The sequence below is a fragment of the Anolis carolinensis genome, chromosome 3, assembly GCF_035594765.1.
Source record: "Anolis carolinensis isolate JA03-04 chromosome 3, rAnoCar3.1.pri, whole genome shotgun sequence".
In the NCBI taxonomy this organism is placed as follows: Eukaryota; Metazoa; Chordata; class Lepidosauria; order Squamata; family Dactyloidae; genus Anolis; species Anolis carolinensis.
The window spans coordinates 274,805,204-274,877,292 of record NC_085843.1 but is presented as its reverse complement, the minus strand read 5'-3'; the positions used below and the strand labels follow the sequence as shown (position 1 = coordinate 274,877,292).

At 39.4% G+C, this 72,089-nt stretch overlaps 2 protein-coding genes across 4 annotated transcripts; one reads left to right on the top strand and one right to left on the bottom strand.

Annotated features, from left to right (window-relative positions):
• Positions 1-19,998: 19,998 nt before the first annotated feature.
• ccdc39 (coiled-coil domain 39 molecular ruler complex subunit) lies at positions 19,999-54,507 on the top strand. Its single transcript, XM_008105980.3, has 20 exons — positions 19,999-20,312; positions 20,517-20,636; positions 24,064-24,210; positions 28,037-28,195; positions 30,233-30,325; positions 30,427-30,555; positions 31,900-32,091; positions 33,533-33,636; positions 34,519-34,651; positions 38,642-38,836; positions 40,450-40,614; positions 42,038-42,175; positions 42,376-42,584; positions 46,553-46,676; positions 47,320-47,479; positions 49,191-49,297; positions 50,053-50,193; positions 50,344-50,523; positions 52,041-52,120; positions 53,706-54,507. The coding sequence occupies exons 1-20, from the start codon at positions 20,166-20,168 to the stop codon at positions 53,854-53,856; spliced, it is 2,874 nt and encodes a 957-aa protein (XP_008104187.2). The 5' UTR covers positions 19,999-20,165; the 3' UTR covers positions 53,857-54,507.
• A 561-nt stretch (positions 54,508-55,068) lies between these two features.
• Positions 55,069-69,236, bottom strand: ttc14 (tetratricopeptide repeat domain 14). Of its 3 annotated transcripts, none has more exons than XM_003218101.4 (12): positions 68,981-69,231; positions 66,548-66,672; positions 64,725-64,924; positions 63,043-63,127; positions 62,788-62,917; positions 61,726-61,878; positions 61,300-61,371; positions 60,480-60,599; positions 60,265-60,387; positions 58,780-58,897; positions 57,184-57,293; positions 55,069-56,426 (listed from the first exon to the last, which is right to left on the bottom strand). In XM_003218101.4, the coding sequence occupies exons 1-12, from the start codon at positions 69,127-69,129 to the stop codon at positions 55,502-55,504; spliced, it is 2,310 nt and encodes a 769-aa protein (XP_003218149.1). In that variant the 5' UTR covers positions 69,130-69,231; the 3' UTR covers positions 55,069-55,501. The 3 variants fall into 3 exon arrangements, 1 of the variants encoding a protein (XP_003218149.1); XR_010004856.1 differs by having other exon boundaries at positions 56,315-56,426; positions 57,755-58,897; positions 68,981-69,236; XR_001730054.2 differs by having other exon boundaries at positions 56,315-57,293; positions 57,755-58,897; positions 68,981-69,236.
• Positions 69,237-72,089: the final 2,853 nt, after the last annotated feature.

Genomic DNA, 72,089 nt, shown 5'->3' with positions numbered 1-72,089 from the left:
TCCTTGTCGATGGTGTAGGTAATCGGCTGGCCGCTCGGCCCAGGTACGGTTCCGGTAGACATTCTGGCCGAGGTTAATTGGTGCTTAGGGGCGCGGAGTCAAACTGTCACGACCCAGGCTACAGAGCACCAATAACCATACGCAGAGGCCAGATTCTATCTAATATCTTTATTAAGGAAATATAAAAAGTTAGTAAAAGCAAATGTAAAAGTTAGTCCAGAAGCAGACCTTTCAGGAAAGGTCAAATTTAGTCCAAAGAAACAATGTCCAATATGAAATATTAAGGTCCAAAGTTGTAATCCAATAACCGAAACACTCACTTTGCCAGGCAAAGTGAGGGGAGATGACAAGGTCCTTTAGTCCATAAACTTGAGCAAGGCTAGGAAATAACTTGATACTTGAAACAAGGCTTGAAACGTGGAACAAGGTAACGAGGAACAAGAACAAGGTCCGTGGAATAACTTGGTAAAATCCGTGAAACAAGGCAAGGTTTAGTCCTGGGAAACAAGGCAAGGTCCGTAGGTAAACAAAGGCTGGGAAACAGGAGCGAAGGCTGGAGACAAGGCAAGGCTTGAGCAGGAACGAGGCTTGAATCGGAGCGCGCTGTCCAAACACAACTCGCTCCGGAGGCTGACGAATTGACTCCGCGAAGTTACTACGCGGGTAAAACACCTATATAGAGTCTAACTTTCCCGCCGAAGCAGTTCTCTGGGAACCAGAAACGAAAGCCAAACTCTGAGACCAGATGTTTGACTCCTTAAAGATTCCCACGAAAAGCAGACTTAATTGGGTACATTCTTAGCTGCTATCCTCGCACTCCTGCGCGAAGCTGCTTCCAAACCCCTCTGTTGTTTACAAAACTCATGGCGAGAGAACACGGGAGATGTAGGCTCAGGGTTTGTTTGACATACTTCTGGGACACAACTTTCTTGCAGGTGCAAGGTTCCCAGATCTGCCTGGGAAAGATCTGGCTGAGAAGATTCCAGTTCTGACTGGGAAGGTAAAAAACCCAAGTTTTCTTCTTCATCAGGCATTACAATGTCATGAGCAGGACTACAAGGCCCATGAGTCATCACAGGTATATACACACACTATGGAGTTATAGCAGTTTGATTCCACTTTAACTAGCATGTCTCCATGCTAAGGAATTCTACATTAATAGCTTGATTTATCATTCTGTGTTGTAGTTTAAAGGAAGGTTGTAGAACAGGCATGGGCAAACTTTGGCCCTCCAGGTGTTTTGGACTTCAGCTGTTAGGAACTGTGGGAGTTGAAGTCCAAAACACCTGGAGGGCCAAAATTTGCCCATGCCTGCTGTAGAACAATATTAAAATGGGGGCTCAGAAATTATTATTTTCCAGTGTGTTGGTGATGGGCACTAAAACTGAGCCCATTGGGGATTTTCTTCTTCTTCTTCTGGGGAAACAATGGTTCAGAGGTTGGCATCAGAAACTGAAAATGACATTCATTCCCAGTCATTGTCCATGCTCACCTGTCAGCAGCCAAAGACCCTGAGCCTATCCACACTACACAATTATAATGTTGTAATTCCACTTTAATGTCCTATGGGATGCTATAAATTGCAGTTAGATTTTAGATTTCCCCACAAATAGCCACACCCAGGTCTCCGTAAGACAAAACCATGGCAATTACAGTGGAATAACAGTGTTTTAATGTGAATAAGGGTGCATCTTCACTGGCACCTTAAGCAGAAGGGGAGCTGAATCAGCTCCGTGGCCATTATAAAATGCATGGAGTGGATTCAGCATAACGTGGACCAAGGCTGCTTAATACAGCCTTGAACCGCCTTAACGCAAGTCATTGGGTACTTCAGATTTCCCAAAATAATTAGCGACTTTGGAAAGCAGCACAGTTATTGCCATCCCAATATTGCCATCCTGCTCTCCCTGGGCTCAGGTATCTTGGAGACAGGGGACAGCACCTGTCTTGTTTCTCTTGATCTTTCATTTGCGATGCTCATTAGGCTTGATGACTAGAGTGACAGTATCTAAAGAGCAGAAGTGACCTGAGAAGGGACGGAGGAGCCATTCCTCCTCTATCTCCTTCACCATCACTTTGTCACTTTGGATATTGTCACTCCAGGTACCAAGGCACAAACCATTATCTTTATGCCTAGTGGGTACTGCAAACGAAATACAGTAGAGTCTCACTTATCCAAGCCTCGCTTATCCAAGCCTCTGGATTATCCAAGCCATTTTTGTTGTCAATGTTTTCAATATATCGTGATATTTTGGTGCTAAATTCGTAAATACAGTAATTACAACATAATATTACTGCGTATTGAACTACTTTTTCTGTCAAATTTGTTGTATAACATGATGTTTTGGTGCTTAATTTGTAAAATCGTAACCTAATTTGATGCTGGGGTGGTTCAGGGGCATGGAGTGTAGTCTCCATCCTGCTCCCAAGCTGGACCAGAATAGCCATTTCTTCCCTGTCAAGCACCTGACTAAAGACCAAGGAATGTCTCCATGCCAAACACACGGCAGCCTAAATCCTATTGTTAGACCTGCCTAAAGTAAAGCAGCATGCAGTAGTTTGAGTTGAACGATGACTCTGGAGACTAGAGTTTGAACCCTTGCTCAGCCATGACAGCTCACTGAGTGACCTTGTGCAAGTTACACTCTCTCATCCTTAGAAGAAGGCAATAATCTCCTCTGAACTAATCTTGCCAAGAAAACCTAGCAATAGGTTCTCCTTAGGGTTGCCAAAAGGAGCAGCCACACAATAACAACAAAGAAAGGCTATTGAATCAATAGGATTTGACTACAGATTGAGTCGTCACCAATCCCACAATTGATTCAATGCCTCTTCTGTTGCTGGGTTTAACCAATAGGTTTTCTGCCAATATCTGTTTGAAGTTCTGAACTAGTCTCCTTCCTACTTTGGGCATTCTAGCGTTGTTGTCCAAAACATCCATGGCAGTATCTTTGTCAAAGCTCCTCAAAGAAGACAAGATAGGTTTCCTGAGAGGTTTAGGAACAATACGTTTTGGTCCCTTTGGACGCTGGGAAACAAGACTAATACATGTACCTTGGAAGTTTTTACTTTTGGCAGAGCGAACGCTCTCCAATAATCGGCTCATTGCAGCTTGAGCTCTAAAGCCATTGTCAAACAAAAACTGGAAATATCTAAGACACTTGACAAAGCAGTGAACTTCGAGCCTAATATACCCGAAAACAACACCCGAGTCTTGTTTGTATAAGCATGTGAATTAGCCAGCTTAAAGATGAGGGAAAAAGCAGCATTCCCTTATGATGACTTTTTTTTATATAAAAAAAGAAAGCTCCCTCTACTGCATTTGTCTGATAATGGATTCCTGTCTATTGTCCCGCACTTCACTCCTCATCAACAAGAACACTTCAGTGTTGAGAAATATGATTTTATTGCAAAGGAACAAAAGCAAATGATACAGAAAAAAAACATACAGCAGATGGAATAGTATTTCAATCTGTGCAAATGTCTTGCAACATAAAATATGCTGCTTTATTGTGACACAAAGTGGGCAGATGTGTCTAGAGTACATCTAGCATATGGCGCAGGAATGGTTTTGTTTGATGCAAAGTTCCTAACCTTTATGTATATCCCTCCTTGTACATCCATTAGCTTTCTTTTATTTTTTTAAAATAAAAATCCATTTACTTATTACATGTACACTGTTAATTTGCACAGGGATGAATTACCTTCAGAGATCTTGTTCTTTTATGAAGTGATACTCAGATAGGTGTCTGCTTTCAGATAGGCACATATCTGAGCTTTTCTGCTTGTCCAGATGCATAGATAATTATAGATTTCTTACTTGGTTTTAGAATACATTCAAACAATTCCTCTCATTTGTTAAAGCCTAGATATAGCTTCACTCCTGTTTTGGCTGCATAGGGTTGTCAATTTTTTTTATTTATTATAAATATGGTCAGACTTAGAAGTTGGAAAATTACTCTCCAAAATAAATCTTGAAACAGCATCACAAGGTAAAGCACAAGCCAGCATTACATCAGTAGGACATTTATGTCCCATTGTTTAGTAAAGTATTTCCCCAGAACTGGAAAACTAAACAGTTTTCGCTAGACCACCAAAGGTCTGAAGTTAGGCCCCTTCCACACAGCTGAATAAAATCCCACATTTTCTGCTTTGAACTGGAATATATGTCAGTTTGGACTCAGATAACCCAGTTCAAAGTAGATATTGTGGGATTTTCTGCCTTGATATTCTGGGTTATACGGCTGTGTGGAAGGGCCCTTAGTCTTCACTGTAGAATTAATGTGGTTTGACACCATTTTAATTGTCAGGGCTCAATACTATGAAATTATGGGAGCTGTCATTTTAGTGCTGGCGCCTCACTAACCTACAAACTCCAGGATTTCATAGCATTGAACCATGGTTGTTAAAGTGGTGACAAATTGTATTACTTCTACAGTGTAGGTGCACCCATGGATACAATCACGCTACAACATAATTGTGTCTTCACTAGTAGAAGAGGAATTATTTACAACTAAGGAGTTATCTGCAACTTTCAAGTTCTTTTTAAATAGAGGAATGAGCCAAGCTAGAAAGTAGCAGGTCACAGAGAACATTTAATGACAGTCACCTGTCTTTTTAGTTCCTTTTACTGGTCACCTGGCAGAATATATTTTTTCACCGATGGAAGCAGTAGCATATTGGCGGTTTGGCAACCCTGATGTATTCTGCAACTGTTAAGGCCACCTCCAGGTCTACGTGTAGCCTGAGCAAAGGGGGTGTTAGTAGGAGAGCTGTGTAGAAATCCATGATACACACTTTCCAATGAAGAGACAGAGTTGAGGGCCAGTGGGTGTGATTCTTCCCCTGCTATAGCCTTGGTTAACTATGATGGCTATGTGTTGGATCAATATACATGTAGAGACTTGTCCATGGCATTGAGCTATGACTGTTGAGCCCCGGTGGTGAAGTGTGTTAAAGCACTGAGCTGCTGAACTTGCAGACCAAAAGGTCCCAGGTTCAAACCCCGGGAGCGGCATGAGCAGCCACTGTTAGCTCCAGCTTCTGCCAACTTAGCAGTTCGAAAACATGCCAATGTGAGTAGATCAATAGGTACGTCTCCGGCGGGAAGGAAACGGCGCTCCATGCAGTCATGCCGGCCATATGACCTTGGAGGTGTCTATGGACAATGCCGGCTCTTCTACTTAGAAATGGAGGTGAGCACCAACCCCAGAGTCAGACATGACTGGACTTAACGCCAGGGGAAACCTTTATCTTTACTTTTATGACTGTTAAACTGGTGTAAAACTGTATTAATCCTGGTGTCCTCCATGAGACGTGAGGATAGCAAATTGGTTTTGAAGGCACAGAACAGGGTCTACAAAACCACATTGCCTGTTGCGGCCAACCACCTCTCCAAATGGTATCTCCATCCCTTCTCATCTGCATGTGCAATACAGGATCTTAATAAGGGATTCTACTGCTGGAGTGAATGTATCGGCTCTGTCATTGGCAAAAATAACTAGTTCTCCCACAATGCCTCAGTCAATACTATCAAGCATTTGGTTTCCTACAAGCCAAAACGTTTTCTTTTTCTTTTTCTGATACTTCTGACAAGAGTCATATTTCATCCTAAGTGAAAAGGAGAGTTTTAACAAGGTATTTTGTCTGGCTGCGTGTGTTTAAGAGCATGTATTTCTAATCAGAAGCACATCAAACCCTTGGCTCTCTCGTTGTGTACTTAACCAGATCTTTACCTATCTTCCAACTGACCAATAACCTTGATAATAATGATACTTTTATTTTATTTTGAAAGCACGAAAAGCTAAAGGTGAACAACTTCTACACACGTGCACACCTCTAATGGCTGAACAGCTCCAAAGGGCTTCAAGTCTTTTGGAGTAGTAATGAATACGGATTTTTGTCTTGTGCACTGCATGGGAGAGGAACTTTTTAGGCTTTTCCCCATAGAGCTGCCATGAAAATTGGACCCTAAGCAAGAGTGTGAGTCACTGATGAATACAGCTCCAAGACTTCATGCTGTGTGCTGGAAGAACAGTAAAAGGCATTAGAAGAATGCAGGAGGAAGAAGAGAATGAAGACTGAATGTGTCAGTTTGGGGCTGGTAACAAAAATCAAAATGCGGTTTAACAGGATGGGTGCTATAGTCTAAACAAATCAATGCAGGTGTTTTAGACACCTCTCTGCAGTGACCATCTATCTGTTGCTCAACTTATGGTATTGTCTGTCTGTAATATGAAATCAAGATATGCAATCAAAATTGTGTATAATGAACTACACCCAAGAAACAAAATATTTTCCTCTTAAACATACCGTGTTAAAGGCCATTCATGTCCATAAAGCCAAGAAATAGCAGCTGTTAAGGACTATACCCTTAACAGGCACATTGTTTAGAAAATGTGGATTTATTATACTATCCTGTGCTGTTGATAGTTCCAGCTTCACCACTAACATTGCAGAGGACAATTAAGGCAAAGGTAAAGGTTTCCCCTGACGTTAAGTCCAATTGTGACCGACTCTGGGAGTTGGTGCTCATCTCCATTTCTAAGCCGAAGAGCCGCCGTTGTCTGTAGACACCTCCAAGGTCATGTGGCTGGCATGACTTCATGGAGTGCCGTTACCTTCCAGCCAGAGCGGTACCTATTGATCTACTCACATTTGCATGTTTTTGAACTGTTCGGTTGGCAGGAGCTGGGGCTAACAGCGGGCGCTCATTCCGTTCCCGGGATTTGAACCTGGGACCTTTTGGTTCGCAAGTTCAACAGCTCAGAGCTTTAACACACTGTGCCACCAGGGGCCCCTGAGTGCAATTAAGGCCTAGATTAATCTGTTCACTGGAATACCAATGTAAGGGTTGTGCCATTTTCCACACTGCAAGTGCCTAATGGCAAGCGAAACCGTTCATATAGATGGGTTCAAATTCTACATCAATTCTACACCGCAGAATTAATGCAGCTTTACACCATTTAACTGCCATAGCACAGTGCTAAGAAATCATGGGAGCTGTAGTTTTATCAAGTCTTCAGTCTTCTCTGCCCAAGATCACTGGTGTCTCACCAAACTATGAGCCATGACAGTTAAAGTGGTATCAAACTGCATTAATTCTGTAGTGTAGATGCACACAAGGAGTCTAAGTGCAACTTTACATTTAACTACTGAAGCACTGCTACTCATCAATGAATTACAGCATTGCATTAATTCTGTAGTGTAGATGCACACAAGGAGTCTAAGTGCAACTTTACATTTAACTACTGAAGCACTGCTACTCATCAATGAATTACAGCATTGCACAAGTGAATGTATATGAGCAATCTGCAAGGTGCATCTTTGGGTATAATGCTCAACAGGACCACATGTTACTGCAACTCTGAACTAAATATAGATGTTCCACATCAAACAAAAATATGCAATCAATTGAGTAGAGGAATTCGTATATGAATACACCATCAGCAGGGTTGTAGGCATGGAGATAAAAAAACATTATTGTCTGCATTTTAATTTAGTATTCTGTGCCAAAACAATGCACATAGGAACTCCTATTGAGACATGAAGGGTATGCTGAAACATACTTTAAGAATAAGTGGATGCTATTTATTATGGGGCAGAAGGAAAGAATGAAACAATTGCTATTTAACAAGTCCTGGGATCCTTGACAAAATGCATATTAGTGAGATTATTCCTTCAAACTACTCTCGACCTTCTGTTTAAAGGGTCCAAGAAAAGCAATCCCATGACTTCCTCGGGTGAGCTTTGATACTCATACAATTAGGAAATCTTTCCTGTTCAATAAAATTGAACCTTCCTGTCATGTACAACCACTTGCCAATTGTTACCCCCTTCATCCCGACATTCTGTTGAATGTCTGCAAACAGTCAACACATTTCCACTTACCGGTAATCTTTTCCCTAAGTCCCTTCGCCCTTTTCCTCACATTATTATCTTCAAAACTCTTTATTATCCTCACAGCTTTTAACTGAATCCTTTCCAACTTAACTTAGCTTCTTGAACTGTGATGCCCAGAACGTGGAACCCAGATGAGATCTCACTAGGGCGCCATAAAGTGTACACTTCCTTTCCTTTTTCTTGGAAATGAAGTTCTCCTTCAATGAAGGGGAGCAAACCCGGCCCTGGAGAGAAGCTCATCAGACTCTTCTTGGTTGTTCAATGATGCAAAGGTTATGTGTACATTAGATATATCCGTACGTTTCCATTATCCTTGGAGGGTTTCAAGGAGCCTCAGGTAACTTCAGATCTGATTCTTTCAATGATAGGCCTTAAACGATTACATTGAAATATCTTTAACAACTAGAATTGGCCCAAAATAACTAATTAAAGACAGTATGTGAATTTCTGTACCTTTTGGCCCCTATTCCTTTTTTGTTGGCAGATCACAGGGTGCACAATGGTAGAAGCAATAACAATTGGCAGAATTCTTGTCAGGGTTCAGCACAGAGTGGATTTATCCCCGTTAAGGTTCATTGACCCACAAAGAGAAACTCTCTTAAGGGCCACATGCAAGTGTTAATTAATAATATTCATAGCATAGCTATTGTAGGAGGGAAAGTATCTCAAGGTGATTCTCCTTTTGCTCCAAGCTAGGCAAAGAATGTTTCTCTGTCTCTAAGGGCCAGTGTAGCAGAGGGGCCGGGCTGTGGCGCAGGCTGGTAAGCAGCCAGCTGCAATAAATCACTCTAACCAAGAGGTCATGAGTTCGAGGCCAGCTCATGTCAGGTGAGCACCTGACAATTAAAAATAAAATATAGGCCCTGCTCATTGCTGACCTAAGCAACCTGAAAGATAGTTGCATCTATCAAGTAGGAAATATAGGTTCCACTTATATGTGGGGGGAGCCCCGGTGGCGAAGTGTGTTAAAGCACTGAGCTGCTGAACTTGCAGATCGAAAGGTCCCAGGTTCAAATTCCGGGAGCGGCTTGAGCGCCCGCTGTTAGCTCCAGCTCATACCAACCTAGCAGTTTGAAACATGCCAATGTGAGTAGATCAATAGGTACTGCTCCGGTGGGAAGGTAACTGCGCTCCATGCAGTCATGCCGGCCACATGACCTTGGAGGTGTCTATGGACAATGCCAGCTCTTCGGCTTAGAAATGAAGATGAGCACCACACCCCAGAGTCAGACATGACTGGACTTAACGTCAGGGGAAACCTCTACATTTACTTATATGTGGGGATGCTAATTTATCACACCATAAAAATCATCCAGCCGCCGTTGGAATGAGGAAGTTGCTGTCGCAGTGGATGATGAAGCAGCTGCTCCCCCTGTGGCTGGAATCAAGCATACCCTCAGGAAGCTGGAAGCTGGAGAAGGTTTAAATTGCCTCTGCATCTGTCTCTGTTCTATGTTATGTGGCATTGAATGTTTGCCTTATATGTGTACAATGTGATTCGCCCTGAGTCCCTTTAGGGGTGAGAAGGGCAGAATATAAATACTGTAAATAAATAAAAAATAAATAGTTGGACTGTTGGACTGTGACTATGCAAGGACGGGGTCTGGATCTCATCGGGTAACCTTGGGCTATCTCAGTCGATGGGAAATCTATTCCACATGCAATATAAGAATGAGGATTACGATATTGGTTTATATGATTTTAATAATTTTAATGCTGAAATGTTTTAACAGTTTTTTTTTTACTCTCATTTGCTGAGGTGTTCCTGTGAGTATCTCTGTAGATCTTAGAAAACTATTTCTTGATTTAAGGCGTCGGCGTGCTGGCTGATACCCGAACAGAGGATGGGTTGGAGATGTTAATGCCTTGGTCTTTTCATTGCTGGCTGCTACTTCCTGGTGGATGTCCGATGGTGCAATGCCGGTTAAACAGTATAATTTCTCCAGTGGTGTGGGACGTAGACATCCTGTGATAATGCAGCATGTCTCATTAAGAGCCACATCCACAATTTTAACGAGGTGAGGTGTGTTCCACACTGGGCATGCATATTCAGCAGCAGAGTAGCAAAGCGCAAGGGCAGATATCTTCACTGTGTCTGGTTGGTTGTGCCCATCAGTGGCTGGCGCCGGATGAGAGACTCCTTCCTGGGCGCACAGTACATTGGGCAACTTGGAAGGCGCTGAACAGACTGTGCTCTGGCACCACGAGATGGAGAGCTAACCTTAAGAAATGGGGCTACAAAGTGGAGTCCACAACATGTGAGTGTGGAGAAGAGAAAACCACAGACCACTTACTACAATGCAGCCTGAGCCCTGCACATGTAAAGTGGAGGATCTTCTCACAGCGACACCAGAGGCACTCCAACTGGCCAGCTACTGGTCAAAGGACATTTAGTATAATGTCAAGTTGTTGTTGTTATTGTTGTTGTTATTGTTGTGTTTTTTAAAAAACTTTGTGTTTTCAAATACATCACAACTTGTACCCTTGGTTTGTTTCTGACATGATAAATAAATAGCAGTTGTTTTAATGTATATGTTTAATTTGCCAGTAGGAGCCCCCGATGGCATAGTGGACTAAAGCCTCATGACTTGAAGGTTGGGTTGCTGACCTGAAAGCTGCCAGGTTCAAATCCCACCTGGGGAGAGCGCGGATGAGCTCCCTCTATCAGCTCCAGCTCCATGCCGGGACATGAGAGAAGCCTCCCACAAGGATGGTAAAAACATCAAAACATCCGGGCGTCCCCTGGGCAACGTCCTTGCAGATGGCCAATTCTCTCACTCCAGAAGCAACTCAAGTTGCTCCTGACACGAAAAAAAATTTGTCAATATGTGTTGTATGGCATTGAATTGTGCCTGTATGTGTGTCCCCTTCGAGGTGAGAAGGGTGGGATATAAATATGACAAATTAATAAATAATAAATTATCGCATAAAGGTGGTTAACACTATCATACAATGCCATGCAATATCTATTGCAATCCTGCCACCTCGCTGCCTTGATGGTGCCATGATCCCAGGGTTTATTTTGTGCGTTGAGTTCCAGGAATTCTGTGGTGGCATTTGTTGAGTTCCCCTGCTGTAAAAATACGAGGGGCATTCAAGCCAAACTGGGATTTTTAATTTTACAGGTATAACAATGGATGCTAGCATGGTGGTACCATATTCCATATTCTATAGTAAGTGGCTAGTATGTCATATTACTGATAGGCAGGGCACATGTTGCAAGCCAGTCCAGAGACCATTAATAAAGATGTGTGCATGGAACAATATTTAGTGACGTTTCTTGTGGACAAAGATGTAAAGCCCACAAATATCTACATTAATTAAGATGGCAGACAACAATGTTAGTGTGTGCATGGAACAATATCTGGTGAAGTTTCTTGTGAACAAATTTGTAAAGCCTATGAATATCTACAGATGATTTCAAGCATAGTATGTTGATGAGACGCTAAGCTGTAGTAAGAGATCTAGACAATGTCCATCAGTGATAATCCTGGCCATGGCGGTTCCCAATCCACAGCAGTCGTTGCTGTGAACATTCAGTACATAGAATGCCTGATCCTGGATAATTGATGGATAGCCTGTTGTGAAATTGCACAAGAGATTAATCTTTCTGTGGGAGCGGTGAGCACAATAATTCACAAACGTGTTCTGAGTTATGTACATATGCATTTGCGGAAAAAACACTAAGGGTGTCCTGTTTCTCCAGGCCAACACACAAGCTCATATTGCTCATTGCACTTCATGCACATTACTGCACTTGACTGAGAGCTCCTCAGAGGTTAGAATTTCACACTGATGACAAATTCAAGCAGGCTGTCCTAGGATGGCTCAGGCGTACTGACAAATCTCTCTATGTCGAAGGTTTCCAGGCACTAGTTAAACACAGAGATAAGTGTACAAATGTTGCAGGGAGTATGTCAAAAAATGAATGTAGTTTCCACCCCTTGAAATTAGTTCTTTTATTTTATAAACTCAAAAGTCCCAGTTTGACTTGAACACTCTTTGTATTTTTTTAAAGTTGTACTAACAGTATGGTTTGGCAAAACCTGTGGTGTCACAATTTCATGACACCAGTGGCTAGGAAAATCTGCCCACCACCATGATGGTAAGTTGCTGCTATTTCATATTAGAGTTATGGCGCAGAATAGTGATATCCCCGTAGTAATGTCCTAAGAGGAAGGCAATGGTAAACATTCTCTGAATAAATTTTGCTAAGAAACCTCCATGAGATGGTTTCCATAAGCTGAAGTCAACTTGAAGGCATATAACAATAAATCTCTGTATCTATACACAGATATATGCACACATATAAAACATTTTTAATACATAGTGCCAACTATGGGGCTCGCCTGCAAATAAATTGTTTGCAGTCTATGAAAGGTGGAGTTTAGTTCAAGATAAATTTAGTCAGGTCTACTATCTAGCAATCGATCCTATTTACATATGTTCCAGCATGGTTCTATCATATTCAAATGTGTTTCCAGTTCAGTATGAATCATAGAATCATAGAATCATAGAATAGTAGAGTTGGAAGAGACCACATGGGCCATCCAGTCCAACCCCCTGCTAAGAAGCAGGAAATCGCATTCAAAGCGATTCAAAGCAGATGGCCATCCAGCCTCTGCTTAAAAGCCTCCAAAGAAGGAGCCTCCACCACGGCCCCGGGGAGAGAGTTCCACTGTCGAACAGCTCTCACAGTGAGGAAGTTCTTCCTGATGTTCAGGTGGAATCTCCTTTCCTGTAGTTTGAAGCCATTGTTCCGTGTCCTAGTCTGCAGGGCAGCAGAAAACAAGCTTGCTCCCTCCTCCCTATGACTTCCCTTCACGTATTTGTACATGGCTATCATGTCTCCTCTCAGCCTTCTCTTCTGCAGGCTAAACATGCCCAGCTCTTTAAGCCGCTCCTCATAGGGCTTGTTCTCCAGACCCTTAATCATTTTAGTCGCCCTCCTCTGGACGCTTTCCAGCTTGTCAACATCTCCCTTCAACTGTGGTGCCCAAAATTGGACACAGTATTCCAGGTGTGGTCTGACCAGGGCAGAATAGAGGGGGAGCATAACTTCCCTGGATCTAGACGCTATTCCCCTATTGATGCAGGCCAGAATCCCATTGGCTTTTTTAGCAGCCGCATCACATTGTTGGCTCATGTTTAACTTGTTGTCCACAAGGACTCCAAGGTCTTTTTCGCACACACTGCTGTCAAGCCAGGCGTCCCCCATTCTGTATCTTTGATTTCCATTTTTTCTGCCGAAGTGAAGTATCTTGCATTTGTCCCTGTTGAACTCCATTTTGTTAGTTTTGGCCCATCTCTCTAGTCTGTCAAGATCGTTTTGAATTCTGCTCCTGTCTTCTGGAGTGTTAGCTATCCCTCCCAGTTTTGTGTCGTCTGCAAACTTGATGATCGTGCCTTCTAACCCTTCGTCTAAGTCGTTAATAAAGATGTTGAACAGAACCGGGCCCAGGACGGAGCCCTGCGGCACTCCACTTGTCACTTCTTTCCATGATGAAGACGACGCCTTGGTGAGCACCCTTTGGGTTCGTTCGCTTAGCCAATTACAGATCCACCTAACCGTAGTTTTGTCTAGCCCACATTTTACTAGTTTGTTTGCCAGAAGGTCGTGGGGGACTTTGTCGAAGGCCTTACTGAAATCCAGGTAGGCTACATCCACGGCATTCCCTGTATCGACCCAACTCGTAACTCTATCGAAAAAAGAGATCAGATTAGTCTGGCATGACTTGTTTTTGGTAAATCCGTGTTGACTATTAGCAATGACCGCATTTGTTTCTAAGTGTTCGCAGACCACTTCCTTAATGATCTTTTCCAGAATTTTGCCTGGTATTGATGTGAGGCTGACCGGACGGTAATTGTTTGGGTCGTTCTTTTTTCCCTTCTTGAAGATAGGGACCACATTCGCCCTCCTCCAATCTGCTGGGACTTCTCCTGTTCTCCAAGAACTCCCGAAGATAATTGCCTGTGGTTCTGAAATAACTTCCGCTAGTTCCTTCAGTACTCTTGGATGTAGCTGATCTGGCCCTGGGGACTTGAATTCGTTTAGAGTGGCCAGGTGTTCCTGGACAACTTGTTTCCCTATTTGGGGTTGGATTTCCCCCAATCCTTCGTCCATTCCATGTTGCTGAGGTTGAAGATGGCTTTCTTTTTGTGAGAAGACCGAGGCAAAGAAGGCATTAAGTAGTTCTGCCCTTTCCCTGTCCCCTGTCGCCATCACCCCATCTTCTCCTTGCAATGGCCCTATCGCCTCCTTTTTCTTCCTTTTTCTACCAACGTAAGCAAAAAAGCCTTTTTTGTTGTTTTTTATGTCCCTGGCAAGCCTGAGCTCATTTTGCTCTTTAGCCTTGCGAACCTTTTCCCTACAGGTGTTGGCTATACGTTTGAATTCTTCTTTGGTGATTTCTCCCCTTTTCCACTTCTTGTGCATGTCACTTTTGAGCTTTAGCTCAGTTAGAAGTTCTTTGGACATCCATTCTGGCTTCTTTGCACTTGTCTTATTTTTCTTCTTTGTTGGCACTGTTTGCATTTGCGCCTTGAGTATTTCACTTTTGAAAAACTCCCATCCATCCTTAACTCCCTTGTTTTTTAATATCGGCGTCCATGGAATGCCGCTCAGTAGTTCCTTCATTTTTTGGAAGTCAGCTCTCTTAAAGTCCAGAATGCGTGTTTGACTTGTCTTAGTTTCAGCATTCCTTTGTATTGCAAACTGCAGGAGCACATGGTCACTTGCCCCTAAGGATCCAACCACTTCAACTGTATTGATCAGGTCTTCCACATTTGTTAAGATTAGATCAAGAGTTGCTGATCCCCTTGTTGCCTCTTCTACCTTCTGGACCATAAAATTATCTGCAAGGCAAGTGAGGAATTTGTTGGACTTTGTACTCTTGGCTGAGTTTGTTTTCCAGCGGATATCGGGATAATTGAAATCGCCCATGACTACTATATCTCTTCTTTGTGCCTGTTTGGTCAGCTGTTGACAGAAGGCTTCATCAAGTCCTTCATCCTGACTCGGAGGTCTGTAGTAGACACCCACGACAAGATCTTTTTGAGTCCCGGTTCCCTTGATTCTTATCCAGATGCTTTCAAGCTGGTTTCCCAGATTACAGTCTTGCATTTCTTCTGCAACGTAACTGTTTTTGACATATAAAGCTACTCCCCCTCCTCTCCCCTTTGTTCTATTTCTGTGAAAGAGGTTATAGCCCTCAATGGTTAAATTCCAGTGATGGGAGTCATCCCACCAGGTTTCAGTGATGCCTATGACATCGTATGTGTGGTGCTGTGCTAGGAGTTGGAGTTCGTCTTGCTTATTTCTCATGCTCTGAGCATTAGTGTAAAGACATGTAAGCCCCTGTGACCTCCCCTCGAACTGTTTATTTGGGATTATTGTGCTCTCTGTACTTGGTCCTTGCTGTGTTTGTGCAGCCCTCCATTTAGCCTTTCGGCGGTTCCCTGTGGTCGTGGGTAATATAGTGTTCGCCAGGCTGTTGTTCCCCTCCCCCAGTGGATCTAGTTTAAAGTGCGCCTGATGAGGTTTGTGAGTCTGTGTGCAAAAAGATGTTTTCCTACTTGTGTGAGATGCACCCCATCGCTTGCCAGTAGTCCATCCTCTTGGAAGAGTAGACCATGGTCAAGGAAGCCAAAATGCTCCTCTTCACACCATTTTCTGAGCCAGTTATTGACCTGTACTATTTTTCCGGCCCTTGTAGAGCCGTGTCCTACAACGGGGAGGAGGGATGAAAAGATCACATGTACATTATACAGTTTTAGCTTTGTTCCCAGAGCTCGAAAATCATTTGTGATCTTTTGAAAAGTATGCCTAGCGGTGTCATTGGTACCTACATGAATCAACATAAGGTGGGGAGGGTGATGGGGCTTTAGGAGCCTGCTGAGCCTCTGAGTGATATGGTGTATTTTTGCCCCCGGGAGGCAGCATGTTTCTCGAGCCATCCCATCCGGTCTGGAAATGATGGCTTCCATTCCTCTAATGAGGGAGTCACCTACTACCAAGACCTGTTTCCTTTGAGGATTGACAGGGTCCCTTTTGTGCAAGACAGTGTGTATGTCCCCTGAAGAGTGTTCCTGTAGAAGTGAATCATGTAGGTGTAAAGTGTTGTCCTCCTCCTCAACATCCCCAGTACATTCATCAATGACAATCCATTGAGATACATCCGAGAGCCCATTACTCTCCCAAGGATGTTCCTGTTGCTCCTGGTCTATGATTGGGGATGGAGCATTTGCATGATTACATAAGTGTGACTGTGGTGATGCACTGTCCCTGACAGGGCTATCCCCTGCGCATTGATCCAGGGTGGTCCACTGAGTGGTATCTAAGAAACTGTGGTCCTCCACAAGATGTGTTTCCTGATTGTATGTTAATGATGTAAGAATTTCAAATCTGTTGTGTAAATGCAGCTGAGCAGAGGAGTTCTGCGGAGGCTGCCTGGTCCTGCCTCTCCTTCTATGGGTGACCTCCTTCCAAGCCTGAGGGTTGTCTACCTTTGAGTTGATCTCCCCATAAGGTTCCTGATCATGGTCTTGGTGGTGTTGGTGTGATGCAGGCTGCAGATCTACAGCAGCGTGTTGTGCAGTGTCCAAGAAGAGCTCGAGTGCCTGAATGTCCTTAAGGGTCTTAATACGGTGCTCGAGCTGTTGGATCCTCTGCTCCATCAGAGTCATCTGTTTGCATTTGGAGCAGATGTAGTTGTCTAGTTTTTGTGTGAAAAAGCGGAACATGCCACAGCTGGTGCATGTGATGGGAATGTTTTGCTTTTGTTGCATCTCTTGGTGAGCGTGGTGGCCAAGTGGGATCTTTGTACAGTTAAGTAATATGCACACACTTTATGTGCAGACTGCAACAAACCACCTCTTTGTGTATTTGTTTATGTTGCTTTGTTTCCTGTATGTACTGCAAAGGATAGTTAGTAAAGGTGCCTGATGGCACATATGAAAACATTGCAACCAAACCAGATGATGATGATAATAATAATAATAATAATAATAATAATAATAATAATAATAATAAATTGACCACAGTGTTAATTGCAAAATGGATGACATGCACAACAGAGCTCTGGACTGGGAGTAATGGTGAGGAATGCCTGAAATTCCTTGTCTGCCTTCTTCCTTCCCACTGATTCCTATTAGATCCTTGATGGCCTCCCAGTCACACCCAGTAGAAACAAATGTTGGGCCAAGAGAGGCAGATGTTGGGCCAGGAGAAGTTTCAGGTGTTGGGCCATGGGAAGCAAATGTTGGCCAAGATAAATAAAGGATAGACAGATGTTGGCCCATGGGAAGCAGATGTTGGGCCAGAAGTTGCAGATGTTGGGCCATGAGAAGCAGATGTTTAGAACTATAGACCATTAACATCTAGAACAGACATGGGCAAACTTCAGCCCTTCGGGTGTTTTGTTGGAGTTGAAGTCAAAACACCCGGAGGGCCAAAGTTTACCCATGCCTGATATAGAAGGTCATTGATTCCCATCCCCATGTTCATTAACATCAAAGCTTGGCAGAAAAATGCATCAAACCCTAAAGTTTATTTTCTACTAGCCATAATGGCTAAACTGTGATTTATTATAGTTCATGTTCAATTTTTCTTTTCCTTTTGTTTTCCAGTAAAACTAATAGGGATATTGTGCCATTCAAGGATTTTGGATTGTATTTTTAATATGTGGAAGCTTCTCTGGAAACAAGCATTAAAATATATTTGGGAGCATATTGTAAAAAATAAATCCATTGAAATATACAGACATGTAGCACCATCTACTGGAATAATGACATCTTTTGCAGCGTAACATTGAGCATGCCAGGAATAAAATTTATGCATGTACCAAGAGAGGAAACAAATACGAATCAAATGTATTTATATAATTTCCCAAGATTGGGCGGGGGAATCTTGGGATAAGATTATCATAACTTCCTGATTAACAAAAAGTTTCAGCAAATATTAATCCCACACTTCATGTGACAACTGTGCCCTACAAATACTGGTGCTGCACATGAAGCAAACATATGTATTTTATATGTTTATATGTCTTATTTTTCAATGAAGAAGAATTCACATTTATTTTTGAACAAAAAAATGAACATTTATTATATACTGTACAGTAGTTGTCATCACAAACCAGCATAACCAGACAAACTGTGAGTCTTATCAAGAATTTCTTGTCACTACCATTATTTCCTTGTACAACAATCTATGGTGTTCTGTTCATTGGGCATGCTTCCAAACAAAAACTTTGCTAGGTCTTACTTTTGGGGGAGGCCTTATATTTAGCAATTCAGCAAAACCTCTACTAGGTCTTATTTTCAGGGAAACAGAGTATGTGCTGTCTATGCGGTGCGTGTCTTTATACGCATGCATGTATACACTTTGTGAATTTATGTGTGTACACTATGTATTTATGTGCATATTTATACACTGTGTGTATATGCTGTGTATGTGTATTTGTATATGTGTGTGTCCACGCAGTGTGTCTTTATACGTGTGTATACACTGTACTTATGTCTGTATGTATATACTGTGTGTCGTAGTTGGACCAAGGGACAATGCTACTATTACTAGTAGAATTGCTAGTAGGAGGAAAAGAGCTAACGGTCAGCAGGTGTTTGATGAGGAACAGCAAACAAAGCGGCTCTGGGAAATACTTATGGCTCCTTCTGAGGATGAAACGTTTGAAGGGTTCTCTAGCGATGAGGAGTCAATAATGGAAGAAGATGGGTTAACAGAGAGTAGAGGAACTAAAAGGACAACTCGAGAGCAAGAGTCAGATGAGGAAAGAGAAAGGAAGAAGATCCGGGATCTACTCACTGCTTGGATAAGTGAGACTCTACTGTATTATATGTTTATAAATTATTATAAATTATATATATATGTAGGAGCCCCGGTGGCGAAGTGTGTTAAAGCGCTGAGCTGCTGAACTTGCAGACCGAAAGGTTGCAGGTTCAAACCCCGGGAGCGGCATGAGCGCCTGCTGTTGCTCCAGCTCCTGCCAACCTAGCAGTTCGAAAACATGCCAATGTGAGTAGATCAATAGGTACTGGTCCAGCGGGAAGGTAAATGCGCTCCATGCAGTCATGCCGGCCACATGACCTTGGAGGTGTCTACGGACAACGCTGGCTCTTAGGCTTAGAAATGGAAATGAGCACCAACCCCCAGAGTCGGACACGACTGGACTTGACCTCAGGTGAAACCTTTACCTTTAATAAATTGCAATATTATTAGTAAGATTGCATGTAAGATAAATATACAATTATAATAGTGAATTATAATAATTATTACATTGTATTACATCATAATATTATTATTAATACAGTAGAGTCTCACTTATCCAACATAAACGGGCCGGCAGAACGTTGGATAAGCGAATATGTTGGATAATAAGGCGAGATTAAGGAGAAGCCTGTTAAATATCAAATTAGGTTGTGATTTTACAAATTAAACACCAAAACATCATGTTACACAACAAATTTGACAGAAAAAGTAGTTCAATATGCAGTATTGGTACAAATTTAGCACCAAAATATCACGATGTATTGAAAACATCGACTACAAAAATGCTTTGGATAATCCAGAACGTTGGATAAGTGAATGTTGGATAAGTGAGACTCTATTGTATTACATGTGTTACATTATAATATTATTATCAACACTATATGTATGGCTCTTCGGCTTAGAAATGGAGATGAGCACCAACCCCCAGAGTCAGACATGACTGGACTTAACGTCAGGGGAAACCTTTACCTTTACCTATATGTATATACCATATATTGTATATTTATAAATTATTATAAATTATATATATATATATGTGTGTGTGTGTGTGTGTGTGTGTGTGTGTGTGTGTGTGTATAAAATTAGCATAGCATGTTGCTATGGCACAGGAGACAAGATGGAACTACCTTCCTGGCTCTCAGTATTTTAAATGACTTTCTGTAATTCTTTTTCATTGTTTTAAACGGAAGCCGCCCTGAGTCCCCTTGGCGGTGAGAAGGGCGGGGTAAAAGTATAGTAAATAATAAATAAATGAATCAATAAACAAAGACACTGTGTGCCTGTAGGCAAGTAGGTAACCAGGGGCAGGAGGCGCGCGCCTCGGTTGCCACGGCCACGCGCCGGCGGTTGCTATGGGAATCCCAGGGCTTCGCGCCGCGTCTCCTCCTCCTCCTCCTCCTCCTCAGAGGATCCAGACGCCAAGGCCCGGGGTCCATCCAGGCAGGCCGAGGAGGAGGAGGCGAGGTCGGCCACAGCCATGGAGAGGACGGGCGAGGGCAGCTCTGTCGCCACGGCCACGGCCAGCAGCGCCTCCTCGGCCGCCTCGGTCCTGGCCGAGCTGCAGTGGGACAACGGCTTCGCCATCCCAGTGGCCAGCGCCGAGAACAAAGCCCTGGAGGAAGAGGCGAGGCCCCGCTGGAGAAGGCAGGGAGGGAGGGAAGGAGAAGGGCAACGCCAAAGCCCTCCAGGTGGTTTGGACTCCAACTCCCACCATTCCTAACAGCCGGCAGGCTGTTAGGAATGGTGGGAGTTGGAGTCCAAACCACCTGGAGGGCCCAGGCCTGGGTTAGAACAACTCTTTAACAGTCTACCCAATGTTTGTTTGCAGCTGCAAAAGATGGAAAAAGAGAAGGCAAACATGCAAAACCAGTTGTCGGACTGTGAAGACCGTATTGCCGCGATGACCTCGCACTTAAAGAATGTCAGACAGGAGTTTAATTTGACGCAGGTAAATGGTTGGAATTGGAAGCAAGGGGCCATACAGTTCTGGAGTCAAATCCACTTCATTCTGGAGTGAAATCCACTACATTCAACTCAGCTAATCTATATATATAAAAGAGTGATGGCATCACGGCAGCGGACAAAACAACAAAAGTAAACACCCCACAACTTCGAAAATTGACAGCATAACCCCTTATCCATGCCTCTAGGTTGATACAACCAAAAGAAAAGAAAAATGAAGTCCTAATTAGAGGGAGAGGAATAATTGTTTTTATCCAATTGCTGCCAGTTAGAAGGCTAAGCTCTGTTCACTTGGTCCCCTAGCAACCAACTCAGCCCAGGGGACCCTTTACCTTAACTACCACCAATTCCTCAATACTTTATTTCCCATACCACCACACTTCGCCACAGCAACGCGTGGCCGGGCACAGCTAGTATAATATAATATAATATAATATAATATAATGCAATATAATGCAATATAATGCAATATAATAATACTAATATAATATTACATTCAACTCGTCTTACACCCAAAGATAGTTTACTCTTTTAATCAGTAATATTGTTTTGTATTATAATATATTTCATTATATTATATTAGTTCCGTCCTGTCTCCTGCAACATCTGTCAGGAGCCCCTCGATTAATCTATATATATAAAAGGGTAATGAAATTTCGGCCTAGGACAAAACAACAAAACTACACATCCCAGAAACACTAAACTTGGCAGCACAATCCCTCATCCATGCCTCAACGTTCATACAACAAAAAGAAAAGAAAAATAAAGTCCTAATTAGAGGGAGAGGAATAATAGTTTTTATCCAATTGCTACCAGTTAGAAGGCTAAGCTCCGCCCACTTGGTCTCCTAGCAGCCCACTCAGCCCAGGGGACAGGCAGAGTTAGGCCTCACTTAGGCCTCTTCCACACTGCCTATAAAATACAGATTATCTGATTTTAACTGGATTATATGGCAGTGTAGATTCAAGGCCCTTCCACACAGCTATATAAACCATTTATAATGGACGTAAATATCAGGAGAAAACCTTTACCCTTTACCTTAACTACTACCAATTCCTCAATACTTTATTTCCCATACCACCATACTTCGCCACAGCAACGCGTGGCCGGGCACAGCTAGTCTATATATATAAAAGGGTAATGAAATTTTGGCCTAGGACAAAACAACAAAACTACACATCCCAGAAACATTAAACTTGGCAGCAGAACCCCTCATCCATGCCTCTACGTTCATACAACAAAAAGCTCCAGCTACTCCAGAAAACGGCCAGGCTTTGAGACTGCAAGGCTATTCACTGCTATTCCATAAGGATTCCCATAAGCCACAGCAACGCGTGGCCGGGCACAGCTAGTAATATAATATAATATAATATAATATAATATAATATAATATAATGCAATATAATAATACTAATATAACATTACATTCAACTCGTCTTACATTCAAATACAGTTTACTATTCTAATCAGTAATATTGTTTTTTATTATAATATATTGCATTATATTATATTAGTTCCGGCCTGTCTCCTGCAACATCAGTCAGGAGCCCCTCGATTGATACAATATAATAATACATAGAAGTAATAACATTGCAATATAATAATACTAATATAACATTACATTCAACTCGTCTTACACCCTAAGATAGTTTACTATTTTAATCAGTAATATTGTTTTTTATTATAATATTTTCCATTATATTATATTAGCTCCGTCCTGTCTCCTGCAACATCAGTCAGGAGCCCCTCGATCAATACAATATAATAATACATAGAAGTAATAACATTGCAATATAATAATACTAATATAATATTACATTCAACTTGTCTTACACCCAAAGATAGTTTACTCTTTTAATCAGTAATATTGTTTTGTATTACAATATAATATATTATATTATATTAGGTCCGTCGTGTCTCCTGTAACATCAGTCGATAGATGCAATATACAGTAGAGTCTCGCTTATCCAAGCTAAATGGGCCGGCAGAATGTTGGATAAGCGAATATGTTGGATAATAAGGAGAGATTAAGGAAAAGCCTATTAAACATTAAATTAGGTTATAATTTTACAAATTAAGCACCAAAACATCATGTTATACAACAAATTTGATAGAAAAAGTAGTTCAATACACAGTAACGCTATGTAGTAATTACTGTATTTACGAATTTAGCACCAAAATATCATGATATATTGAAAACATTGACTACAAAAATGCGTTGGATAATCCAGAACGTTGGATAAGCGAGTGTTGGATAAGTGAGACTCTACTGTAATCATATTGTAATGTAATACAATATAATACTAATAATAATACAATATAGTAATATGTAATAATATTGTAATATATTAATACTAATGTATTGATTTTAATACTACTGATAATATATAATGATAATACTGTTGTCAAAGGCTTTCATGGCCAGAATTACTGGATTGCTGTGAGTTTTCTAGACTGTATGACCATGTCCCAGAAGCATTTTCTCCTGATGGTTCGCCCATATCTATGGCAGACATCCTCAGAGGTTGTGAGGTCTGTTGGAGACTAGGCAAGTGGGGTTTATATATTTGTGGAATAATGTCTAGGGTGGGAGAAAGAACTCTTGTCTGTTTGAGGCAAGTGTGAATGTTGCAACTGGCTAGGCTTTGAAGCTGCAAGGCTATTTATTGCTAATCAAGCTGGCCTACTGCAACAGTCACACTGCTTACTTGTACTTTACTCTGCTCCCGTATTGGAAATTACTGGACCTCCGATTCCAACCCAAATTTCCACTTTATCCAGGCACTTTATTAAATGATTTTACAACTACATACCTTACACTTTTGTCTTGACCGCCCCCCTCCCATTTTATAAATTAGTGGTGGTGTTTGCCTCATATTATTTTACCATTCTATTTTATTATTATTGTGTTATACTGTATTATTGTGTTATTAATTTGTTTTATTTTAAATTGTATGTTAATGTTGTTTATATATGCTTTTAATTTTGGGCTTGGCCCCATGTTAGTTGCCCTGAGTTCCTTCGGGGAGATGGAGGCGGGATAGAACAATAAAGTATTATTATAATAATAATATTATTACTTGTTGATGTTTTCTGAATACAATTAACCCCACCCTTGTTCTGCTCTGAGCAACAGAAAAGTAAAATTTAAAGATTAAAAGCCTCATCTGAAAGTTGGTGTCACCAGGAGACCTAATAATAGAAAACTGATCTGAGAGAAAAGTCTTGATCTCTTGTTACATAAAATCTATACCTTTGTAGTGCAAATTCCTATCAGTTGGGTTGTTTGTATTTTTTATACATTAATGTCCATTTATCTGTGTAATTACAAGAGAAGCTAAACATTGCAAAGAGCTTGTGAAGCATCAGTGCTCATTAACCCTGCAAAATAATTAATTCCCTTTCCTTTTTAGTCTCTTTTCAGAGCCAGGCAGAATGAAATTGAAACCGAGCAGCATTTTAAAGCTCTCGCCGAGAGAGAAGTGGGGCGCCTGAAAAGTGAGATTCAAAGGCTGGAGAATGAGATGGTTTCATTAAGAGAGAAGAAAAATAGTCAAGAAGTATGTCTCAAGTCTTTCATAATGTATCTGAACTATATCATGCCAAAGGCATATGCTTTCTCCACTGCCATTCCTTCAAATCGTAGTGTCGCAGCTTCAGAGGATAGAATACAGCAACAGTTTTGATATTAATACTTTCTTCTTCTTTTTATACTATATTTTAATGATGCAGGTATTTAAGGTGTTCACGTCAGAAGTCAATGTAATGTGAAAATGGCAATCTGAATTCTCCTTTTAGTTGGTCTGTAGTACTTGTCACTTCCTTCCTATGAAATATAGCCTGCCTGTTGTCGGTATCCCATCCAAGTACCAACCCAGGCAGGCTCTACTTAGCTTTCAAGATTAGTAAGATAGCTCCTTTGTTTAGGCTTACAACTTAAACTGCTGAAGACAAGATACACAAGGAAAAAAGAATTGGGAGGATGGAAACATTGTGCAATTTGTACCATTTGTGCACCTGCATCCACATGTGTATTGTCTATTGCGTAGGCATCAAATGTAGTATCACTAAAAGCACAAATCTGTTTCAACAACTTTGCTTTGAATATGGACATTTTACGCCAGACAACACTGTCTAACCACCCACAGAGGGGAAACTGACACATGTATCAGAATCTATTTACAGCTACAAAATATAATGGTCATGTGTCTGGTTTATGCCATTTTTTTTGTGGTCAGAATAATGTCAATTAGAAGATTGATGACAGGGTTGTGAGATGCATCCTCTTTTTTCTCTTCTTCAATTTTTGTATCCTGCCTTGCTATTTAGAGAGAATTCAGGTCTCTCCATGATTTTTCACTTTTCTCCAGACATTGGTTGGTTAAGTTTTCTGGTTAAGATTTCTTTCTAAATGATAGCTTCCATATTTCCTATACCTTTTAATGTTATTTCTTTTCCATTCTTCCTTCTTTTCCTTTCTCTACTAATGAGTTAGAATGGCATTGGAATCTATAGATCAATTAAAGAAAAAAAATTGATTAATGGAAGAAATAAATAATGAAAAGAAGTAAAGCTTTCCCCCTTTCTCATTTTCCCTTCTTTTAGTAATTTTCTGTAGCTTCAGTTAAAGGACATTATGCTGCCTCATATTTTTATTCTTTCTTTTTTTTTTTGCATAGCATCAGCAATTAGTAGGACGGTGGGTGTTGTTGTGTAGGCTCTTGGTTACCTTTCTCTTCTCTTCCTCTGTCTGGCATAAATGTGCTCCCTTTCAGATTTGAAGTCACAATTAATGCTGACTCTAACCTGATTTTTTGCCAACTATGCTTAGTGCCAAATTGCTATTAGCAGTCATAAATATGAGCATTTTACAGGCAGCCTTTTGTTTCCTGTGTATTTTGACATGGAATCATGTGGCTGAATAAATCCCTAAAAAGCTCTCTAATTTGGACATCATCTGATATTTTGTGTGTGGCATGGATTTTTAGAAACATGGGAGTATTGTGCCTATAATTGATATACCATATTGATGATTTTTCTGTAAATGTATGCTAAGGGATTGCTCTGGATTTTTTTTTTGGTTTATTTTATTAGTGCAGCTGGGTAGGGAGTAAATTACCGGATATACTTGAATATAAGCTGACCCGAATATAAGCCGAGGCACCTAAATTTACCACAAAAAACTGGGAAAACATTGACTCCAATATAAGCCGAGATACCAATAAAATTACATTTATTGAGGCATCAGTAGTTTCAATGTTTTTGAATCTTTACATCAAACTGTAATTTAAGATATGTTTGTTCAACTCTGATCAAATCACTATTCTCATCTTCTTCAATGTAAATGTGCTTATGTATCCTTTTAATAATAATAGAGTGAGATAATAAATGTAATAAAATCAGGAAAGCCCCCACCCTGGTAGCATTCCGAAAGAGCTTGAAAACCTGGCTCTTTACTCAGGCCTTTAGTTAAAGATTGCTCACCCTATAGCAATCTGTATCTGTGACCATTCCTGTACCATTCCTTGATAAAGGTCTATTCCCATCCCAATTTGCACTTCCAAGAATCAGTCACCTCATGTTTACAATACTTATATGGTGCACCTTACCCAGTCTACTTTTACAACCTCTCCATTTTAATCCATGTTTTTATTAGCTCTTGTCATTTGTTTTTACTGGCTAATGTTTAAATTTTTATAATTGTGCATTTTTTTTGTCTATTGTTGTGTTTTATATTGGTATTGTTTTTATTCGGGCGTGGCCCCATGTAAGCCGCCCTGAGTCCCCTTTGGGGAGATAGAGGCGGGGTATAAAAATAAAGTAATAATAATAATAATAATAATAATAATAATAATAATAATAATAAATGCAGTAAAATAATAAATGTAATAATAAGTAGAGTAAAATAATAAATGTAACAATACCAATAATAGAGAAAAATAATAAATATAAGATATATACTTGAGTATAAGCCGACCTGAATATAAGCCCACCAGGACCCTCACCCGAGTATAAGCTGAGGAGGTTTTTTTTCAGTCCTAAAAAAGGGCTGAAAACTAGGCTTATACTCGAGTATATACAGTAGTTGAAGCATCAGTCTGGAGTGAAATAAATGTGGGGAAGGGAATTTTTTCTCCTTTTCTCCATACTGTACACACTATTTTTCTGAAAATGATAGATCATGGCACCTGCTAATATGGAGCCATATATAGAATACATTTTGCTGCCCCGTGAAGACCGGACTAAATCCGATGGCAATACGAATACAGAGTTACAGTCGGAATATAGGGAAGGTTGCTGATTTTGTTTATCTTTCTGAGGCTCCATCTTCCCTGCCATATAATGCAGTTGAACTTCATTATTTACGTGTACACGGTCATATAATGCATTAAATGGCAGAGTTGATGGAACCTTAGGGCCCTTCCAGACAAGCCCAAAATGCGGGACATGTCTCGGTTTTACCAAATGACAGCTCAGATTAAACTGAATTAATCTGGAGGAAACTGGGATTCCCCAATTTGCTCCAGATTAATTTGACACCTGGAAAGATCTGGACCTTTTTTTTCTTATTGAAACCTATTGTTCTGTATTAAGTCTCACTATATATATTTACACTTCACTCTTGGTCATTATTTGTAGCTAAATATAACAGAGTGTGGATGAATTATGTGCTGGTGCTCCTCTCTTCATGTAAGTGGGGAAGCAAGGCAAGAAAAGGAAGGCTTTGTATGAATCTAGCTTCATAGAATCATAGAATAATAGAGTTGGAAGAGACCACATGGGCCATCTAGTCTAACCCCCTGCCATGCTTCAGACCAGGGTTGTTGTTTTTTTTTGCAAACTTCTTGTTTAGATGCAATACACTATAATCCTGCAGATTAATGTCACTAATCTCTTTCTTCGTTTATTTACCTGCACAATCAGGAAGTGCATAGACATGTTGCCTATCCATGGTTTGATTTATTAATCCAGGGGTTGGTAACTTCAGAGGGTCTGGGACCACTTTCTGCCATAACTTCACATGGGCTGCATCAATCACTTCTGCAAAATCACTTTTCCCCCCTTTAAAACATAGGCACATCTTATTTTAAAGGATAATTTCTCCTTCTGGAGTCTTCTGATTGTGTGATTCTCTAAGGGGTTATATCTAACCTATGGTTTGCCTTTAGTTAAAATGATATCCTTTGGTTAAAATGCCATTTGAATGCTGCTTGTAGAATTACTTCAGATGAAATATGTGTCAGATTGGTGCTAGTACTGTAGTTTAGAAGTGAGGATGTTTGCTGGACATTACCTTTGGATGAATAATAGTGTAATTATTGACAGTGAACAGGCTTCTTGGCTTCTTGAATGTGATCTTTGTCTTTCTTTATTCAACCTTATTAGAATAATATCTTCAAAGTGACTGAAAAGATGGATGCCTTAAGATGCCAAATGAACTGTGACCAACAGTCTTTGGAAACTTGGCTTGAAGAATCATCCAAGAGAGATAGCGATCTACTTACAATCCAGAAGTATGCACAGCAAGACGAAGGCAAATTAGGGGTATGTATATGTATATCTATTTTTAAATGTGTGTGTGTATTTTAGAAAGTCCATCATACTTAACATCTCTTTCTCTGTCTCTGTCTGTATACATGTGTGTACTAGAGGTAGGTGTAGTACTAAACTAAACATGACCTAGGAGGTGTATGGATGCTTCCATATAATTTTTGGGTTTACTTTATGAAGTCATAGATAAATCAGCATTTGCTCAGAGTAACATGGGGGTTCTTAATCCCATTCTTGTAGGCCATATTCCCAGTCCAGGTTTTCCCCAGCTGTTCTCATCTGCACAAGGAAAAGCTAACAGGTCCATATGCAATATTTGTGTGTGAATAGCCATATAAGTGAAAAACTTGTGGGTTTGATGATGAGGTGACAAGTTCAATTTTAACAGCGAAGAGCGAAGAGCGAAGGAAAGATGTTGTCTAAAACTGTGGTGACATAGATACTAGAAAGCTTATTGTCTCACCTTCTTTACTGTAGCCTGTTAGCTTTTTTAATGCCCGACTCACAGTTCATTTAAAAATGGAATTTAGCATTCTGCTGATTAATGTATTTTGCATTAAATGTAATGAATCCTTTTCTTTGCAATGCTTGAACATTTTTTGATGTGTATGAAGGCCAAATGTATGGCAGTGAAACCCGGACAGTGAAGAAAACTGAGAGGAAGAGAATCCACTGATCTGAAATGTGCTGAATGAGAATTGTACTGATATCATGGACTGCCAAAAAGAGAAATAATTGTGCCCTAGAAGCCAAGATGCTGTTGCACTTTGGATATATCATGAGAGGACATAATTCATTAGAAAAGTCAATAATTCTCAGTAAAGTGGGAGGCAGCAGGAAAAGAGGAAGATCATATTAAAAGTGGATTGACTCAACCAGGGAAACGTCAGCTCTAAGTCTGGAGGACTTGACAGGGAGGTCTCTCATTGATATGGTTGAAGCCACTTTTGTGGCAATTAATAACAAAGTCAAATACGAACAATTAGCATCAGGTAAATGGTAAATTGATGTGGATATTTGACCTCTCCTATCCCGAATAGTTCTACTGTTTGGTAGGACTGAAATATCAGCCTTATTGTATTTCCCAAGTGAAACAAAAGCCCTGAAACTGAGCAGGAAGGCAAGCAGACAACAAACAAACAATAACTTTGGCTGAAGGATCTACTAAGACCCAGCTTTGCTCTCGGTCCAGCCTACTCACAGCACTGGCCAAGACACTGGCCAAGTTATTCCAAGCACAGTATTTCATAGAGCTTTAGAGTTACATAGACAAAGACAAAGTGCACATGTGCAATATCTAATGCATGCATGGTAATTTTAATCCGTAGGCTATGTAAACTGCACGGAATTTATTCAGAACTTGTGCATTGTTTAATAAGATGGTCTCTAGAGCTGACACTGTTTGTAACTATAATTTCTTATAGTTGGGCCTGGACACCTAATATTGCATTACAGCATTTCTAGATTTTTTTTATTGTGTCAGAAGCGACTTGAGAACATACTACAAGTTGCTTCTGGTGTGAAAAAATTGGCCATCTACAGAGATGTTGCCCAGGGGATGCCCGGATGTGTTACTATCCTGCTGGGAGGCATCTCTCATGTCCCCGCAAGCTAGAGCTGACAGGCAGGAGCTCATTCCGTCTTGCATATTTGAACTGGCAACCTTCAGGTCAGAAACTGGCACAAGGGTTTAACCCAATCCGCCACTACAGCTCTAGCATTTCTAGTATAACACAACTGACAGCGCTCAGCAAACAATAGACATCATGGGGAGACATCAGCTATTGCCAAAATAGAGTTTATCAGGCTCACAAACCAGATCAGCATACAGTTTAATCTTTAATTCTTACTTTACACAAACAATGCCAGGATGAAGCAAAACATGACATGGAATTTTAAACTAATTTTTTTCTTACACTCTCTTCTCAAAGCTGTACTTTCTAACCTTTATCATCAGTCCTTTTTGAAAATGACAGTAATTTCAAATTGTATTTTATTAAAAACTTAAGCTTCATTATCCCTTCATTTCAGGTGTTGACTCTGCAAATAGAAATGTTGACTGTGCACTGTAATAAAAAGCGCAGGATTCTTGACAATGAGCTTACAGAGACCTTAGCTGCTCAGGTATGTCCACAGAGCAATCATTAGTTTGGCAGTAAAGCCTCAAGTGCTTCTTAGAACTGGAAAAGAGTGCCCTGCTAAACTGGTGCCATGTTTCTCTACAGATAGAGCTGGATAAGACAGCCGAAGATTTCCGCAGGGTTCACCAAGAAAGACAAGAACTTATCAAACAGTGGGAAAACACCATACAACAAATGAAGAAGAGGGATGAAGAAATGGAAAGCTGTGCCTTGGTAAACCATTTTTAAAATATTTTTATTTGTTAAGATATAGAAAGCAGTTTGGGTTTCATTCTTCAAGTAACAAACATCTGGCTTACAAATGACTCACGGTCAAGAACAGGGGTGAGACCACGGGAAGTGAGAGAAATTTGCCTGTAGGAAGGGAAACCTACTCCTGAAAGAGTTATCATGGGGAAAAGGTGTCTCAACTGAAACTTTATCACCAATCCTTGTTTCCACAGCAAGCTAAGTTTTTCAAAATCCCATTGTCACAAGAACAGAAAGTGAGGTGAAATCTACTGAACAGGGGTACAGACACAAAACCAACATCACAGGGGTGCTAACCCTTTCCTATGCTATCCAAAGCTTTATATATACAGTGTTCCCTCACTTATCGCGGGGATTATGTTCCAGGATCACCCGCGAAAACTGAAAATCCGTGAAGTAGGGACACTATATTTGTGTTGTTTACAATCTTACCTTCCTCGTCTTTCAAGCACACACATGCCTTGTGGGGCGAAAACAAAGCTGCTTCAGCCTCCTTTTCTCTCCGTTCAGCTTCTCCTTCCTTCCTTCAGCTTCTCCTTAGGAAGGAAGTAGAAAGAGGGATTTATGATATTATTTTATGATTTATACTATTATTTTAGTGTTTATTAAAAACTGCAAAACAGTAATCCGCGAAAAGCGAAGCACAAAGGAGTGAGGAAACACTGTGTGTGTGTGTGTGTGTGTGTAACTCCACACACACACACACACACTTATACTTAGGAAATGTACCTGTTCTGACTTGCATACAAATTCAACTTAAGAAAAAAGCTGCAAAACAAACCTGTTAATAACTTGGGGACCGCTTGTCCAAGGAAGTAATGGTTGTACATATTTTTCTATTTTATGCCATTTGTTGTGATGTTACGTGCCTCATAGTGACCAGAAGTGAGCCCATCACAGGGTTTTTTGGTAAAATTTGTTCAGAAGGGGTTTGCCCTTCCCTGAAGCTGAGAGAATGTGACTTTCCTAAGGTCACCCAATGGGTTTCCATGGTTGAGCCGGGATTGGAACTCTGGTTTCCAGAGTTGTAATTAAATGCTCAAACCACCACACCACACTATTCAGTTGGTTTTTAATTAACTTTCTGTTGTGAAGTGGGGGTTTTTTTTGCGTAAAATTTTATTTACTTCATTTATATCCTGCCCTTCACACCCTGAAGGGGACTCACCTTATTTTATAGAGTGCTCTGATGAACTGCTGAAAAAGATAAGAACACATGTCATTGCTGAAACAATCTTAACAATCATTCTTGTGGCTAGTTTGCCAGGCTGTAATATTATTTTCACTTGTACATTTTTCTCTGAATAGCTTTTAGCACGGTCTAGACGGGCAATCCGTGCCAAGCAAAGTGTACTTAAAGACAAGATCCAGTTCTTGGCAAATGAGAGTGGCAATAATGTGGAGTATGAGAAGAGAATTGCCACAACTGAGCGATTTGCTATCAAACTGAGACTGGACTACCAAAAAGAGGAAGGTAATCGCCTTCAGTTCCAGGATGAGGTAATTTTACCATATACTAATTGTCATAAAAGGTATCATGAACTTTCAGTTTAAGAATTCCTTGAGAAAAAGAATTACTTGTGCCAATCTAACAGCACTATATCGAAATCTTAAGAAGTGATAATGCAGTATAATTTATGTCCTTCCAAGCTTTAAAAAGAAACTGAGTACAATATTTATTTTGTCTTCCAGCAGGTCTATCCAGATGATTTTTAAATTATGTACTGGCTGTTTAAATATGTATTGAATTCCTATATTTTTTAAACTGATGTTTTAATGAATTGTGTATTTTTCCTTATTTCATATGTTGTTGTTCCCTACCTTGCCTATGGGGAGAGGGGGGTAAGAAGTAATAAAAGAAATAATAATAATAATATAAAATATAATATCACTTTTCAAGGCCTGTTTCCAGAAAGTAGTTTAACAGCGGGACATATGTTAAAAACAATTAAAATCCCATTCAAAGTAGTGTACCAATCCTGTTCTCCAGAACCTCTGGCTAGAAAAGAAAAAAAAAAAACAAGGATAAGATGTAATTCTGCCCCGAGTTGCATCTATCAAACTGTTCTCGTTCCATCTTTTAGACACACATTTGCCTTTGATAATGGAGGATAAAAATAGTAGGAATTTTTTTAAACTAAGTGAATTCCTATCAACAGGAAGCATGAATGTTGAAAATAGCAGTAATTCCTTTTAGTCTGCAGTTTTTGCCAGTGGAAACAGATGGAGTCCCTGTTCTATTTCACTATAAGCTAACATTAAATTGCTCACACAACTGTAAAAACTAGTACTGAACTTTAGAATTAAAGTTTTGTTTTCAGCCTTATAGTACTACAGTAGATCCTTAATGTTCCCATTGGAAATATGGAAAACTAAGTTTTGCTTCAAGCTATAGAGACACTGCTGGATACTTCTCTACCCTCTTTCTGCTCTCCACCACCTAATGTGCCGACAGTTTCCCATCCACAAACTAACCAAGGTTGACCCTATTTAACTTCCACGATCAGATGGGATCCAGTGCCTGAGGGTATTTTCAGAGACAAATCACACCTCACAATCGGGTAACATAAACTGTGAAAAAGCCACTACTTCACTCTCTGGTGAGCAATGTTGTCATTGTGCTCTTGATTGATGCCTGGCTTCTCCGATTATGAAGGTTTTGAATAGAAAACTTGTTGAAAACATGAGATCCATTCCCTTAAAATGAGAATCAATTGTTGCATTCCAGAAATAAATGTATTCTACATCAAGATAATGTCAACAATGACTGGTTATTAGAAGTATTTTAAAATCTGTGTCACAAAGTACAAGGATTAGGAATTTTTGGTTCATTCATTTGCAGGTAGTTGCTGAGAAGCCTAAAACATGTCTGTTATAAAATGACAACTGTGTTCTGAATAATTATGCATCTTTTCTCAAATTTTATTTGACTCTCCATTAGTTGGATACACTGAAAGCTACTTTGGATGGAACTGCTTCAGAACTTGAATCCGTGAGAATGAATATAACTAATCTTAAAAAGGAAGCACAGGAGAAAACAATAAGGTAGGAATACATGATAGAAGAGTAAAGCTACAGTGTGTTTTTCCAAAAATGAATACCTTTCCTAAATCAGTTTGTTTACCTGTGTTAGAAAAAGAAATGTTTCAGTTACTTTAGACACTGGTGAAAAACCATAATGTGGATGACATTAGGCAATCGTACTTAGTTGCAAGTGATAGCTTATGATAAGATGTTGCTATTCTGTAACAGCAACACTGCAATAAACATATACATAGCATTTATTATTTATTTCTCTATTCAGTCAGTAAATCCTTTTCATGTGCTTTATGGCTAGAGCATCATATATCTACTCAGCTAATAACATGACAAGATGGCATATTGTAAATAAAATAAAATTGTGTGATTTATTACTTTTTAGTTATAAAAATAAATAAAAGGCTGGCATTTGATTTGCTTACTAGATAATAAATAAGGTAGTTGTACAGAGCCAGTGTCTACTAGGATCCTGCCTTAAGGAGTGAAACTTTGCTAACGTACCATCATTTCATTAGTGAATTACAGCATTTCACCACCAAGGATGAATGCGGGGTATGTAACATGCATTGTGCACTTCCATGTGTAGTGCATACGTACATCCATGTGCATCCACATACCATTTGTGCCATCACATTACATCCCCTTCTGTAACCTTGAATTGGGTAAAGCCAATCTGCATGACAAAAAATATCAAAACCGTTTCTGCAGGGTAACATATGTATGTGTGCAATCCCAACTGGATTCTAACACCATTTTCTGGATGTAATTTAGATTGATCCAAGTAGACACTGGGTTTGCACTATTGTCTCCAATTCTTGCTTCCTTCTGTACAACTTGAAAATCTATGCAACTCATTTTCTCTCTTTCACATCATAAATGCCTCTTTAGATTCAATGTGATTAGGGAACAGAACAATAGTCTTACGAATAAACTGAAATTTGTGACAAACAAAGCACTGAGTTCAGAAGAAAAAGCAAGCAGGATGGAAGAGTTATTGAAAGAGAAGGAGAAAATTGTCAAGGTAAACAACATTTTTCTTCAATTTCCAGTATTTTTCAGGCTGGGGTTTACATTTACATTTATTTTAAGTTATTTTTAATGCATTTCTTCATGTGATGTCTAGTTCACATTAGTTTATTTGTTTTTTAATGACTTGCACTAGTGATAAAATAGTTCTTTGTGGAAATTACTTCATTCCAAACTCATTTGAAGAAAAGCATATAAAGGGGTTTGTGAACATAGATTGGCCATATGCTATGAAAAATTGTCTTGACCAAGGCTGCATCTACACTAGGTGAAATAACCCAGGTGCTGTTTGGAGAAGTCTGATTTTGAGCTGCCCTGGATACACCACAGAAGTGCCTTGAAACTGTATTGCAGTCCAGATGCTTGGGCTGGCCGATAGTGTATTGGAAGCTATGGCTGTTGTTTCACCAGTCAAAGCAATTCCCAAAACAGAGCTTGGCTGATGATGTTGCTTCTAGTGAGATCGCAAAGAGAGACTGAAGCAGTTTGGCCATCAATAGTTGAAAACCCCACTTGCATGTTTCATGAAGAGACAGACTCCTGTGGAGTGGATACTTTATTGGGAGAACACGCTCCTCCTAAAATGATTCACATCACAAGAGCAGGAAGGTAATTTCTCTCTCTTCAGTTCTTGTAATATACCTTATTTACTCAAGTATAATGCACCATATAATGTAATGTGCACCTCAATTTTGAAGGTGCATATTACAAAAAAAGGATTTGTTGTCGAATGTAATTCATCCAAGTTGGGAAAAATGTGAGGTTGCCTGTCAGCTGTTTTTCTGACTGCCTCCCTTAATACAGGCCCAATAATAAAGGCAAGGTTGCTGCCTTCCTTGAAATGGCCAGCTGGTAAGGGGAAGACTCAGCCTGACAAAGAGATGCAGCTTTTGAGTACCTTATGAATGAGGCCAGTTGAAAACTACATGAGGATGGAGAGTTTGCCTGCTTCAGCCTGACTGAGAGCAAGTGGATTTATGTGTGCAATTCTAATGCGCCATTTACTCTAATGCATACCTCAGTTTTGGCTATGTAATTTAGCCAAACAAGGTGTGCACTAGAATCAAGTAAACTTGAGTCGCTTCTGGAGTGAGAGAATTGGCCGTCTGCAAGGACGTTGCCCAGGGGACGCCCGGATGTTTTTTTTTGATGTTTTTACCATCCTTGTGGGAGGCTTCTCTCATGTCCCCGCATGGAGCTGGAGCTGATAGAAGGAGCTCAACCGCACTTTCCTCAGGTGGGATTTGAACCTGGCAGCTTTCAGGTCAGCAACCCAACCTTCAAGTCACTTAGTCCACTACGCCATCTGGGGGCTCCAAGTAAATATGGTAAAAGGCAACAATAATACAGTACATGGGAACACTAGATGGTACTCATGGGTAATCAATTCCCTAGCTTCTAAGACTTGCTGGAAGGAATTTGTTACTTACAGAGTCCCTTTGTTATCTTTTTCCAAGATAAGTCTTATGGCTGCACAGTCTGCCCTTCCTCTGTTTTAATAGCAGTCTCATTCTCATCAGGTCCTCCCTGTCCTTTTCCTGGCTCATGTCTCCCACCCAGCTGTGTTTGGCTTTTTGCATTTTCAACCTCCATTCCCCATCACTTCACTCTCTTCAACATACATGGCTGACCATTAGCAACTCCTGGTTTAATGTGTTGTCGAAGGCTTTCATGGCCGGGATCACAGGGTTGTTGTATGTTTTCCGGCTGTATGGCCATGTTCTAGAAGTATTCTCTCCTGACGTTTATCTCCTGGTTTATCTCCTTTGAGGAGTTTTCTTGCTGTGTCTATGCATGGCTTCTAGTCTTCACAGTCAGGGAGAACTAAGAGAAGCAGCTCTTGCAGAGAGTAAACATTAAGTGGTGGTTTTGCTTTTATCATTTTGTATTTTATTGTTTTCTGGTAGGATTTTGTATTTTGTGGTTCTGATTTGTTCATTTTTCTTATTTGATGATGTTGGTTATATATGCATTTTATTTTGTTTACTGTTTATTCTTTGGGCTTGGCCCCATGTTAGCCGCCCCGAATTCCTGCAGGAGATGGAAGCGGGATAGAAAAATAAAGTATTATTGTGTTGTCGAAGGCTTTCATGGCCGGGATTACAGGGTTGTTGTATGTCTTTCGGGCTGTGTGGCCATGTTCCAGAAGTATTCTCTCCTGACGTTTCGCCCACATCTATTATTATTATTATTATTATTATTATTATTATTATTATTATTATTATTTCTTTCCCTCATGCTCTACTACTGCCATCCCTTTGCTTCCACTGCTGCTGGCACATCCCTTTGTCAGGGCAACCCTGTTACAGGGACTCAGCCATGAGATCACCAGAAGTGATGTTGCCAAGAAGTCTCTGCCAGGGAGTACTCCTGGTTGTTGAAACAGTAGTGGGTGTTTTTGACATGTGGACACTGGTCAAGAACATTAGGGCCCACTCCAGAGTTTCCTGGAAGCTCTGGAGTAACCTGCAGTTCTTCCTGTGACTGATTAAAGACTTGAAGAAGTGTTTCTGCTGCAGGATGACTGCACATCATGTTGACTGATAGTAGATGGTTTGAGGTGAGTGTGGATTTTTTGTCTCAGGAAGATGAGAGGTGAATTTGGCATCTGATTCTGGGGGAAGAGACACTCAGTAATTCTACGAAGGAGGTAATGAAATATTCTTCAAGCAGTCACTGGATACAACAATTCCGGAATCAGCTAAAAATTCACATAAGACGTGAGGAAGGGCTGGCAGTTATATATTGTCATATTTTGGAAAATCACAGACACATTATGGTTTATTTTCCAAAGAAGAAAGGACAAGTCTGTGCTATGCAAAAGTGGGGAAATGTTGAGTGTTGGAATAACTCTTCAGAGAAAAAACCTTAACATCCTGCTTGACATTATTCTAGAAGAAGCAGATCAACCTGTGTTAAATGAGATTCAGTTCAGACCGATGAAGCACATATATCTTCTTTGCTAAGCACTATCAATATAAGAATGAATGTAGGAAGCACTAACAAAGTGTCCTCCTGAAATCACTCGAGATGGGAAAGTACTTAAAGTGCCTCTACACCTAAAGCTTAGTAAATAATTTTTTTTAAAGAAAAAAACTCAGGGAAACTCAAAAGCACTGGAATAATACAAGCTCACTACAAACTTTATAGATTATTAATAACATTCTTAGTCAGAAGGATAAATGGTTTGCAAAGTTTTTTCTTAATATGGGATGTCGATAATTCAAGACGATATAAGCATAACAGTTCCACAGCCGAAGTGGGTGATACTTTAACTCTGAAGAACTGATCTTGAACAATGTCTGCAATGTGTTAGTCAGAAGTGTACTTCCCATCATAATTACCCATACATGTCTATTTGTCACATCTATTAGTTCACTGTGAAAAGATATAGGCAGGAAATAATGTATTCAGAATCCCATTCTTTCCATTTGAGCTTCTGTTCTTTAGTAGATGCCCCCGCTCCTTCCATATCTGTAGCAAAGCAGTCGCAAGAGATGAATCTGATTTAACACTTCACATAATTTAAGATATTTTTAAACAATTGACATAAGTACATTAAAATATTAATAAATGAGAAGGAACTAAATGTGACTTCCGCATGTCATGGTAATTGCTAACTGTATTTTGTATCTTGCTGGATGAAGAATTTAGAAACATAAATTTAAAACCAGGCTGTTTCTTTCCCTTGGGCAAGGGGTGGTCTGTCCGTCAAGCTGGTGGGGCATTTGTCCTGAGTGATGGTCCTTCAGGAAACAGTTCATAGAAAGCAGGGACTAGGACTAGATGTGAGTGGCCTAGCACTTGCACAAGGAAAGAAAATCATAAGGATCAGAGCACAATAGGTAGCTATCCCTAAAAACAAACAAAGCAAATCCTGGCACTCAGAAAACTAACCTAAATTGAGTTAAGTTTAAATTCACACCTCTGCTTAGTCAACAAATTCTCCAGCATTCTCATGTAATGCTTTTTTTAACACCTACAGGAGAAAGAGGTACAAGCAATTCAACTGAGAGACGCACATTTCAAGAAAACAAATGAGTTGAAAGTACTTCAGGACAAAGTAAAAGGTGTCACAGTCGAACTTGATGGACGCCGTGGACAGATGAAAAATCTTCACAGCCGATTGGCCCATCTGTTTGCAGAGACACTTAAGCAACAAGAACTCATATATAACCAGGTAAGGAACAGGAAGGGTGTGCTGGGATCATAGATGAATCTGATGGGTTAGCAACTTGCAAGTAATCACAAAAGCTTACATATATAAGCCAATAGTGCCCAAACAAAGATTGACTTTCAACTAAAAATCGTTTGAACTAAACATTTCAGCTTCTGTTTTCATCTATAACAAACAGAATACAGCCCAAGCACTATGAACCAAGGAGTCAGTGCCAAGAATGAATTCTTATGAAATTGGCTTCTGTGGTGTAAGAGGAAGAGAGGCATGTTGTGGTTGTTGTTAAGAATTTGGAAAAAAAGACAAAAATGGAAAAGGCTATTGTGAGAACACTCCTTCAATACCTTGATCTTTTTCTCATGTCCTAAACTTTTATCTATACAGTAGAGTCTCACTTATCCAAGCTAAACGGGCCGGCAGAACCTCAGATAAGCAAAAATCTTGGATAATAAGGAGGGATTGAGGAAAAGCCTATTAAACATCAAATTAGGTTATGATTTTACAAATTAAGCACCAAAACATCATGTTATACAACAAGTTTGACTGAAAAAGTAGTTCAATACGCAGTAATGTTATGTTGTAATCACTGTATTTACGAATTTAGCACCAAAATATCACGATATATTGAAAACATTGACTACAAAAATGCATTGGATAATCCAGAACCTTGGATAAGCGAGTGTTGGATAAGTGAGACTCTACTGTAGTTGATATACCATTGCTATGAGTTGTTTCCATTCTTCGCCTGTTGTTTTGGCTTTCAAATTTAGAAACCAACTAACAAAGAAGCCAAAGCATTTAACTAAATAATTTTTAGCTTATTTCTTTTTGGTTAGTCATATTTTCCTTTTTTGTTTTTTCGGGTAACAGATTGTGCAGTTCCAGCTCTCTTAAGGACACAGACTATTTTTATTTTATTTTTAAAAAATGGTTAACAATACTGTATTCAGTGTATGTTTAATTGACTTTTGAGTGGGGTATAGGTATTTCAGCTGTAAAATCACTGCAGTGATTCCTGTTTCTGTAAAGGAAAAAAACGTATCCTTGGAACCTATTTCTATAAAGAAAAAAAAATGTTGGAAGCAAATTCTACTTACTTCCAAACAAATATGCTTCAAAATGGAATAGTATGTGTTCCAAAATCAGCCTTTTGCTATGGCTGCTTTGAACCATGGCTGCTTCAGGATAAAAATTTGAAGCAATACAAGAGATGAACAAGCCCAAATCCTGTTATTCCTTAATGAGATTTATATGCATGACTCTTGTGCATCACTTTGAAAATTTACCCCTTTCTGTCAGCATCCAGTGGTAAGTGGTGAGGTTGCTACACGGCGGTAAGCCTCCCTAGAGCAGCCTATCTGGGCTAAGGATGCTTTGTTATATTTTTAGAAGATTACTTGTGAGCCAGAATTACCCACCAGCCATTTTAAGACAGTCTACAAACGAGAAAGCCTATAGGCCAGTAACAATTGTAAAATGACAATAACTTAATTAGGTGCCTGTCCTCAAGCTAATTTTTTCTGTGTTAATGTTTCAGCGCTTATAGAAACGTCTCCAATTGTTTGTTTTTCATCCTCTCTGATAATTTTATTTCTTGCTTTTAAAAAAATTAACAGGATTTCTATATACAGCAAGTGGAGAGGAGGCTGTCACGCATGGAGGGAGAGCTTAACACAGACGAGAGACAAGTTTTGGAAGAAAAAGTTGCAGAACTTTCAAAAATAGCTAATGAAAAGGAGCAGGCTTACAATACTTTGCAGGCTCAACAGAAGAAACTCCAGGTAACATCAGCTTTGTATCTCACAGGAAGTTGCCAGTTTTGTTTGCTGTTCTTTAGAGTTTAGAGAACAGTCTGTTGTTCCATTTTCAAACCAAAGCATTTTGTATAGAATATCTGTATAGAATAATTTGTAAAAAAAAATCTAGCTAAAACATTAATTTACAAAATTTTAAAAAAAATGAATACTAGTTTTATTAAAATACAATTAAAATAGTTAATATTTAGTTGGGTCACCATGGTGCATCAAGTTAAACCACTGATCTGCTGGACTTGCTGACCAGAAGGTTGGTGGTTCAAATCCGGGGGACGGGGTGAGCTCCCGCTGTTAGCCCCAGCTTCCTCCAACCTAGCAGTTTGAAAAATATGCAAATGTGAGTAGATCAATAGGTACTGCTCTGGCAGGAAGGTAAATTGCGCTCCATACAGTCATGCCGGCCACATGACCTAGGACGTGTCTAAGGACAACGCTGGCTCTTCGGCTAAGAAATAGAGATGAGCACCACCCCTCAGAGCCAGAAGGGAAAGCCGTTTCTTTTATCTGTGTTTTGTTGTTTCTAGGTATTGAATGTTTGTCTTTGTGTTGTGTATGTTGGAATCTGCCCTGAGTCCCCTCCTGGAGATAGAGTGGAATACAAATAAAGTGATGATGATGATGATGATGATGATGATGATGATGATGATGATGATGATGATAATAATAATAATAAAAAATAAATAATAATAATAAAAAATAATAATAAAGAAAAAGGTTTGGATCGTTGATGTTGCCATCCCAGGTGACAGTCGCATTGACGAAAAACAACAGGAAAAACTCAGCCGCTATCAGGATCTCAAGATTGAACTTCAAAGACTCTGGCAGAAACCAGTGCAGGTGGCCCTGGTGGTGATGGGCACACTGGGTGCCGTGCCAAAAGATCTCAGCTGGCATTTGGAAAAAATAGACATTGACAAAATTACGATCTGCCAACTGCAAAAGGCCACTCTACTGGGATCTGCACGCATCATCCGAAAATACATCACACAGTTCTAGACACTTGGGAAGTGTTCAACTTGTGATTTTGTGATATGAAATCCAGCATATCTATCTTGTTTGCTGTGTCATAATAATAATAATAATAATGTTTATAACATATTTAAAACATAGTTTCAATCAAAAATTAAAAATGCAGCACATCACTGTACACATACACTGTTGCTCAATAATTAAAATTCAAATGCCACATATATATTTATCATATTAAAAGAAGTAGGAGGGATACAACTGTAATATAAATCATACAAAAATGAGAAGGTTAGCCATTTGGCCTTCTGGAAGCCATGCCATCTCACTTCAGTGTCCTGTTTCTAATCCCAAATGCCTGAGAACTAAATCATAATATGGTATTCTTGAATAAACAATTTAAATTTATTTTCTTTCTTTCCAGGGTGACATTCATTTTATCAAGTTGGCTATGAATAAGACTGGAGAAGAAATGGCAGGTTTGAAAACCCGTGTAGATGAGCTAAACCTTTTCACTGACAAATCAGAGAAGTTACTGAAAAAAGCCAGAGCCGATAAGCAGGTGCGGAGATAGTTTTTCTAAGCTTGAAGTATACAGATTATAAATAAATAGGTGAAGCACTTGGGTCTTTGTGCTATCAAACCAGCCTTGCACATCAGTCCCAGTGTCACAATTCTCAGAAATCCAGTGAACACCTTCAAACCATAGGTTATGTTTGATAAGGCAGAGTACTAACAATATTCTTGTTCTGATGATTGAAGGACTTGATGATTGAAGATAATCTCGTGAAGCTGGAGCTGAAACGGGTCAGAGATACCTTGTACAATAAGGCAGAGAAAGTCTTCTCCCTTGAAAAACAGAAGCAGCAGTTGAAGACAGCAATGGAGCAAAGAATCGCAGATATCAAAGTTCACCAAGCAATGATTGATACCCAGATAAGAGTAATAGAACAGGAGCGTCAGACTTTGAGGTAATTATTCTGTGAAGTGGATGATGCTGGGAGCAGAAGTTTCTTTTCAAGAATATGTCTAAGACCAGGGGTCCCCAAACTTTTTAAACGGGGGGCCAGTTCACGGACCCTCAGACCATTGGGGGGCTGGACTATAATTTAAAAAAACAAACAAACTATGAACAAATTCCTATGCACACTGCACATATCTTATTTTGAAGTAAAAAAACAAAACGGGAACAAATACAGCCTCAATGTTAATAATAATAATAATAATAATAATAATAATAATAATAATAATAATAATATAATAATAATAATAATAAAGAGGGTTGGAAGAGACCCCTTGGGCCATTTAGTCCAACCCTTCTGCCTTTGTGCACCAAAAGCACAAGCAAAGCACCCCTGACAGATGGCCACCCAGCCTCAATGTTAATAATAATAATAATAATAATAATAATAATAATATAATAATAATAATAATAATAATAATAATAATAATAATAAAAAGGGTTGGAAGAGACCCCTTGGGCCATTTAGTCCAACCCTTCTGCCTTTGTGCACCAAAAGCACAAGCAAAGCACCCCTGGCAGATGGCCACCCAGCCTCAATGTTAATAATAATAATAATAATAATAATAATAATAATAATAAAGAGGGTTGGAAGAGACCCCTTGGGCCATTTAGTCCAACCCTTCTGCCTTTGTGCACCAAAAGCACAAGCAAAGCACCCCGGACAGATGGCCACCCAGCCTCAATGTTAATAATAATAATAATAATAATAAAGAGGGTTGGAAGAGACCCCTTGGGCCATTTAGTCCAACCCTTCTGCCTTTGTGCACCAAAAGCACAAGCAAAGCACCCCTGACAGATGGCCACCCAGCCTCAATATTAATAATAATAATAATAATAATAATAATAATAATAATAATAAAGAGGGTTGGAAGAGACCCCTTGGGCCATTTAGTCCAACCCTTCTGCCTTTGTGCACCAATAGCACAAGCAAAGCACCCCTGACTGTGGCTACCCAGCCTCAATGTTAATAATAATAATAATAATAATAATAATAATAATAATAATAATAATTTTAAAAAGCAGGTTGGAAGAGACCCCTTGGGCCATTTAGTCCAACCCTTCTGCCTTTTTGCACCAAAAGCACAAGCAAAGCACCCCTGACAGTTGGCCACCCAGCCTCAATGTTAATAATAATAATAATAATAATAATAATAATAATAATAATAATAAAGCAGGTTGGAAGAGACCCATTGGGCCATTTAGTCCAACCCCCTCCTGCCTTTGTGCACCAAAAGCACAAGCAAAGCACCCCTTAATAATTAATAATTAATTAATAATTAAAATACCATTATAAACAAGCAAAGCTTTGGAAGTCATGCACCAGGCGAGCGAGGAGGCGGAAACGTGCATGCGGCGCAAGTGAGGAGGTGGCAAAGGCGCGCGCAGGGCGAGTGAGGAGGGAAAGGTGCGTGCCTTTCCCTCGTTCTCCTTCACGCCGCAGGAGAACGAGCTGCTGCTGCAGCGGCCGGATGAATGGCTTCGATGGGCCGCATGTGGCCCGTGGGCTGTAGTTTGGGGACCCCTGTCTAAGACTGATGAAATGTGCTACAGTTACAATGTTTACAAAGATCAAGTCCATATTTAACTTTTCTCTTGAACTAGGAAACCGGCTGTTTGCATGAAGGCAGTATAAAAGAACTAGCAATCAATTTCAGGGGCTTTCTTGTATTTTCCATTCTATCAACAGTTTAGATTTGTTCTTTGGAAAAGCAGTCAGCAGTTTTATGTATTTTTGTATTTATTTATTTATGCATCCTTCTTTTAAGAAGCCGAGAAAACCCTCACATCAACTGAAATGAATTAGGATAAAAAAGTGGTGGTTCATGGAATCCTGGGGGGTTTTCATGGTTGAACTGGAATTTGATCCTGATTTTTCCCAGATTCATTCAATACTACACCCTGGTGCAGACCCTACTAATGTTTGTTTTACCTGTGTATTTTCCCCAACTGGCTATTGGAAACAGTTCCATTTTGCCTTGTGTAAATTCATGATAGGGACCTCCTCAAATAGGAACACAACAGAAGCAGGGACTTGTTTTCAGCACTTATTTTCAACTAGAGCCTGGTTTCACGTAGAGCAGAAATGGGTCCAAGCAAATCTTGCTAATAAAAAACAAATGCAGAAATGGGAATGGCAAAGGCCTGTTTGTGCAACTCTTAAGTAACTGGGAAATAGGAGTCTCTGTGCAGTGGGTGGTTAAACCCAACTGGGAAATGAACACTCAATTGGCCGATTTGGCAGCTTTTCCTTCCCACCTCCCTCTTCCCTCTGTAGCCCATGCAGTGGGAAAATTAGAGTGATTTAGCGAGATTGCGGCTTAACCTCTCACCAGGCAGGCAGGCAGACAATTTTTTTTCTTTGATAATTATGCGACTAATTGGCACTTGCATATAATTTGATTTGGGGTTGTTTCCTACTGTTGCTTATTCTCTTCTAGCAGTGGCAATATTAAGATACAATCAACGGGGGGGGGGGGGGGAAGCTTTTGCAACTGTCAGGTTGAAATATCAACCCTTTAAATATTTGGGTAAAGTGACTTGGATGGGTCTTCCCTTGCTGCTGAAATCTGCAGTGTAATGCTGCATTTGTCTCACTCTTTGTGGGACTAAAGAAGAGTTCTGATCTGGGAAGGAATGGGCACCAAAAGTATCTAACATAAATGGAGGTACAGAAAGCCATGTCATCGTTGGCAGGAGTAGAGGTAACACATCACTATATTATTGTGGTTCAGCTATTGCTTCTTATTGGAAGCCGTAGCTTCACTAAAGGTGCATCTGTACGTGTGGCTTTTAACAAACTTTTGATCAATAGTTGCAGGAGAATTACAATCGTTGGTATAGGTTGTACCTTGTCTCATAGACTGTCATGTGGCATTGTTAAAACACAATGGGAAAAAAGTATATACTCGAATATAAGCCTAGTTTTTCAGCCCTTTTTGTAAGACTGAAAATGCCCCCCTTGGCTTATACTTGGGTGAGGGTCCTGGTTGGCTTATATTTGGGTCAGCTTATACTCGAGAATATATGGTACATTTATTATTTTTCTCTATTATTATTGGTATTATTACATTTATTATTTTTCTCTATTATTGTTGCTACTATTACATTTATTTTACTCTATTTTTATTATTATTAATAATACATTTATTATTTCACTCTGATCTTATTATTATTATTACATTTATTATTTTACTCTATTTATTGTTACATGTATTATTTTACTCTATTTATTATTATTATTATCATTACATGTATTATTTTACTCTATTTTTATTAAAAGGATACATAAGCACATTTATATTGAAGATGAGAATAATGATTTAATCAGAGTTGGACAGTCTTATCTTAAATTTGAGCTTTATGTAAATATTCAAAAACATTTAACCTACTGATGTCTCAATTAATGTAATTATATTAGTATCTATTTTTATTTCTGAAATTTACCACTCTCGGCTTATACCTGAGTCAATGTTTTCCCAGTTTTTTTGTGGTAAAATTAGGTGCTTCGGCTTATATTCGGGTCGGCTTATATTCGAGTATATATGGTATGTATGTGTGTGTGACTGATAGAGAGTAATTGTTTCACTATCCTTCTGGAAAACTCATGGCCCTACAGAAGAGACCATCAGGAAAGCACTCAAAAGTCTCTTTCCAGTTACATAGTACTTTTAATTGAATTGACCTCATCCTACTGAATTCTCAGATTTGTGGTCTAAGTATGGTTAAGAGTTTTTACACTGTGTTGCTTGGAAACAAGTAATCGATAACTTATTTTCCATATTTTTAACCCCTCGAGTTTAGTGGACCATAGCTAACATGGTTCCTGATGCAACACTTGGCTTGTTAGTAAAAAACTACAATCTTATTTTCCCCATCAAATAAGTGAGTTAACTTTTAAAATTTCTTTCAAACCAGCTTAGAATTTCATGAGCGACTGAGCAAAATTGATAAATTGAAGAGAAGATATGAAATTATTACTATTGTAATGATGCCCCCAGAAGGAGAAGAAGAAAAAACACATACTTACTATGTCGTCAAGGTAAACCAGCTATCTCAGAACAGTGTGAGAATTCTGTAGAATTATCCTGATTTTATTTATACTTGCCATCTTCCTTTTACACCATCCATATTGAGCCGTGTTTTACTGCCATTTTGCTTTCATCCAGTTCAGGAGGTTTTTATCTTGTTTTTACTTCAACTTTCATGCTCTCCCATATTACGGTAGTAGCATTATGGTTTGTTCAAAGGAACTGGGCTTTGTGCTAGTTTTTATTGTACATTCCTAATCCTAAATTGCTACTGTCGCTTTTGTAATTATAATTAGAGTACTGGAAAAATCACGATGCCTCCTTTTCAAGTTTGAATGCATTGCATGCGTACTGTCTATCATGGAGACTTCTACATCCTACAGGTTATGGATCCTAATTGTTGCCTAATCTTAAAACAATTGAAAATTGTCACAAAAATCAGAAAAAAATTGATAGAGAAAGGAGGTAAAAATTGTAGTACAATATTTGACTTGATGAAGCAGGGAAAATCTGACTTTATTTCACTTCTTAACTGCTCATCTATTTTCTCATACCCAGTTGAGCAGTCACTTCATGGGCAAGAGACATTTTTGGGATATAGTGATTTGGTTACTCATCTTAAGAGTCTGAATTCCATTTTTATTTTCTTTCTAGGCTGCCCAGGAAAAGGAGGATCTTCAGCGTGAAGGAGATGCGTTGGATGCAAAGATTCAAAACGCTGAGAAAGAATGTGTTGCCTTAGAAAACACTTTGCATGTGCTTAATAACTGCAATAGCAACTACCGGGACTCATTCAAGAAAGTCACAGAGAACAGTAAGGAAATTGTAGCTATGTCTGGGGAAAATGGATATTTGAGGTGGAAGAGCAAAGGAAGGCAGGAAAGGGCTGTGATTTATATCTGCATTGGAACAAGCAGACTCAAACGGAGCCTGTATGTTAGTGGGTCAGAAATTAGGATTAAAGGATGTAATGAACTGGGTCACAGCTCACATTCCTGCTTAGTTGTTATTATCATCAGAAATTACATCAATTAAAAATACAGTAGAGTCTCACTTATCCAAGCTGAACGGGCTGGCAGAAGCTTGGATAAGCGAATATCTTGGATAATAAGGAGGGATTAAGGAAAAGCATATTAAACATCAAATTAGGTTATGATTTTACAAATTAAGCACCAAAACATCATGTTTTACAACAAATCTGACAGAAAAAGCAGTTCAATGCGCAGTAATGTTATGTTGTAATTACTGTATTTACGATTTTAGCACCAAAATATCATGATATATTGAAAACATTGACTACAAAAATGGCTTGGATAATCCAGAGGCTTGGATAAGCGAGGCTTGGATAAGTGAGACTCTACTGTACATACATACCAACAGTGAACTAAAACAACATAAACAATAAACACCTGAACTATAAAGAAAAAAAAAGATTTGATTTCCCACTTTTCTTCTAATGAAATACATGTCTAAAATTTATATAAGGTAGCACTGCTTTTATATACTTCATACATCTCCCAGTTCTTTAATTGTGTGAGAGAGTTATAATAATAATAATAAAACTTTATTTATATACCGCCCTATCTCCCGGATGGGACTCAGGGCGGTTTACAGTCATAAAAGCAAACACAAACATTACATAACAACATAATACACATTATTAAACAAAGTAAAATAATACAATTATAACAATAAATCACACTTACATGACCAGATCAAGGGGAAGGGAGTTAATTTTCAGGAGTCATTATTATTGTGGTTATCACTTATACTACAGGGCTCTTGCAAGAATACATAAGGAATTGTTGAAATAAGGACAGGAATTGAAAGGAAGAATGGCCTGCTCATTTATACAGAAATATTAAAGTGACTTCACTGTATCTCCTTAGGCAGAGCATTTGTGTTAATTTTTGCTCCCTCTGCTGGTTTTGTTATTTAGTTATTTTAAATATTATAATAAATTAATTGAAAAATTGTGGGGAATCAAACAATTTTTAAAAGAAAGCTTGAATTTTAAAAAGTGAATTTTATTTATTTATTTATTTCCAACATTTATATCCCACCCTTCTCACCCGAAGGGCCTCAGGGCGGCGTACAAAATTGGCAACAATTCGATGCCTACACATAATTAAAACAGCAATGAAAATCCAATTAAAACAATTAAAACAATATAAAAATATAAAACATATGATTAAAATCCATTCATCCAAAATCCTCGTGCTGTAGCCGTAAATCAGTCTGGGTCATCCTTTTTTTTTTAAGTTCTTTGATTTTTGTATGCATAATTTAATCGGCCCTCAGTTGATTGGTGACACATATTCCACCAGCAATGACATCTTCAGTTCCATACATTGCGTCATATAATTAGAAATCAGATTAGTTCAGTGTACTGGACAATTCAACTTCTGCAGAGTTGATGATATTGGAGGGTTTGTTGTAGAGTGAATACTTTTTTGTCATGTTGGGCGTGGGTGACACAGACACACTGCCGAATTTCCAGCATTAAATGGGAGTATGTTTTATAGCTGAAGAACATGAAGAGAAGCTTAAATTGGAAGAAGAAAAAAGAGCTGCTGAAGAAAAATACAGATACAAGAGGAGGCAGATTAAGGAGCTCCAGGAGGATATCCAGGTAGAGGCTTCTGAGTGCCATTAATTTTGAAAGCGGTTCTATAATACTTTTAGCTGTATCCCTTCAATTCTTTTCTGACTTATGGTGAAGCAAAAGTGAATCTATCATTTATTATTTATTTATTTACAGCATTTATATTCCGCCCTTCTCACCCCGAAAGGGACTCAGGGCGGATCACATTACACATATAGGCAAACATTCAATGCCTTTTAAACATAGAACAAAGACAAACAAACATAGGCTCCGAGCGGGCCTCGAACTCATGACCTCCTGGTCAGAGTGATTCATTGCAGTTAATTGCAGCTGGCATGCTCTCCCGCCTGCACCACAGCCCGGGCCCATCATGGGATTTTTCTTGGCAAGAATTGCCTTTGAGGCTGAGAGAATGTGACTTGCCCAAAAACAATTGTTTCTACAGCCAACTGGGGATTTGAAATCTGATCTCCAGAGTTGTTGTCCGGTGCTCAAACCACAACATCACACTCGTTGTCCTATAATACTCATTGAGAAACTTTCCAAGGATCATTGGCTTAGCTGATCAGTTTTTCACATTGAAGAACCATCCATACTCTAATAACTGCTTCCCCTTAACTAAACAGGATACGACAGAGCCATTTTATAAATCTGTGTTACAACTGTAGATATACAGAAAACGGCACATATGCCGTGTATTGTTCACTATATTACAATTTTTTTAAAGTAAGGTACTGCTTTAAAACAGGCTTCTGTATGAATGTATGCATTTATGTCTCCAGGCCATGCAGAACAATCTTGATTCTCTCTTGAAAGATGAGGCTCTCTACAGAGAGAAAAGAGCAGAGAAAAACGTAACTGTGTCACGGTTATCTAGAGAAGTAGATGATCAGCAGCCCAAACTGGAAAGAGTCGGAAAACAGGTTAGTAAAAGTCAATCTGGAGAGAGTTTCACCTTTGTTTAGAGCACAAGTTCTAGATCGTCAGTTACTATGGAAATGTGTACTATACATTTCTATTTAGTTGTTACCTTTGCGTCTATTAAGCAAGACTTTTAATTGCTGTTTCAAAAGGTTGCTCGATTAACAAGAGAGATCCGAGCATTAAAAAAAACTGATTCAGAAACACACGAAGAACAAGACATTGACCTTCGTTCGCTGAAGGACTTCAGTAAATCAGTTGACAAAATGATCCTTGATCTTTCAGCGACATATCCAGAGTTAAACACAGCTTTTCAGAGATACTTTGAGCAGGTACCATTTATTGTTGACTTATTTGTTCATGTCTTCTTCAAAAGCCCTGCATTTGGCCATACTCTAAAGATTTCCTAACCTGTACTTCTCTGTTAGAGGTGGACTATAATCCCCCATCCCCACCTTTTCTAACCAGCAAAGTAACCAAGTTGAAGGTTGTGGTCAGCCTTTTATTAATGTAATGAGAATAAGAATAAACTGCAGTGATTTTTCAGCTTGTGGACTCTATCCCTCTGTTCTGGTGTTGAATAGTGCAGAACTGTTTTGCTTCTGTTTTGTAGTGCTCTATTTAATCTTAACTATGGTCAATGGAAGCAAGGTGAAGCTGCTGGTTTGCACTATTAATAGTTTAGATCAACCATGAAGAGTTCATTTATATGTGTTGTCGAAGGCTTTCATGGCTGGGATCACAGGGTTGTTGTATTTTTTCCGGGTTGTATGGCCATGTTCTAGAAGTATTCTCTCCTAACGTTTCGCCCACATCTGTGGCAGGCATCCTCAGAGGTTGTGAGGTATGGAGAAACTAAGCAAGGAAGGTTTATATATCTGTGGAAAGTCCAGGGTAAGATAAGAACTCTTGTCAGTTGGAGGCCAGTGTGAATGTTGTAGCTAATCACCTTAATTAGCATTGAATAGCTGCATCTCCTGGCTTCTTCCTGCCTGGGGGCATCCTTTGTTCAGAGTCGTTAGCTGCCCCCGATTGATTCATGTCTGGAACTCCTCTGTTTTCAGAGTGTTGCTTCTTATTTACTGTTTTGATTTTTGAGTTTTTAAATACTGGTAGCCAGATTTTGTTCATTTTCATTGTTTCCTCCTTTCTGTTGAAGTTGTCCACATGCTTGTGGATTTCAATGGCTTCTCTGTGTAGTCTGACACGATAGTTGTTGGAGTGGTCGAGCATTTGTGTTCTCAAATAATATACTGTGTCCAGGTTGGTTCATCAAGTGCTCTGCTATAGCTGATTTCTCTGGCTGAGTTAGTCTGCAGTGCCTTTCATATTCTTTGACATGAATCAATCAGGGGCAGCTAATGACTCTGAACAAAGGATGCCCCCAGGCAGGAGAAGCCAGGAGATGAAGCTATTCAGTGCTAATTAAGGTGATTAACTACAACATTCACACTGGCCTCCAACTTACAAGAGTTCTTATCTCACTCTGGACTTTCCACAGATATATAAACCTTCCTTGCTTAGTTTCTCTGTACCTCACAACCTCTGAGGATGCCTGCCATAGATGTGGGCGAAACGTCAGAAGAAGATACTTCTGGAACATGGCCATACAGCCCGGAAAACATACAATGCAAAACGGCAGTAATCTGGAACTGGGGCTTCCAATATTTCAACTACATCAGAACATTTGGTCAGGAGCAGGGAAACGAAAGGCCTTCACAGGCATGATAATCTGTACAATGCTAAACGAAAGGCTCGTTTGGAAATAGTATCCTAATACAGTATCAGCACAATTCTTTTTATCTATTGATGTATCACTATGTACTAGCACTATTTTTCCCTTTCTTAGGCTTCCATGCCATTTCCAATATATTCCCACTCTCGTCTTAGTTTGCGATCATCTATTCAGAGCTCATCATCTTCAAGCATGTAAGTATTCTGGTATAGAATTACAATGAAACCTTTCCTTCTACATTGTGACTATGGCATTGAGCTGAGTGGCAGAGGCAGTTCATGCTCATGTGACTCAGTTTACAAAAGGTTATGTTACCAACTTTATTCTCCCTTTGATATGTGTGTGTGTGTGTGTGTGTGTATAGAGGGTTGCTATAAGATCCCTTTGCATAGTCAATCATGGTCACTGAAAGATCTCTTGACAAAGGTTGGAAATAGTACTAAAATAAAGTTTTGTGACAATTAAAGGAATGAGAAACTATTCTGGGCTAAGCAAAAATAAAAAATGGGTCTCTACAGGATAAATTCGTTTTGCCATATTTAGCGATGCATGTATACTATAGAATGCAAATAATGTTAAGAACTGGTAACATTAATTTTTGTATGCTCTGAGCAACATATAGTTCTTATGTTTTCTTTTTACTTCACAACCCCAAATGTCCAATACCCAGTGTTCTCACTTTCCTGTAAATTATCATGTGGCACAAAATTAAAGACTGGTTTCTAGTGAGCTCATGGCAGCAGTCAAAACCTGTATTTCTGATTGATATCTTTTGGGCATTTGGCAGTACATGTTACACAGAACTCACTCAATTAGTATGGCTGGTGAACTGCCATTCTTTGATGTTGTTGCAATCCAACTGTTCAGTGTGAGACTTGCAGATAAATAATACTTTGCAGACTTTTCATGGATGAGAAAGACCTTGTTGCATTTTCAACATAGAGGAGAGTCTGTCCTAGGTAACAATAATTTACTTTTATTTATATCCCGCCCCATCTTCCTGGAGGGACTTGGGGCAAGTTACAAGACAACCGTGCAAAATAAAACACATAGAATATACAACAGAAATTTAAAATAAACAGCAGGTGAGGTAGCTCTTGATATTTTTTGGGATTCCAGAAGGTAGTTAGTGAAGCAGTTGTTCCCAAGTATATTTTGTTTCAACCTTTGGCTATATCTCTCCCTCATTTGCCTTCATTTGATTTGTTTTTCACAGCAATGAAATACTAGTTTATAAACGTGTATCTTATATTCTTGTAAGATATGCCACTTACAGTAGAGTCTCGCTTATCCAATGTAAACAGGCTGGCAGAATGTTGGATAAGCGAATATGTTGGATAATAAGGAGAAAGTAAGGAAAAGCCTATTAAACATTAAATTAGGTTATGATTTTACAAATTAAGCACCAAAACATGTCATACAGCAAATTTGACAGAAAAAGTAGTTCAATACGCAGTAATGCTATGTAGTAATTACTGTATTTACGAATTTAGCACCAAAATATCATCACGATGTACTGAAAAAATTGACTACAAAAATGTGTTGGATAATCCAGAACGTTGGATAAGTGAGACTCTACTAAGGCTGATTTCAAGAAGCATCATTTGTAAAGACGGGTTGGTATTTGTCAGAACTAGGTTTCCATGGCAGTTCACAGAATTTTAAGCAACTTCTGTAAAACTGAATTAGGGAACATTTATTGCCATAAATGATCCATTTTCTGTGCACAGTTCCTTTCATTTGATTAGATCTGTGGTGTGATTGTTTCTTTTCTTCCAGGTCCGCTAGGAGTTCAATTTCATCATCTGGCCAACCACATCTTAAAGTTGTATCTTTGACTTTGGATCCCAAGGTTGATCTTTCCACTATTTCTCCGCCTTCTCAAAAGAGTAGTCCCTCTACATCCACTCACAGCAGAAGTCCCAATTAGCAGTCTTGCATTGAGGGAAACGTCCCACAGTTTAAGTGATAAAATATAGCCCACATTTTAATGTAATGTATGAAACAGGAGATTATCTTTTAAGCAGTTAGTAGTTTGAGGTTATTCACTTTTGACAATACTCACTAAATTGTATTATTGATACATAGAGTAAATATTTAAGAAAAATATTATAACTATTTTTTCAGCAGTAGAATTAAACCCCGCTCAATTAGTATGTAGTTGTTTGAGCATTTGTCTTTTCCCCTAGAAACCAGAGTTTGAAACTCCTCTCAGGTGTGAAAATCCATTAGGTGACCTTGGACGAATACATCCTTTTAGCCTCGAAGGAAAGCAAAAACCCCTCCCAACAAATCTACGAAAACTCTGTGATAGAGGATGAAGAAAAAAAAACTTGGGGGATAGATGGGCATACAAAGCAGTTTTGGCTGTATTCCTAAAATATTGCTGCTTTTCTTACTACTGTGTAGCCTGCCTTTGTACGTGTTTTCTCAAGTGCTGTTTTAGATCTTTCCTTTCACACATGCCACTGTATCTACTTAGTCATTCCTGTGTTGATATGCTCATAGACAGAGTTAACCTTATTCTTGGAAGCTTATATATTGTAAAAATGGATTAATAAATCTAAGTTTTACTCTGAAACCGAGTAGGTTAGTTCCTTATTGAAGGCGCAGCTACTTGTGTAAGGTTCAAATAATTGAAGGAGGAAAGGAGTTATTGATGTTGCCTTTAAACACTTTTTTCATAGAGAGGCAGCAACATTGCACTTCCCTCCTCTAATGTGGTAGACTTACTTTATATATACTCCACTTTTCTCCCCATGAGGACTCAAAGCAGCTAACACATTTAGATCCAACCAATCAATGTATTAATGCTTTGACCAATGCTCATATGCATTTACAGAATGGTAGACATCATCCTCCACTAACAGGTGGCTGCTAAGCCTGCATATGTCATCCAATCCTGATAAAGAATAAATGTTAACTTTGGAAAACAAAAAATGAGTACTGTATAAGTCAAGAGAAGGCAGAGCTTCACAAATCTGGGACCCGAGTTGGTGGATTAGCTTCAAAATTGTTCAAACACTACCCAAGGACCAAAATGAGAGACAAAGTACCGTTGGGGTTTTCCCCATTCCTGTCAAATAGAACATGAGAAAACCTCCTGGCTCATGAGAGAACCCCAGTTTAAAGAAGCTAGAAATTTTGTAAAAAACAACAACTTTTAATTATAAGACAGGCTATATACATAGATGGCACATCAATTTAAAACATTTGAATTTATGGTTGTTTTAACAATACATGAAAATATTAACAATACAAAGTAACAGTCATTGGTGCCTAGGAGAGATTTTGTCTGTAAAGTGCAATTTAGATACCAGTCAGCATAGGCGGCAGTCTTAACAGTAGCTAAGAAGGGTTTTTTAAAGCTATCCACCCCACTAAATCTTAATATCCTAAATAGCACAAAAAATTCAACTGCAAAACAAGATATGATGTAACTTTTGCATACTGATTGTTCCCTAAATCAATATCTAACAAGCATACTTAAAAGAGGGAAGAATATCTTTTAAGAGCACAAATTTCTCAAATGACTGGAGTTGAATTATTCTCACACCCGCATTATGGTTTTTAGTTTATTGATTGTTTTGTTTGTTTCCCTTTTCTCTCTCAAATTCTGCAATCTGATTAAATATGTTGAGTAAGTTCTGGGGCAGCTTTTTCCCATCTCCGCCTCCCGATTGGTCTTTACCATTGAGTGTAGCTTCCTCATCCAACTCCTTGGGTTTTGTGGGTTCTCTTTCTCTGCTCTGATGCTCTCTTTCATTTTTAGTCCATGTCAACTCTGGCTTGTTGTCAGCATTGTATCTACTGGGCTCATTTATCCACTGGCTGGTGTACCGTCTGTAGTTTTCAACTGATTTGGTTGAGTAATCAGACCCTGTTGGAGAAGTGGAGTATTTCCGATAGCGCTCTTTCCTCCCAAGTTCTTTTTCTAGATTTCCTGAATCGCCTGTCTTGTTTCTGTCATCGGCCTTTTTGCAGTAGAAACCTGCACTATCTCTCCTGTGAGAGGAAACTCTGTCTGACTTACCCTGTTTTTCTGGTTTGGTACTATTTGCTTGAGTTTTGGAGCTGCTGTAGGAATCTCTAGAGTCTTCAGACCTACCTCCGTAAGGATCGTCGTCCACAGAAGTCCTTGGCAGAGAGAATTCCCTCTCTCTGGTTCTTACCTCAGGCTTTTGATAGGCTAACCTCTCATGCTTCTCCAGCAGCCTCTCCATTGCGTGCTTCTGATTCAGGAAGGAAGCAGAGGTATTGGCTGGAGGAGAGTAGTAGTCATCTTTCCTGCTATGATGAGAGGAATTCCTAGATGTGTGCTTTTTAGAGCTACGTGAGGATTCGGACCGATTCCGACTCCTTTGCTTACACCTTTTTTTATCGGAAGAGGAGGAGGAGGAGGAGGAAGAAGAAGCAGATTCATTTGATGAAGAGTCAGATGAGGAAGAGGAGGAGGAGGAGGAAGAAGAGGAAGTTGACCTTTTTCGTTTCTTCTTCAACCTAGAAATTTTAATTAACCATGAGGTATTGCCAGTAGCATCTAAATTCACTTTTGTTGGCAAGCTCAGCAAATTTACAAACCATAGATATCAACAGGTAAAAAGGATAGGGAGCTTGGATTTTATTTTAAAGATGTTATCAGAAGTATATATTCCAGTTTTAAAGTTTTCTGATAGGAAAAAAACTACTGTGAGGTTCCCTATTCCTATCGTCTCACGCTTCTTGTCTTCAAAGTGTCATAACTTACATAATTCTCCTAAATCCTGCTTTTTTAAAAAAGGTTTTTAAAAAAATAAATTTTGTATCATGCAATATTTCACAAGAACTATGATGGAAAATGTTTCAGAAGTATGAGATCCATCATAGTTTGATATTAATGAAAATACGGATCTGGAGGCTTGTGAAATGACACACTAATTATGACTATAGTATATACACTCTCATTCACATTTTGTTATGCAACTTTGTGACTGGTCCACCAACAATGCCCTGACAACCCTGCAGTACATCTGAATCTACGGCAAAGTGGATTTAAAGCATTTAAAAGCCATGACCCAGAATTAGTATCATGACAAAGTAACTGTTATCTTGATACTTCACTAGTTCTGTAACAAAATATTCTAGATTGCAGTAAAAACCCTAGAACAAATAGAGTGAATGCCCACCATACTTACAGTAGGAGTTAGCTTAATCACATGTGTTAGTGATGTTCTATGGGACATTCAGGTAAGAAACAGCAGAACGTAAGAGCAGTTACCTTTTTTCTTCTTTTAAGAGCTTACGCAATTTTTCAGCACTTGTTTCTATTTTCTTCTCTTTTTGTCTCTCTTCTTTTGCAGCTTGTTTCTCTCTCATTTCCAGAGATTTCTTTTTTGAATCCCAGTATCAAAAATATTGCATTAACAAGCCACAGTGTTAAGCCAAGGATTTTTCCCCAAATTTCATCCCCACCCCAAAATATACATGCACACAGTTTACGCCAACCCAAAAGGTATCACGTCCCAGGAGACATTGAAGATGAAATGATAATGCACGGAGCGTGAAGGTATATAAGCAGGATAGTGGGACCGTATTGCAGTTGATACCCCAAATGTTAAAAGAAAATAAGAGGAAGAAACAGGAAGGGCATTGACAGCCGTAGTTCAATATAATGACATTTGCAATTGAGAGGTTGGGAATGGGAGATTAAAAGGAAAAACAGCAAAGTGATTTTTGGCCATATAATCAACCAAACAAAGGAATTGAGAAAAGCACCATTGTTTGATTTTATGCATAAAATAATATTTAAATTAAAACGTAATTAGAAGGGGCCGTGTATATATACAAACCATTTGGAAATCGTAATACAGCCCAGTTTGGATGCATGGTTTGCACACGTAATCATATTCCAGTGGGTTGTTGGTGATGAGCAGAAGTCAGACACAGCAGCAACAGTTCCAGTTCAGAGGAAAATGCATTGGAGAAAAACATATCATCAGTATTACGGGAGGAGAGCCTGTCAGATTCAGCTGTGACTGAAGGCAGCCTTGCAAGTACCTGCTTAGGCCTTTTCGCCCACTTTCTGTTGCTCATCATTATGGAGAGAGGTGCATATGCAAAGGGAAGCACTTACTAAGAGGCTTCCTTTACAGATTGGCAGAAATAGCTGATAAAAATAGACCCGTTACCCGTCTTTGCATGTGTTCTCCTCATGATGGCAAGGCATTTCTTGGAGGGGGAAAGCCCAATACAGGCACGTACAAAGTGACCCTCGGTGTCTTTCAAACATGCAGGCTATAAATAAACCTGTGAGCTAGAAACCTTGCTCACCAATCCTTGTAGGTACGCTAACTAAGCCTGTAGGTCAATAAATCTTTTCATATTACATTTAGTATGGTGAAGTAGGGAAGCTAAATCTAGCTTTACAGGGCCCAAATAAAACATGGTTTCCACTGGTCTGTATCCAATTCATTGCCCCAGTCCCAAAACAAAAGGCAAGTGTCTTGCTCTGTAATGTTTACTGCAGTTCTTTAAGACTTCAGCTGTGATATGTCTGCCTTGATCACAGATGCATTCCAATCTCTGATACACTCACTTTGAAGTAAGTTTAACTTATTTCAATACAGCTGATTGCAAAGGCAATATATTCTGAAAATTCAGCTAACTACCCACTAAATATACTAACTAAAGGTGACCCTCGAGGACTTCTTTGATCTGGACATCCAGAATTCTAGATTTCCAATTAAGCCAACCCAATTATTCTCTAACCATTTGCAGTAATTGCAAAAAACAAGACAAATGTAGTTTAAACAGTGCAGCCCCATTACTCTAAGCATCATGTACTCAAGTCAACTAAGAGAAAGTAAAGAATCACCTGTATCTGCTTACGAAGTTTCAACAAGGCATCCTCAGCTTCTTGAAACGTCTCATCTATGTTTAAAGCTTTCTTGTAATAACTTTCTGCATTCAACAATTTCTCCTCCTCTTCCAACCTGGCAAATGATTTTGTAGCAGATATGTATATTAAGATTCCCACAGTGAATCTTACATTTTTGAGAGTTTGACCACTCTGCATAAGAAATATATCTATAAGCCCACAAATGTAAAATGTACAAAAAAATCAGATATACAGCCAAGCTCCTAATTAAACAATGAGGCCACCAACCCAATAATATGTATCCAATTCCTTAGGACCCTCAGAATCACTCATTCACCCCCTATTAACCCTCCCCGACTAACCTAAACCCTTCCCTCCCCATACCTTCCTTTAGCAAAACTAGAAGATGTAAATCTTTTAAAAATATTCTTTAATATAAATGATTAAAAAAAAAACAATGAGGCCACAGAACATCTGCTTGCATCCAGTATCTTCCAAAGGGGGTTAAAATGAGTGCTATGATGAAGTTTAGAATGTAAGCTGTGACAGAACCTTATAAACCAGACAGGATGAGGGATATCAAGAGGAAAAAGTAAATACAGTAGAGTCTCACTTATCCAACATAAACGGGCCGGCAGAACGTTGGATAAGCGAATATGTTGGATAATAAGGAGATATTAAGAAAAAAAGCCTATTAAACATCAAAATAGGTTATGATTTTACAAATTAAGCACCAAAACATCATGTTATACAACAAATTTGACAGAAAAAGTAGTTCAGTTCGCAGTAATGCTATGTAGTAATTACTGTATTTACGAATTTAGCACCAAAATATCATGATGTATTGAAAACATTGACTACAAAAATGCGTTGGATAATCCAGAACGTTGGATAAGTGAGCGTTGGATAAGTGAGACTCTACTGTAGATGTCAATATGAATAAGTGTGGAAATTTTATTTATTTTTCTTTCTAAAGGGTAGAAGCTACCTGCTGTATTGAGGTTGGGTGAGGAAATAATTTTGACAGACACTGTGCCTAGCAGATAAGGGGTTAAAAGCTCCTCTCCATACACAGCACAGTCCTGATAAAAAAATTACACCACCAGGCATGAAAATAAAAAAAAACTATCCAAATGCTATAATGTGGTATGAGCTCGTATTTCAGAAGTGCTGGAGTGGTAATGGCTTGAACTAAATCAGTGGTTCTCAACCTGTGGGTCCCCAGATGCTTTGGCCTTCAACTCTCCGAAATCCTAACAGCTGGTAACCTGGCTGGGATTTCTGGGAATTGTAGGCCAAAACACCTGAGGACCCACAGGTTGAGAACCACTGAACTAAATCCTGTGAAAATGTGATGGGATACAGTACTTCTATTTGCCCAACTGGTTTCATATACACAACTGATTGCTATCTTTTACCAAAAACATAATAACAAAAAGGAAACTACTATTAGGAAAATATTCGACACAAGATAAAACTTACTGGCCTCCTCTTTCCACAAGTGTTTGGCAGAGATATTTTCTGGCATTTCTGTGCGTTGGACAGTTTTCTAATGCAATTTCAAAATCATCAATTGCTTTATTTAAGCTTCCCTTTGTTGCATAACTAGAAGAAAGATATTTTTACAAACATTTTAGATTTGCACATGAAATACATTTAAAACACTATTTTCCAGTGACAAAGGAAGAAACACTTACAGTGCTCCACGAGCAACTAAGGCTTCTACGTTCTGTGCATCTATTTCCAATGCCTTGTTGTATTCATTCATGGCATCCACATGGCGGCCCTCTTTGAAATAATCAACACCAATCTTTACACTAAAAGGAAAAATAATCCCATCAGCAGTGTTAAGATTCACTCAATAACATCTTAGCATTTCCACTAAGAATTCACATCAAAGTACATTCACACAAAAATACTATAGACTAAATAATTGACTGTACAAGTGTAAATACAACAGAGTACAGTCTAAACCATTTAATGGATATTCTATCCAGAATCATTTAAAAGACGGAGAATCAAAAGGACAAGGACAATCACCAAGTTACAGAAAGATACAAAAGAACTAATATTTTAGGTCTTTGCTAAACTTTTCCTCATTCCTTTCTGATTAACAAAAAAAGTTCAACACTATTATGCAAATGCATTCAAACTTAACATTCCACTAGGCGACGCGTCCCATTTAATATGGCTTAATGGGAAAACTAGTAGAAAAGCCTAAGTTTTCAGAAGCTTATTAAAAAGAAGGTGCTTCCTTGAATATTTGTCTGTCTACTTTAAAAAACACTGTTGTTTTGTGCTTGATCTATTGAGAAGAGCTTCTGACTCAGCAAAATCATGGCTGATCTCAACTTCAAACATCAGCATTTACCATTTCAGACAGGGCTTTTATCTCTTCCAAATGGTCCGAACAAATTCAGATTGGATTTGCCCTGAATCAAAGCGACAGCTCTTTCTCTCCAGTATCCACTGTTATATAAAACAAAGAGATACTAATAAAAATGAAGTACTGCGTACCATTTTAAGGCCCACGAGGCAGATTGTCTTTTCCGCAATGCCACAGCAAAATCCTCTTCATTGAAATGTTTGCTTCAGGAAAATAAGTATTTTAGTGTAACTCCAGGAGACAGCACATCTTTACAATTTAGGTAACTACACTTGGCATTCATGTCATTACTAATACAGGAAGTAATACTTCACTGTATTTGGTGCCTTCAAAGTAAAAGAATAGCAGAACAGTTCCCTACCTTTTGGTCTATGATTAAAGACATGACAGAAAAGGGGATGAAGGTGGGATTAAGAATATTGCTTTGTCCAATGAGTTTAGAAAATGATTTAACTGCACATTGAAAAGCTGTCTTTAAAATCACAAACATTTAAACCTGAAACCCACCCCAACTTACAAGAATCACAAACTTTATTAGGATATGATGTTGGATGTACCTTTGTAATCCTCTCATTAAGGATGGTGGGTTGGATTCGTTCAGTCCTAGTTTCCCTGCCATAAACTCCTCTACTGCAGGATTTGCAAAGCCCAAGGAGTGATGCAAAACTTTTTCATATGTTTCCAAACCACTGGCTATTTCAACACTCCTCCTGAGGAAAAAAAAAACAAAAAAAAACAAAACAAAAAAACAAGAGTAGATACAATTATAAGCCCCATCAATTTCTTCTCTGAGAGGCATCCTTTCTTATTATCCTTTCAATTCATAATACAAAGAATACTAGGCTAAAGATTCTTTTAAACGTTTTTAATGGGATGTCTCCAACAGGTTACAATGCATTCTGCCAAGACAACATCCTTAAAATGAACCACCATAATAACTCTGTGAAGACAGCAATATCTAAATGTCCTGGCCAACTTAGATGTTTATGCACTGAATTTGCCCTCCTGCTAACCCTTGATCCTGCTCCTTAAGAGAGGAATACTGTCTTGTCTCAGTGGAACAATATTGTTCTCTTACAGTAGGAAAAAGGGGAACATAGAAAATTGTACTTTTATGCTTCCTGAAGCTGTGATTTACAGCACTCTTGTGTCCTTTATCACTTAAACTTCCACCTATTGAAATTAAGAAGATAGTGCGCACAGTCCTCTTGCAAATAATGGAAGGAATCAAAGGAAGGCACAGGGAAGGGAAAGCCTAAAGGCAACTGTTCCAGTCCGACTGTCCTCACAGTACTCACACGCAGGACTGCTACTTTTAGCCTCAGTATAAGATATCAATACTATAAGTAGAAGACTTAGTCACTGTCACTAACAACAGTGTCAAATGTCAAGTTTATAGAAAATAGAATGTCCTTGTGGACAGCTTTGCAATTGCTATAAGAATGGGCTTTCCTATTCCATTCACTGACATGTTCCGTGTATAGACAAGAATTTGGAACTGTCTACAACGCTTAGACGTAGGCTGGGACCACACTGTATATTTTTACTCAGTTCACTAAAGCACAGAAAGTGCTTTATGAAGCCATGAAAGAAAGATGCAGCTCACTTTGGTTACATACCTGTAGTGCAGAGGTAAGTCTTCAGAGCTGATTACGCCTAATTTGGTACTCGCTAGGCTTGGAGAAAGAGCAGAGCTGTGCAGTGATACTGTGAGTTTCTCATGATAGCGATCAATATCCTTGATTGCAGCTATTAAAATACAAAAAGGCAAGATTAAAACAGCAGAACAGCTCTAAAAATGTCCTGAATGTAAATGTGTAAAGGCAAACTGATCAGCAAGGGAGCCCAAGTTGATATGTATCAAATGAACCTGCCTTGGATAAGGTCGCCAGTTTGATAGTATGATAAAGGATCGCCATGGCTGCTTTGGGAAGGCACGTCCCTCAATGGGCAGAGAGCCTGAAACAGAAACCAAACAGCCACAATTTAGTAGGTAACATCAGGCTACTGAATATTTACATTTGAGGAGGCAGGGAACACAGCGTGCATAAAGCAAAATCAAGTTATGGGTCAGAATCTTGTCTAGAGAAAGCATTTTAGAATTTAAAATTGATTTAGGGTGCCTCTACACTGTAGAATTAGGAGCCCCCTGTGGCACAGTGTGTTAAAGCACTGAGCTGAACTTGCGGACCAAAAGGTCACAGGTTCAAATCCAGGGAGCAGAGTGAGCACCCGCTGATAGCCCCATCTTCTGTCAACCTAGCAGTTCGAAAACATACAAATGTGAGTAGATCAACAGGTACTGCTCTGACTCTGCGCTCCATGCAGTCATGCCGGCCACATGACCTTGGAGGTCTCTATGGACAACACCGGCTCTTCGGCTTATAAATGGAGATGAGCACCAACCCCCGGAGTCAGACATGACTAGACTTAATGTCAGGGGAAAACCTTTACCTTTACACTGTAGAACTAATGCAGTTTGACACTTTAACTCCCATGGCTGAACTTTTTTTTTTTTCTTCAAGGCCTCGCACTGAGATTTGTTGTTAACTGCCTTCAAACTGACTTCTACTTTTCCTACTTCCCTCCACCTTACAAAGCATCATAATCTTTTCTAGTGAATCATGTTTTCTCATGACACAGCCACAGTACCACAGCCTCAGTTTCATCATTGCCTTCTTAGGAGAGTTCACTTCTGAATTGCTCTAGAACCCATTTATTTGTCTTTTAGCAGTTCATGGTATTTGTAGAGCTTTGAGCACCACAATTCAAATGAGTTTATTTTATTCCTATCAGTGTTTTTTCACTACCCAGCTTACATAGCCATACACAGAAATGGGAAATACAATGACATGGGCTATCCTGACTTAAATATTCAGTAATGTATCTTCAGCATGTTGTCTAGTTCTTCCATAACTGCCCTTCCCAGTTCTAGTCTTTTGATTTATTGACTGTGGTCTCTATTCAGGTTAATGAATGAACCAAGGTATGCAAAATCCTGATCTATTTCAATATCTTTATCTGAAGAGTCCTTGGAGCTAAATGGTATGGAACACAGAGGAACAACCTTAACAAACACAAAAAGTAAGGAATACAACAGAAAAGAAGAGATGGGAGCTTAGTCTGTTGCACTATGCCCAGAAGTATAGAACGTGTACACAAGAGACACTGCAATGACACTGTTCTTGTCTATTCTGTGCAAAATTCAAAGTTCACAGGACTTTAATTCTGAAAGTTCCCAGGACTCTTCCACAGAATCTCTCAGTATAGTAAGAACTATAGGAGAGTTCAGTTCAAGACTGAAAGATTTCAACAGCTTCAAAATAAGCAGAAGAAATCAACATTCCTTGCTGAGGCAGCAAAAACTATTCCCCAGCTAAGCATGTTTCAAGGTTGGAACATATTAAGGCAGTGAACTGTTCACCATCCCACAGCTCCCATTCACTTTCCCTGAGTAAGCGATCTCCATTTACTGCGCAATAGGCTATCGAGTTATACATCAGAAAAAGTGAGAACTCCTCTGCAACAACTAACACATTGAAGTTATCATACTTACAGTGATTTCTATGTCTGCTATATCTCGAATAACACCACTTCGCAGGCAGAAGAGCACCATGAAAAACCCAAATTCACGAATTGAACTAATCCTTCCAATCACTATGTCCCCACGTTCAATGTCTCGGAAAAACAGCTCTCTCCTCTCTGCTCCGGGAACATCCATGAACTGCTCCAAAGGTGGCATAACAGCATAATAATCTTCAGTAGAATAAAAAAGAAAAAATAATAATGTTTAAATGATGTTTAAGTCATGTTTTGAAGAGTAATTACATGAGAACATCCTTCAGAGTTGAACCAAGTTAAGACTGTTCAACCAGAAGTTAACTGTCCTCTATACATACAGTTAATTGATTTTAATATGTGTATTTATAGAATCTTTGCAGTGTTTATGGGTTATGTGGTAACTCACCTCGAGCCACGACAAGAAAAGGGTAAGAAATAAATGTATCATCATCATCATCATCATCCATAGATTCAATAATCCACGGCTTGAAAATACTCCCCCTCCCAAAATCCAAAAAGCAAACCTTGACTTTTGTCATTTTTATATAAGGGACACCATTTTATTATGCCACTGCATATGATGAGACTTGAACATCCAATTTTAATTTCTATGTGGAGTCCTGGAACCAAACCCAGTGTATACCAAGGGCCCACTGTATGTAACATAAAAGAAAATGCTTCCAAAAATCAAGTTCCACTAAACTTTCATGGATAGAGACCAAAAAAACCCTGTTAATTGGTAATAAAATGTATAGAATTGCTTCTCAAGAGTTCTTTCTGGTGTGGTATTGCAAGAAAATTCAAAACTAGATGTAGAAAGCAGAAATATTTCCAAAGTCTCCTGTTTCAACAGTGAGGCGTGGATATGAAACATACTAAAAACCACACTTTTACTTGCAAATGTGTAGAAACCGTGAAATTACTTGCTAATGAGAAGAAAAGCATTCCTGCACAATCTCAGATTCTGAGTTTCATCACTGATTTCTAGGTTTAGTCAAGAGAGTCTCCAAATTAAAGAACCCCCAAAATAAGTATCTGGAGTAGACTTCAATCACTGTAAGGAGATAGTACTGTTTTCATTGTGCAAATACATAGTGCCACATATAAATGAGGATCAGAAATCAATTTCATCCTGGAATTTAGATTCAAATCCCTCAATTCTATATATGTGACACTAACTAATCAAGTACATAACCATTAATATTGAATACCATTCATATTTGAAAACTTACTTTACAAACATAAATAATATGTGCAGAAAATAAAATTGCACCATTCCATAAGGTGTCCTCATAGAATGCCTTGCAGGATATCCAGTTAAAGGAACTGTGTCCCCATTGATCTCCCTGTCCTGTGATAACATGGACAAGGCTGTGTTTGGGGACACATACTGCCTGCAATATGGGTATGTTAGGAAACTATATCTATATAGATGTAACTATGCAATACATGTACATCTCTGCACCCAATCTTTCAGTCACTATGTTCTACAACTTTCAAGAACACTATTCCAGATACATCTGAAAAACATTACTTACCATGTTTGACTATACAACTAGCAAAATTTAAATAAATTGCAATAACACTGTTCTAAATGTATTTCAATCATAAAACAAAGAAAGCAAGCATTGGAAACATTTTTTAATGTTCAAATCAGCCCGTGGCTAGAGCAAAACATTTCCATCTCATTTTTTCAATTTACCCACAAGGCATTCACAATTTTCATCCAAAGTTTTGATCATTAAACACATATACTTAAAAAATGACTCAATAATCTTGTTAAAGTGTTATAATTTTGTATTTTGGTAGCAGACATACCTTCATTTTCTTCATTGGCTTCTGCAGTGATAGGCACATTTGTTTTCCAAGAATGAGAAAAAAGGAGATCGGCTTTTTTTGCAATGAAGTGCTGTATCTCAATATTATCGAATCCTCTCTCCTTCCTGAAATCGGAAACAAGAAAGGGCAGGATCCCTTTCAGAAACACTTTTCTGAACAACTCAACAATTAATTTGATGATTATTGCAATATGTTAGATGGCAAATATATGCTTTCCTTAAATGCTAACTCGGTTGCAAAATACAGTGACTCTATTTGCTCATCAAGAGCTGCTGGTGTTTTGTAATTATACAGTGACAATAATAATAGTTTGATCAATTCTTCAAAACATAGTCTCATGAATCCACTTCCTGAAGTCACTGAATACATACACACACAAGTACACACTATAAAACTCATGTCTGTACAGTACAAGCCTCAGTATAATCTACCACTAAATTAGCCGAAGTTTCATATGTTTAGGGTTTTGACAAGGGCCCATCTGATTACAGAGAGAAAAACACAAATACAGTAGTCTCTCGCTTATCCAACTTTCGCTTATCCAATGTTCTGTATTATCCAATGCAGTTTGCCTTTTAGTAATCAATAACTGTCACTGCGATTTTTTAAACTGAAATTGCTGTGTTTTATCTATGATGTATTTTTGTTATATTTTATTGTATGTTGTTTTGTATTTGTATTTGTACTCTTTGGAAACCGCCCTGAGTCCCTTCGGGGAGATAGAGCGGTATATAATTATTATTATTATTATTATTATTATTGTAGTGCATTTTTCAATACATTGCAAAGTTTTGGTGCTAAACTCATAAATACAGTAATTACTACATAACGTTATTGTGTATTGAACTGCTTTTTCTGTCAATGTGTTGTAAAACATGATGTTTTGGTATTTAATTTGTTAAATCATGACGTAATTTGATGTTTAATAGGCTTTTCCTTAATCCCTCCTTATTATCCAACATTTTCGCTTATCCAATGTTCTGCCGGCCCGTTTATGTTGGATAAGTGAGACTCTACTGTATACATATGTCAAACTTGCACCGAACAGAACTGACATACAGTAGTAACAGAATGTAAATCAAAACATTTCTGTTTGCCGCACTGAGTCAAGAGAGAAAGAGCATAGTAATAATTATATCTCCAAGATATATCTCATGATACACTGTACAAATATTCCAAAATGCAGAACATCTGGGATGAGGGATACTCAACTTATCTGCATGTAGCTCGATGGCAGGCATGGGCAAGCTTTGGCCCTCCAGGTGTTTTGGACTACAAATCCCACAATTCCTAACAGCTGGTAGGCTGATAGGAATTGTGGGAGTTGTAGTCCAAAACACCTGGAGGGTGGGTCGAAGTTTGCCCATGCCTGCTCTATGGGGTAAAATGAAAACCTAGAGAGAAAGGGTTGTATGTTTTCCGGGCTGTATGGCCATGTTCCAGAAGTATTCTCTCCTGATGTTTGCCCACATCTATGGCAGGCATCCTCAGAGGTTGTGAGGTATGGAGAAACTAAGCAAGGAAGGTTTATATATATCTGTGGAAAGTCCAGGTTTTTTTTTCGTGTCAGGAGCAACCGGAGTTGCTTCTGGAGAGAATTGGCCGTCTGCAAGGACGTTGCCCAGGGGATGCCCAGATGTTTTGATGTTTTATCATCATTGTGGGAGGCTTTTCTCATGTCCCCGCATGGAGCTGGAGCTGATAGAGGGAGCTCATCCACGCTCTCCCCAGGTGGGATTCGAACCTGGCAGCTTTCAGGTCAGCAACCCAACTTTCAAGTCACGAGGCTTTTATCCCCTAGGCCACCGGAGGCTCCTAAGTCCAGGATGAGAGAAGAACTCGTCAGTTGGAGGCCAGTGTGAATGTTGTAGCTAATCATGTTAATTAGCATTGAATAGCTTCTTCTCCTGGCTTCTTCCTGCCTGGGGGAATCCTTTGTTCAGAGTCGTTAGCTGCCCCTGATTGATTCATGTCTGTGTAGTCTGACATGATAGTTGTTGGAGTGGTCAAGCATTTCTGTGTTCTCAAGTAATATACTGTGTCCAGGTTGGTTCATCAAGTGCTCTGCTAGGGCTGATTTCTCTGGTTGAGATAGTCTGCAGTGCCTTTCATGTTCTCTGACTCGTGTTTGGGCGCTGCGTTTGTTTCTCCATACCTCACAACCTCTGAGGATGCCTGCCATAGATGTGGGCGAAACGTCAGGAGAGAATGCTTCTGCAACATGGCCGTACAGCCCGGAAAACATCCAACAGCCCTGTGATCCCGGCCATGAAAGCCTTCGACCACACTAAAGAGAAAGATTTCCCTTGGCGCAAGAAGCCCCGCCCCTCTAAAAAGCCCCGCCCCTCTCCAGATGTCCCGCCCACCCTAGAGGCCCCACCCCCTTCCCGGCTGAGGGCCTTCCCAACTCACCGGACTGGCGGTGGCAGCGCGTCGAGGCCTGGCCCTCCCGGAGGCAGGAGGCCGCGGAAGCCGGGGTTGTCGTGCTGCTCGGCTCGGAGCAGCGGCAGGAGCGCGGGGCCGTGGAAGCCGAGCGCCTGCCGGAGGAGGTCCCGCTCCATGCCCTTCTCCGGCGCCTCGCAGCCGCCCGCCAAGCAGCAGGCCTCGCTTGGAGCCTTCCTCCCCTCGCCCGCCTCCCTCAGTCACTCTGTGCGCCTGCGCAGAAGGGAGAGTCTGTGTGTCTCTCTGAGGGAAAAGGGGCGGGGCTAAGGTACGCATGCGCAGAGCAGTCATGGGCAGACTAGTTTCTCTTCAGGCGTTTTGGACTCCCAACTCCCACCAAACGCTCATTTCTTTCTTTCCTTTTTTTTGTCTATTCCCTCCCGTTCTCTTCCCTTCTTTGTTTCTCGCCTCCCCCTTTTCATTTTCCTCATTCCTTCCTTTCTGTTGCACTAGAGCCCTGAAACACCTTTTCACCACAAGCCACACACTGTCCAGGTAATCCAGTAAGTAGAAGTTCATTTATTATGTCTTTATTTATTACATTTATACCCCGCCCTTCTCACCCCATACAAAAAGGCAACAATTTGATGCCATACATACAGTAAAAAATAAACATTTATTTATTTATTTATTTACAGTATTTATATTCCGCCCTTCTCACATTATATACATATAAGGCAAACATTCAATGCCCATATACACATAGAACCGAGACAGACACAGAGGCAATTTAACCTCCTGAGGGGATGTTCGATTCTGGCTACAGGGAGGAACAGCTGCTTCATCATCCACTGTGACAGCACTTCCTCATTCCAACGTCGTAAATTAGTTAAATTTGCCTCCCCACTTTATAAGTGGTACCTTATTTCCTACTTGATAGATGCAACTATCTTTCGGGTTGCTAGGTCAGCAACGAGCAGGGGCTATTTCTTTATTTTTTTAATTGATGGGTGCTCACCCCACCATGGGCTGGCCTCGAACTCATGACCTCATGGTCAGAGTGATTTATTGCAGCAGGCTGCTCACCAGCCTGCGCCCCAGCCCGGCCCCCAAAAATCAACAGCTATATTAACAACAGCTATATTAAAGCAATTATTCAAATCATAGAATCATAGAGTTGGAAGAGACCTCAGGGGCCATCCAGTCCAACCACCTGCCAAGAAGCAGGAAAATCGCATTCAAAGCACCCCTGACAGATGGCCATCCAGCCTCTGCTTAAAAGCCTCCAAAGAAGGAGCCTCCATCACACTCCAGGGCAGAGAGTTCCACTGCTGAACAGCTCTCACAATGAGGAAGTTCTTCCTAATGTTCAGGTGGAATCTCCTTTCATGTAGTTTGAAGACATTGTTCCGCATCCTAGTCTCCAGGGCAGGAGAAAACAAGCTTGCTCCCTCACATATTTATACATGGCTATCATGTCTCCTCTCAGCCTTCTCTTCTGAAGGCTAAACATGCCCAGCTCTTTTAGCTGCTCCTCATAGGGCTTGTTCTCCAGACCCTTGATCATTTTAGTCGCCCTTCTCTGAACACGTTACAGCTTTTCAACATCTCCCTTCAATTGTGGTGCCCAGAACTGGACACAATGTGATTCCAGGTGTGGCCTGACCAAGGTTGGTTGAACTAGATGGCCCATGAGATCTCTTCCAACTCTACTATTCTATGATTCTATGATTCTATGAAGGCAGAATAGAGGGGTAGCATGACTTCCCTGGATCTAGACATTGGATTTTTTTGCCGCCGCATCACATAGTTGGTTCATGTTTAACTTGTCCACGAGGACTCCAATATCTTTGTCACACATCTTGCTGTCAAGACAGGCGCCCCCCATTCTGTATCTTTGCATTTCATTTTTTCAGTGTAGGCAGAAAAATCACATCATCCAAAGTCAAATTCAAGGCCATTCCATTATTATATTGTAGAATGCGGTTAGATTTGATGACCTGATGATCTCTTCCAACTCTACGATTTTTAAGGGATATAGAATCCAATCACTAGGGTCAGTGGAGGCTCAACACTAAGTTTTGATAAGCATCCCTTTCATGTTCCCAGCAGTGGTGCTTTGTGACATACTCCTTTGCCCATGTTACAATCTTTCTCTGAAAACAAGGGTCACATATCAGGCTTTTGGACAGCTGGACAAATTTCTCAGGGTTTGAATAATAATAATATAATAATAATAATAATAATGTGTAATAATACTTTAGTGGGTTGCTGTGAGTGAACTACATATCTTCTAAATCACTGTCAATCCCTCCAATATCCCTCCAGTATTTTCTGTTGGTCATGTCGGTTCTGTGTGGGAAGGTTGGCCCAATGCTATAGTTGGTGGGGTTCAGAATGCTCCTTGATTGTAGGTGAACTATAAATCCCAGCAACTACAACTCCCAAATGTGAAGGTTTTTCTCTCTCCAAACTCCACCAGTGTTCATATTTGGGCATATTGAGTATTCATGCCAAGTTTGGTCCAGATCCATCTTTGAGTCCACAGTTCTCTGAATATAGTTGAACTACAACTCCAAAACTCAAGTTCAATGCCCACCAAATCCTTTTAGTATTTTCTGTTGGGTCATGGAAGTTGTGCCAAGTTTGGTTCAATTCCATCTTTGGCGGAGTTCAGAATGCTTTTTGATTGTAGGTTAACTATAAATCCCAGAAACTACAACTCCCAAATGACAAAATCAATCCCACCCCCAACCCCACCAGCATTAAAATTTGGGTGTATCGAGTATTTGTGCCAAATTTGGTCCAGTAAATGAAAATACATCCTGCATATCAGATATTTACATTACGATTTATAACATTAGCAAAATTACAGTTATGAAGTACTGTAGTAACAAAAATCATGTTATGGTTGGGGGTCACCACAACATGAGGAGCTGTATTAAGAGGTCGTGGCATTAGGAAGGTTGAGAACCACTGACCGAAACAAACATTCGTTTCCCACATGCCTCTCAGCCTGCACTTCTGGCAGGTTCTCATGAGAACTGATATCGCTGTCTCCAGTCTTGGAACTGCAAGGAGATTCCAAAACAACTCTCTCTGGGCCACTTCTATCCTCCTCTGGGCCCTCTGAATCCAT

Bases quoted from the DNA above. Each gene is read 5' to 3' on its own strand.
- ccdc39 (XM_008105980.3), top strand. From the start codon at position 20,166: ATGGAGAGGACGGGCGAGGGCAGCTCTGTCGCCACGGCCACGGCCAGC. The intron at 34,652-38,641 runs GTAAACAACATT...TAACACCTACAG, and splicing joins AGAAGGAGAAAATTGTCAAG to GAGAAAGAGGTACAAGCAAT. The intron at 46,677-47,319 runs GTAAACCAGCTA...TTTTCTTTCTAG, and splicing joins ATACTTACTATGTCGTCAAG to GCTGCCCAGGAAAAGGAGGA.
- ttc14 (XM_003218101.4), bottom strand. From the start codon at position 69,129: ATGGAGCGGGACCTCCTCCGGCAGGCGCTCGGCTTCCACGGCCCCGCG. The intron at 63,128-64,724 runs GTAAGTATGATA...TTTCTGTTTCAG, and splicing joins TAGCAGACATAGAAATCACT to GCTCTCTGCCCATTGAGGGA. The intron at 60,600-61,299 runs GTACGCAGTACT...TTTTCCTTTTAG, and splicing joins GCCTCGTGGGCCTTAAAATG to TGTAAAGATTGGTGTTGATT.